Consider the following 72,089-nt stretch of genomic DNA (forward strand, 5'->3'; position numbering starts at 1 on the left):
ATGCATACACACACACTTTAACATATGTGGTCGTAGAGTAGGGGCCTGAGGGGGGACACTTAATATGTTGCGAAATCGGTTGTGAATGTATTGTAATGTAAAAAAATATATATAATATCTGCCTTAATTTAGCTGGACCCCAGGAAGAGTAGCTTCTGCCTTGTATTTATCTATAATAAATACAAATACAAAAATGGCATACTGTGCCATTATCTCTTTGTTTGTAAATGCATTGTGTAATATTTGTAAAACAGATTTCTAACAATTCCCGTTTGCCAGATTATCTGTGCCATTATGTTTAGCTACCAAGTGTGAAGTCTTCGTGTCAACAGTTTTAGTTATAGTTATACAGTTTTAGTTATATCTATTTTAGTTATGAAAACATTCTTGATTATGCAAATGTTTCTCATATCACTCAATTTACCTCTGCTCATCAATCCAAGCACAGACCTCACTACAGTGTAAAAAAAACTGGCTTTTACAAAAAAATTACCAAGAAAAAACACTTCCATCTCTGTTTTCATAATTTTACTTCAACTTGCAAGTGGTTGAATGTATCTCAACGGAGAAAGCATTCGAGCGAACGAAACAGCACTCCTCATGTCTCAATATGTGTAGGACATCTATCTGATGCTGTCTGGTCAAAAGGACTATGACAATGTTAGTGATCATAGCATTGAATGCAAGGGAAGCTCGAGAGCATTTTTTTGTCTTCCCTTGATAAAAATAAATAAAAATAATAGCCAATCAGTTAACTCAACTCAAGTTGGTTCACCCCAACCACATCAAAATCACACGTAATTTACAGAAAACTTTAATGGAAAAATAAAAAAAATACAGAGCGTAGGGGTTGGTAATGTTCTCTAGTTGCGCCGTGATTGGCTCAATGTTCTGTCACTCGTGTTCCAAGGTTATTTTGTCCCATGTAAATATTCATTTTTTTCCTGTTTTTTGTTGTTGTATATATTTCAATCTTCAAATGAAATATACCTTTCTGCAACCCGCTTCACCCAATTTGGTACATAATTTTTTTTTAACCTTTAAACTGGAACCTCTTTCAGAAGCTAGCAAGCTAATTAGCTACCAGCTATTTAGTCATTGTTAGCCACTGCTAGTGGTCTTTACCTTTTAGCTCAGACTCCAGCCGCTTTAGCCCAGATAATACCTACCAGTCTGCACAGCGTGATATCAGCCCTCAGTACATCAGACTGCTTTTCTCCACTACATCACCGGATTCCTGCTGCAAGCTCTGGACCATTACACTGTATCATCACAGCTAGCTAGCTGCTACCGAGTGGCTATTGTGGCTAACGCCGCTGTCCAGAAGCAAGCACCAGTTAGCCTCAAGCTTGCCTAGAGTTAGGCCCATCTCCCGGCTATCCAACGAAGTACACAAACTACAGTACCTCTCTTGCCAATTGGCCTGGACCCTTTGTCGACACGGAGCCTAGCCGATCCATCACGACTGGTCTGCTGATTCGGCCAATGTGCTCTCCACCGGTCTCTGCATCGTGGATGTCATTGAAGACCCATCTGCTAGCCCCGGCCCGGCTAGCTTTCTGAACGCCGTGTCTCCCGCTCGCCTAGCGTAGTAACGACTACCTAACGGCTCCCTGTTTCATCTATTGCTGCTCATTGTACCCTATGATCACTCGGCTACACAGCTGATTCCTGCTGGACTGTTCATTAACATGGTACTTCATTTTGTTTATCTGTCGGCCCCAGCCTCGAACTCAGGCCCTGTGTGTAGCTAACTGACCCTCTCTGCCCATTCATCGCTATTTACCCGTTGTTGTTGTCTTAGCTGTTTACCCCTTGTCTTAGCTCTCCAAATCAACACCTGTGATTGCTTTATGCCTCTCTCTAATGTCAATATGCCTTGTATACTGTTGTTTCGGATAGCTCCTCATTGTTTTATTTGACTGCGAAGCCCCTAGTACCGCTCAACATGCCTTAGATAGCTCCTTTGTCCCACCCCTCACACTTGCAGAGACCTCCCCTAGCTTAACTGGTGCCCCCAGAGATGCAACCTCTCTTATCGTCACTCAATGCCTAGGTTTACCTCTACTGTACTCGCACCCTACCATACCCTTGTCTGTACATTATGCCCTTAATCTATTCTACCACACCCAGAAATCTGCTCCTTTTATTCTCTGTTCCCAACACACTAGATGACCAGTTCTGATTACCTTTAGCCATACCCTCATCCTACTCCACCTCTGTTCCTATGGTGATGTAGAGGTTAACCCAAGCCCTGTGTGTCCCCAGGCGCTCTCATTTGTTGACTTCTCTAACTGTAAAAGCCTTGTGTTCATGCATGTTAACATCAGAAGCCTCCTCCCTAAGTTAGCTTTATTCACTGCTTTAGCACACTCTGCCAACCCTGATGTCCTAGCCATGTCTGAATCCTGGCTTACGAAGGCCACCAAAAGTTCCGAAATTTCCATCCCCAACTACAACATTTTACGTCAAGATATAACTAATAATGGGGGTGGAGTAGCAATCTACTGCAGCGATAGCATGCAGAGTTCTGTCATACTATCCATGTCTATGCCCAAACAGTTTCTACTATGCCCAAACAGAGCTTCTACTTTTAAAAATCCATCTCTCCAGAAATAAGCCTCTCACTGTTGTTGCTTGTTATAGACACCCTCAACTCCCAGCTGTTCCCTGGACACCATATGTGAATTGATTGTCCCCCATCTATCTTCAGAGTTCGTACTGTTAGGTGACCTAAACTGGGATATGCTTAACACCCCTGCCGTTTTACAATCTAAGATAGATGCCCTCAATCTCACACAAATTATCAAGGAACCTACCAGGTACAACCCTAAATCCGTAAACATGTCCACAGTCATCCCCCTCTTCAAAGGGGTAGACACTCTAGACCCAAACTGTTATACAGACCTATATCCATCCTTCCCTGCCTTTCTAAAGTCTTCGAAAGCTAAGTTAACAGATCACAGACCATTTCAAATCCCACCGTACCTTCTCCGCTATGCAATCCGGTTTCCGAGCTGGTCATGGGTGCACCTCAGCCACGCTCAAGGTCCTAAACAATATCACAACAACCATCGATAAAATACATTACTGTTCAGCTCTATTCATTGACCTGGCCAAGGGTTTCGACTCTGTGACGTCGCTCTTGCTGTGGGTGATTTTTTGATCAACCTCTACGCAGACGACACCATTCTGTATACATCTGGCCCTTCTTTGGACACTGTGCTAACAAACCTCCAAACGAGCTTCAATGCCATACAACACTCCTTCGAAGCCTCCAACTGCTATTAAATGCTAGTAAAACTAAATACATGCTCTTCAACCGATCGCTGCCCACACCCGCCCACCCGACTAGCATCACTACTCTGGACGGTTCTGACTTAGAATACGTGGACAACTATAAATACCTAGATGTCTGGCTAGACTGTAAACTCTCCTTCCAGACTCATATTAAGCATCTCCAATCCAGTATTAAATCTAGAATCGGCTTCCTATTTCGCAACAAAGCCTCCTTCACTCATGCTGCCAAACATACCCTAGTAAAACTGACTATCCTACCGATCCTTGACTTCGGCGATGTCATTTACAAAATAGCATCCAACACTCTACTTAGCAAATTGGATGCAGTCTATCACAGTGCCATCCGTTTTGTCACCAAAGCACCATATACGCCCCACCACTGCGACCTGTACAGTATGCTCTTGTTGGCTGGTCCTCGCTACATATTCGTCACCAAACCAACTGGCTCCAGGTCATCTATAAGTCTTTGCTAGGTAAAACTCTACCTTATCTCAGCTCACTTGTCACGCACTCCAAAAGGTATATTTCACTGGTCATCCCCAATTTCAACACCTCTTTTGGCCGCCTTTCCTTCCAGTTCTCTGCTGCCAATGAGGGAATGAATTGCAAAAATCACTGAAGTTGGAGATCTATATCTCCCTCACTAACTTTAAGCTTCAGCTGTCAAAGCAGCTTACCGATCGCGGCAGCTGTACACAGCCCATGTGTAAATAGCCCATCCAACTACTTACCTCATTCCCATATTTATTTTTGTTTTTCTGCTCTTTTGCACAACATTATTTCTACTTGCACATCCTCATCTGCACATTCTATCACTCCAGTGTTAATTGCTCAATTGTAATTACTTCGCCACTATGGCCTGTTTATTGCCTTACCTCCTTACTTAATTTGCACGCACTGTATACATATTTTTCTATTGTGTTATTGACCGTACGTTTGTTTATCCCATGTGTAACTCTGTGTTGTTGTTTTTGTCGCACTGCTTTGCTTTATCTTGGCCAGGCTGCAGTTGTAAATGAGAACTTGTTTTCAACTGGCCTACCTGGTTAAATAAAGGTGAACCAAAAATAAAAACTCACGGGGACATTACGTCACCGCAAAATCTACGGGGAGAGCTCGAAAATTAAAGCTCCTTAGGTGCTGCCATAGTTACATTAGAAGTGCCCATCCAAGAAGGCTCAAGGTCATTGGCTGCAGATAAAATGTAAATTTTGTTATTTTAAATGTAACCTTTATTTAACTAATTGTGCACCACTCTATGGGACTCCCATTCACAGCCAGATGTGATACAGCCTGAAATTGAACCAGCGACTGTAGTGACGGCTCTTGTATTGAGATGTAATTTCTTAGACCGCTGCGCCACTCGGGAGCCCTCATGTTATCTCTACAGTAGCGTTGATTGGGCTGATCATGTCAAGATCATACCTTCAAAATCTTAGCTAGCCAGCTAGCTGTCATCATGAATCAAGTTGACAATCTACTAGCAAATCCTTTTCAATCCTTGTCAAAATGAAGAGAAATAATGAGGAGATATATGATAAATAAAACATATTGGTGCTCATTGGCCATTGGACAATGAGTTTGGAAGGAATCAAGCTGTTAGTAGCCCATGTGCCTCACCCTAATAATTTGGTCCCTTTTCCCCTCATAACTTAGCCTACTGTTCTGACTTGGTGGTTCACATGTAGCCTATAACCTGTTTTAGAGAAATGTCATCATTAAATATTGTAAGAGCTTTCATTATCTGCTAATTATTATTATCTGCTTTATTTATCCTACAGTTCTGACTTGGTGTACAGCGTGAATACTGTAAGAACGGTCCATGTTCTGAATTCTGTCGTTGTACATTTCAGAAGTGCTAAACAAATAGTTATATTGACTACTACATCCGCCCTAGCTCGCTCATTAATGTCTAAGAGAGGTTAAATGCAGAAGACACATTTCAGTTGAATGCTTTCAGTTGTACAACTGACGAGGTATCCCCCTTTCCCTTTCCTAATCAAAATGACAGATTGCCTCTTATCCGCTCATTGTCCCCTTATGCCATAGTTTTTACACCTCAATTGTCAGTAGAAACCACATTTGTTTAGGCAAGTCAGCCGTATAAGATATGTTTTTTTTTTAAAAGGCAGTAAATGAGGCTGAATGAACTGTTTTGCTGCTAGACAAGGCTCCGCTGATAACCAGCTGTAACAGTGGTAAGGTGTTGGGACAGCTTTGTGTCCTGTAGGCCTTAACCGTTTGTGGGCACCGTTTGTCACCGTTATAGTCCAATTCATGTATTGTTTAGTGTTGTATTGACTTTGCTGGCATGCAACATCATTTTATTTTAGTTTGCCCCATCAAAATGTACATGCTAAAATCTCCACTGATGGAGATATGGATTTGGGTGGATACTTAATTCTCCGTACTGTCCAATGATTATGATGGTGATTCTGATCTAACCATACATTGTGCCCCTAACCTGAGAGGGTGGAAGTTCAATATGTAGCTAGATGTAGTAGGATAATTGATTGGACTAAATAGTTTTTGGTATCTTAGTTGTCACTGTATTAGACTAAGCAGAGGTTTTTTGATGTTGTTGAATAGTGGAGGCAGCTCCAGGTTTCTTTGCAACTTGCGTTAAACTCTCTGTGGTTCTAAATCAATAGTTGTTTAGTGGTCTGAAAATGTCAGACTACATAATTTGCTTAACCATGTTGTAGGTCATGTCTGTTACTGTACATTAATATGCTTTGGCTTAATTTATTGCATACATTAGTTTTATGAGAAGGGCTCTTTCATTAGTTTTGTTTGTATTAATTTATTGCTGGTACCCTCCTACCTGAGCGGCATGAGGCCTGTGTGGCGTTGCACTGTTAAAATCATCCCAGTGTGGAGACCTATGTGTTGCAAAGCCACATGCTCAAAGTCCTCTCTGCTGTGGGTAATATTAATACAGAGAGAACCATTGTAAATGTATTTTCTCTTTTTAATGCCATTATGTTTACCATGTCAATGCCCTTAAATCTGTAGTTTGAAGTATATATATATATATATATATATATATATATATATATATATATATATATATATATATATATATATATATATATATATATATATATATATATATATATATATATAAAACATTGTTTCACTATATTACATAATCAACAAGAAGCATATCACACAATACCTTACAAGTGTGTCTATCTTCATTCTTGGCATCCGATCAAGTTTGTTTGTCAACTGGTAAATTGGTAAATTCATTTTTATGTTTTAGGTTTTCAGAACTCAAGTCCCCTTACATGCATACTTAATACACATCCGAGGCTGACGAGTGCTAATTTCACTCAACAACTTTCTAAGAAGGGTAGTAGACATTTACAGATCATAGTCTAGCCCAAAACTAATGAGACGGTTTCAGCATGTTCAAAGTAACACTACAAAACATACACCATTTTAGCAAACATGTAAAAAGGCAACATAAAATAATCCAAGTGACTTGTGACTGAATATATATTTTATATTATACTGAACAAAATTATAAATGCAACATGCAACAATTTCAAAGAATTTACCTAGTTACAATTTCATAGAAGGAAATCAGTAAATTGAAATAAATTAGCTCAGTTGGTAGAGCATGGCGCTTGTAACGCCAGGGTAGTGGGTTCAATCCCTGGGACCACCCATACGTAGAATGTATGTACACATGACTGTAAGTCACTTTGGATAAAAGCGTCTGCTAAATGGCATATAAAATGTGAAATCCATAGATTAGGGCAGGGGTGTTGACATGGGTGGGCCCGGGATGGCATAGGTCCACCCACTGGGGAGCCAGGCACAGCCAGTCAGAATTGATTTATTTTTCTCACAAAAGGGCTTTATTACAAACAGAAATACCCTCAGCACTCCCCCCTCCTCAGACGATCCTGCAGGTGATGAAGACGGAGGTGGAGGGTGTTAAGGGATTTTTTTAAATCAATGATGACTAATTATGTATATATTTCAATCAGGACTGACTAATCAGAATACTATTATGTTACTGTATATGTACTAATCAGAATACTATTATGTTACTGTATATGTACTAATCAGAATACTATTATGTTGCTGTATATGTATGAGTTTTCTTTCTTGATCCCAGTGCTGAATATAACGTGTGTAAATGTGGTCAAGAGTTAGAACAATGACTGTCTGTTCCTTGGTAGAAATTAATGAACGATATCTTCAGACTGGCTAGAATGCTTATCTACACAAGAACACCTTGGCTCATAAATTATATTAAATTGGTAGGGAGGCGATGTGGGAAGGCTTGAGATACTGCCTTTGTACAAGGGTGGGAGAAGAGACGGGTTGGTACTGCAACTAATGACGTCATTTTCAGTTTATAACCTGGTGTAACCTGTATCGTGTTCAGTACTCTCGTGAATAAACTCTGCTGATTGACTTTAAGACTGGGCTCTGTCCATTATTATAGAATAAGGGTCTTACAAATCCTTATGAATTGACAGAGTGTTTAATTTTAATTCAGTATTAAAACATAGAGCAATCTAATTCCTTTAACAGAGGGCTGGCGTGATTACACGTGGTCTGTGGTTGTGAGGCCGGTTCGGCTATATAGCCAAATTCTCTCAAACAATGTTGGAGGCGGCTTATGTTAAATAACTGAACATCCAATTCTTTGGCCACAGCTCTGTTGGACATTCCTGCAGTCAGCATGCCAATTGCACGTTCCCTCAAAACTTGAGACATACAGTGGGGCAAAAAAGTATTTAGTCAGCCACCAATTGTGCAAGTTCTCCCACTTAAAAAGATGAGAGAGGCCTGTAATTTTCATCATAGGTACACTTGAACTATGACAAACAAAATGAGAAAAAAAATCCAGAAAATCACATTGTAGGAATTTTAATGAATTTATTCGCAAATTATGGTGGAAAATAAGTATTTGGTCACCTACAAACAAGCAAGATTTCTGGCTCTCACAGACCTGCAACTTCTTTAAGAGGCTCCTCTGTCCTCCACTCGTTACCTGTATTAATGGCACCCGTTTGAAATTGTTATCAGTATAAAATACACCTGTCCACAACCTCAAACAGTCACACTCAAAACTCCACTATGGCCAAGACCAAAGAGCTGTCAAAGGACACCAGAAACAAAATTGTAGACCTGCACCAGGCTGGGAAGACTGAATCTGCAATAGGTAAGCAGCTTGGTTTGAAGAAATCAACAGTGGGAGCAAATATTAGGAAATGTAAGACATACAAGACCACTGACAATCTCACTCGATCTGGGGCTCCACGCAAGATCTCACCCCATGGGGTCAAAATTATCACAAGAACGGTGAGCAAAAATCCCAGGACCACACGGGGGGACCTAGTGAATGACCTGCAGAGAGCTGGGACCAAAGTAACAAAGCCTACCATCAGTAACACACTCCGCCGCCAGGGACTCAAATCCTGCAGTGCCAGACATATCCCCCTGCTTGAGCCAGTACATGTTCAGGCCGTCTGAAGTTTGCTAGAGAGCATTTGGATGATCCAGAAGAAGATGGTGAGAATGTCATATGGTCAGATGAAACCAAAATATAACTTTTTGGTAAAGACTCAACTCGTTGTGTTTGGAGGACTAAGAATGCTGAGTTGCATCCAAAAAACACCATACCTAATGTGAAGCATGGGGGAGGAAACATGCTTTGGGGCTGGTTTTCTGCAAAGGGACCAGGACGACTGATCCATGTAAAGGAAAGAATGAATGGGGCCATGTATCGTGAGATTTTGAGTGAAAACCACCTTCCATCAGCAAGGGCATTGAAGATGAAACGTGGCTGGGTCTTTCAGCATGACAATGATCCCAAACACACCGCCCGGGCAAAGAAGGAGTGGCTTCGTAAGAAGGTCCTGGAGTAGCCTAGCCAGTCTCCAGATCTCAACCCCATAGAAAATCTTTGGAGGGAGTTGAAAGTCTGTGTTGCCCAGCAACAGCCCCAAAACATCACTGCTCTAGAGGAGATCTGCATGGAGGAATGGGCCAAAATACAAGCAACACTGTGTGAAAACCTTGTGAAGACTAACAGAAAACGTTTGATCTCTGTTATTGCCAACAAAGGGTATATAACAAAGTATTGAGAAACTTTTGTTATTGACCAAATACTCATTTTCCACCATAATTTGCAAATAAATTCATTACAAATCCTACAATGTGATTTTCTGGATTTTTTTTGCTAATTTTGTCTGTCATAGTTGAAGTGTACCTATGATGAAAATTACTGGCCTCTCTCATATTTTTAAGTGGGAGAACTTGCACAATTGGTGGCTGACTAAATACTTTTTTTGCCCCACTGTATGTGGTATTGTGCTGTGACAAAACTGCACATTTTAGAGTGGCCTTTTATTGTCCCCAGCACAAGGTGAACCTGTGTAATGATCATGCTGTTTAATCAGCTTCTTGATATGCCACACCTGTCAGGTGGATGGATTATCTTGGCAAAGGAGAAATGCTCACTAACAGGGATGTAAACAAATGTGTGCACAAAATGAGAGAAATTAGCATTTTGTGCTTCTGTACATTTTCTGGGATTCAAAATCAAATCAAATCAAATTTTATTTGTCACTTACACATGGTTAGCAGATGTTAAATGCGAGTGTAGCGAAATGCTTGTGCTTCTAGTTCCGACAATGCAGTGATAACCAACAAGTAATCTAACTAACAATTCCAAAACTACTGTCTTATACACAGTGTAAGGGGATAAGGAACATGTACATAAGGATATATGAATGAGTGATGGTACAGAGCAGCATACAGTAGATGGTATCGAGTACAGTATATACATATGAGATGAGTGTGTAGACAAAGTAAACAAAGTGGCATAGTTAAAGTGGCTAGTGATACATGTGTTACATAAGGATGCAGTCGATGATGTAGAGTACAGTATATACATATGCATATGAGATGAATAATGTAGGGTAAGTAACATTATATAAGGTAGCATTGTTTAAAGTGGCTAGTGATATATTTACATCATTTCCCATCAATTCCCATTATTAAAATGGCTGGAGTTGGGTCAGTGTCAATGACAGTGTGTTGGCAGCAGCCACTCAATGTTAGTGGTGGCTGTTTAACAGTCTGATGGCCTTGAGATAGAAGCTGTTTTTCAGTCTCTCGGTCCCAGCTTTGATGCACCTGTACTGACCTCGCCTTCTGGATGATAGCGGGGTGAACAGGCAGTGGTTCGGGTGGTTGATGTCCTTGATGATCTTTATGGCCTTCTTGTAACAACGGGTGGTGTAGGTGTCCTGGAGGGCAGGTAGTTTGCCCCCGGTAATGCGTTGTGCAATCCTCACTACCTTCTGGAGAGCCTTACGGTTGAGGGCGGAGCAGTTGCCGTACCAGGCGGTGATACAGCCCGCCAGGATGCTCTCGATTGTGCATCTGTAGAAGTTTGTGAGTGCTTTTGGTGACAAGCCGAATTTCTTCAGCCTCCTGAGGTTGAATAGGCGCTGCTGCGCCTTCTTCACGACGCTGTCAGTGTGAGTGGACCAATTCAGTTTGTCTGTGGTGTGTATGCCGAGGAACTTAAAACTAGCTACCCTCTCCACTACTGTTCCATCGATGTGGATAGGGGGGTGTTCCCTCTGCTGTTTCCTGAAGTCCACAATCATCTCCTTAGTTTTGTTGACGTTGAGTGTGAGGTTATTTTCCTGACACCACACTCCGAGGGCCCTCACCTCCTCCCTGTAGGCCGTCTCGTCGTTGTTGGTAATCAAGCCTACCACTGTTGTGTCGTCCGCAAACTTGATGATTGAGTTGGAGGCGTGCGTGGCCACGCAGTCGTGGGTGAACAGGGAGTACAGGAGAGGGCTCAGAACGCACCCTTGTGGGGCCCCGTGTTGAGGATCAGCGGGGAGGAGATGTTGTTGCCTACCCTCACCACCTGGGGGCGGCCCGTCAGGAAGTCCAGTACCCAGTTGCACAGGGCGGGGTCGAGACCCAGGGTCTCGAGCTTGATGACGAGCTTGGAGGGTACTATGGTGTTGAATGCCGAGCTGTAGTCGATGAACAGCATTCTCACATAGGTATTCCTCTTGTCCAGGTGGGTTAGGGCAGTGTGCAGTGTGGTTGAGATTGCATCGTCTGTGGACCTATTTGGGCGGTAAGCAAATTGGAGTGGGTCTAGGGTGTCAGGTAGGGTGGAGGTGATATGGTCCTTGACTAGTCTCTCAAAGCACTTCATGATGACGGAAGTGAGTGCTACAGGGCGGTAGTCGTTTAGCTCAGTTACCGTAGCTTTCTTGAAGCATGTGGGAACAGCAGACTGGTATAGGGATTGATTGAATATGTCCGTAAACACACCGGCCAGCTGGTCTGCGCATGCTCTGAGGGCGCGGCTGGGGATGCCGTCTGGGCCTGCAGCCTTGCGAGGGTTAACACATTTAAATGTCTTACTCACCTCGGCTGCAGTGAAGGAGAGACCGCATGTTTCCGTTGCAGGCCGTGTCAGTGGCAATGTATTGTCCTCAAAGCGGGCAAAAAAGTTATTTAGTCTGCCTGGGAGCAAGACATCCTGGTCCGTGACTGGGCTGGATTTCATCTTGTAGTCCGTGATTGACTGTAGACCCTGCCACATGCCTCTTGTGTCTGAGCCATTGAATTGAGATTCCACTTTGTCTCTGTACTGACGCTTAGCTTGGTTAATAGCCTTGCGGAGGGAATAGCTGCACTGTTTGTATTCAGTCATGTTGCCAGACACCTTGCCCTGATTAAAAGCAGTGGTTCGCGCTTTCAGTTTCACGCGAATGCTGCCATCAATCCACGGTTTCTGGTTAGGGAATGTTTTTATCGTTGCTATGGTAACGACATCTTCGACGCACGTTCTAATGAACTCGCACACCGAATCAGCGTATTCGTCAATATTCCCATCTGACGCAATACGAAACATGTCCCAGTCCACGTGATGGAAGCAGTCTTGGAGTGTAGAGTCAGCTTGGTCTGACCAGCGTTGGACAGACCTCAGCGTGGGAGCCTCTTGTTTTAATTTCTGCCTGTAGGCAGGGATCAGCAAAATGGAGTCGTGGTCAGCTTTTCCGAAAGGGGGGCGGGGCAGGGCCTTATATGCGTCGCGGAAGTTAGAGTAACAATGATCCAAGGTTTTACCTACCACCCCTGGTTGCGCAATCGATATGCTGATAAAATTTAGGGAGTCTTGTTTTCAGATTGGCTTTGTTAAAATCCCCAGCTACAATGAATGCAGCCTCCGGATAAATGTTTTCCAGTTTGCAAAGAGTTAAATAAAGTTCGTTCAGAGCCATCGATGTGTCTGCTTGGGGGGGGATATATATGGCTGTGATTATAATCGAAGAGAATTCTCTTGGAAGATAATGAGGTCTACATTTGATTGTGAGGAATTCTAAATCAGGTGAACAGAAGGATTTGAGTTCCTGTATGTTTCCTTCATCACACCATGTCCCGTTAGTCATGAGGCATACGCCCCCGCCACTCTTCTTACCAGAGAGATGTTTGTTTCTGTCCGCGCGATGCGTGGAGAAACCCGTTGGCTGCACCGCCCTGGATAGCGTCTTCCCAGTAAGCCATGTTTCCGTAAAGCAGAGAACGTTGCAGTCTCTGATGTCCCTCTGGAATGCCACCCTTGCTCGGATTTCATCAACCTTGTTGTCGAGAGACTGGACATTGGCAAGAGTCTGACCAGAACACCGCCGCGTTTCCCTCTTTTTCGGAGTCGTTTCCTTGGGTCGCTGCATGCGATCCATTCCGTTGTCCTGTTTGTAAGGCAGAACACAGGATCCGCGTCGCGGAAAACATATTCTTGGTCGTACTGATGGTGAGTTGACGCTGATCTTATATTCAGTAGTTCTTCTCGACTGTATGTAATGAAACCTAAGATGACCTGGGGTACTAATGTAAGAAATAACACGTAAAAAAACAAAAAACTGCATAGTTTCCTAGGAACGCGAAGCGAGGCGGCCATCTCAGTCGGCGCCGGACTTTCAGTTCATGAAACATGGGACCAACACTTTAGATGTTGAGTTTATACTTTTGTTCAGTATAAATACTTGCAAGAGGTGTTGTTCTGGCTCTAAAATGGTTTTATCTCAACATGCACGCCAATGGATCCCATGACATTATTTACTGCAACATGAATACAAATTGTAGTAAGGTCCAGTGCAATATCAATTGACCATTTGTTAGTGCTATGACCATAAACATGCAACCTTTTTAGGCGAGTGCCTTGTTCAAGTTATGTTACGTCATCAACCAGGAAAACCTGCTATTTTGGGGTTGTGAACTTATTCAGGTTAAGACCGGGTCACCTCTGTTCCCACTGGGTGAAACAAAAAGAGTGGACACATTGAACTCTTGGCATGTACCTTAACTGGTCAGTTAAGATATTTTATATTACAAATGGGTTTAATGAAAAGCTGATGAATGATGAACTGTACAGGGAACAAGACTCCCAACTAATAAATATACAGATAATTACCACTCTTCGACCCTCTCATTCAAGCCTCTGCCTGGCACCGAAAGTATAAATGTATAGCTGTGTGTGTCTGTCCAGTTAGTAAGTCCGCCAGAAATTACTGCTTGTAGACCATCACATTCATGTAATTTCTTTTTATAAATAAAACAAGATCACAGGCTAGGTTCAAACACAGATAGGATAGGCAAACATTCCAGGTTTCATTACATTTTTATGAAAATAAGAGACATTGGAAATGCAACGTTGCAAAGCAACTGCCTTGTCATTGCTTCTCCCTCTTTCAGAGATCACAGTTTACAGGGAATGTTTGACTGTGAACTTAGAACACACGAGAGTGAATACTCATGGCATTATGAGAAGAAATACAGATTACAGCACCGGACACCATATTCTTAATACATGATCAAAAAATGTTTGCTTAAAAAAAAAATAAACCCACACACACACTTGGAGAAGCATGTGTCTCCTCTGCATGCCATGTCCACACATTATTTAAAGTAGACATGATTGGAGGAATCCATCACAAAAACAGGAATAATGACACATAACAGCCCATACCAAACCCAGTCAGGATTATTTTGTAGTCAACACTGATCACAGGGCCAGATAATGATCATGTAAAAGGTGGTAAGGGGATTCCTTATATTTATATGCTACTAGTGGTCAACTGTAAATTGGCAGGTTAACTGGGATGTTCAACTGAAGTCAAAGAGACTCATCCCAACAGATGTGGCCAGTTCAGAGTTCAGGCACACACCCTTAACCTGAATGCAAAAAGTGGCATAATATGCACAACCACTTTTACCATTCTTCAGAAAGTATTCATACCCCTTGACTTATTCAACATTTTGTTGTTACAGCCTGAATTCAAAATGGATTAAATATTTATGTTTCTCACCCATTTACACACAATACCCCATAATGACACAGTGAAAACTTGTTTTTAGACATTTTTTCAAATGTATTGAAAATGAAATACAAAAAGATCTCATTTAACATAAGTATTCACACCCCTGAATCAATACATGTTAGAATCACATTTGGCAGTGATTACAGCTGCGAGCCTTTCTGGGTAAGTCTCTAAGCGCTTTGGACACCTGGAATATACAATATTTACCTATTTATTCTTTTCAAAATTCTTCAAGCTCAAATTGATTGTTGATCATTGCTAGACAACCATTTTCAACTCTTGCCAAAGATTTTCAAGCAGATTGAAGTCGAAACTTACTCGGCCACTTCACTGTCATTCACTGTCTTCTTCGTAAGCAACTCCAGTGTTGATTTGGCCTTGTGTTATAGGTTATTGACCTGCTGAAAGGTGAATTCATCTCCCAGTGGTACTCCGTAATGTCTTGTATTTGCCCCAAACATAACACTTTGTATTCAGGACAAAAAGTGAATTGCTTTGCCACATTTTTGCATTATTATTTTAGTGCCTTGTTGCAAACAATGTTTTGGAATATTTATATACTGTGCAAGCTTTCTTCTTTTCACTCTGTCAATTAGGTTAGTAATGTAGAGTAACTACAATGTTGTTGATCCATCAATGCCTTGCTAAGCAGCTCCAGTGTATATTTGGCATTTTACAACAGGTGGGTCTAATGCTGATTGGTAAATAGACATTTTAACGTCATAGATTTAGCTGGTGGTAACTTGTGGAATAGACACTAGCTAAATATGACATTAAAAATGCCTATTTACTATTTCCGGTCTGACTGTGCAATCCACTGTCTCATCAGACCAGCCAAGCAATTTATAAACTTCATCTCCACTATAAAAAACATCTAGACATTTTCTCACTTCTTTCCTATCACAGCCATTAAACTCTTTTTTTAGTCACCATTGGCCTTCTGGTCAAAATCCTGAGAGGTCTCCCTCCGGCAACTGAGTTAGGAAGGTCGCCTATATCTTTGTAGTGACTGGATGGTGTATCAATGTACCCAAAGTGCAATTAGTAATGTCACCATGCTCAAAGGGATATTCAATGTATACTTTTTTTTTACCCATCTACCAATTGGTGCCCTTCTTTGCGAGGCATTGGAAAACCTCCCTGGTCTTTGTGTTTGAAATTCAATGCTCGACTGAGGTACCTTACAATTCTGTATGTGTGTCCATGGAACTTATGTGACTTGTTAAGCAAATGTTTTCTCCTGAACTTATTTAGGCTTGCCATAACAAAGGGGTTGAATACTTATTGACTCATGACATTTCAGTTTTTCAGTTTTTATTAAATGAGTAAACATTTCAAAACAAATTATTCTACATTGACGTTATGGGGTATTGTATGTAGGTAGGTCAGTGACAGAATACATTTTTAATTGAGGCTGTAACACAACAAAATGTGGAAAAAGTCAAAAGGGTGTGAATACCTTCTGAAGGCACTGTAATTTAGCATTTCTTTGTCACTGGTAACACAAATATACCCATCACTTCACACAAATTAGAACACAACATTTGTGATATTGACAAATGTTCTTAATATATGGCCACAGACAACCTTTTGTGGATGGCAGGCCACGTTTTTGAACATCACTGAAAACTACTGGTTGCCCTCTGAATTCCTCCCTTGTTTCTTACTTCTCTCGTGGCAAGAGCTCACTGGAGCTGCAATTTGTACAAAGTTGCAAGAACCTGTGGTCAAATTAGTTTTAAAGGAGAGCACCGGGGATGCACAATATATAGGTGGACATATCGGAATCTGACTAAATTAGCTAAAAATGCCAACATCGGTATCACCCTGATGTCTAGTTTAACGGCGATGCTAAAAACGAATGTCAAAGTTACCGTTCATACCTATATAATGTATAGGACATAATACAGGACGTAATGACGCCACGTAAAATGTGCTACAGGTGCAACACAGCATTCCTAACCTAGCCCACAATGTCTGCTGTGTGGATCGAGCAGTCAACGAGTCAAGCAGTCATTTGAAAGAGTAAGAACATTTCATCGAGACAACTCAAAGGCGAAATCCATTAAAGCCAAGATAATGGAATTCATTGCCCTTGACAATCAACCACTCTGTCGTGGGTGATGATGGCTTTCCCGACTGGTCGAGCACCGGCACACACTACCAAGTGTGCTATTTTTCAGATGTTGCCCTACCGAAGTCACACATTGATAGAGTCACTGCTATTAGCTTCACGACATACATACTATGGAACGCTGTTTGGGTCTTTGCGTGTCAAAAAAGATAGTAGACAGTAGCACTCTCAAAGCTGTACAAAAAAGTCTGCAAACACTGGCCACGAACGATGTGTTAACAATACTGCCTTGGTAATAAAGCATTATTTGTTCGACTGCAACTCCTGGTGTAGCTAGTTAGCTTTAGCTTGGTACCTAGCTAGCACCAATACAACCAGCATGAAAACAATGACCTGTAGAAACTGCAGTCATTTTCATTATTCTTAACAATTATTTAGGGATCCTTGTGAGTAAGTATTAGCTAGGTTGCTACTTGTTGTTAGCCTATTAAAATTGAACTTCGGTTCATGAAAATAAATAGCTAGCCAGCTACTTAATCCTGTTACCCAAAGCTAACGTTATAAGCAGCTAGTTAGTTTCATCTCGCTAGTGAGGCTCGACTGGACCAGGTTATGTGTTGTGAAGCTAGCCACAATAAGGATTAAGCACAATAGTGGAATTTGCGGTTTGACTTCAAAATAAAGTATGTCATTGACAGTGATGCAAATTAATAGAAATAGTAGAATTATGCCATACTTTTATTTCGAAGGCTAAAGCACAAAGTCCACTATCGTGGCTAATCCCACATAGATGGGTCCGACCACCATTAATCAAACAAGAACTATCTTATCAATTAGGCTTATTTTAGATGACATCTAGCTATATAGTTAGCTAGCTAACTATATAGCTACTGAAACAGATTGTCATTTTGCTATGTTTTGGGGAAGAAAATTATTTGCATCCATCAGCTAGCTAGATTGTTTTTATGACCAGCACTGTAGGTGCGCGAGACAACTTTACCAGCATCATAGCATTTCGATGAATCATTGTGACATGAAATACAAGTGAGTGCAATCAATGTGTCAAAACTACGTAAAAAAATGTATGAACGAGTTAAATTATTATTTGACGTGCAGTCGTATTCAGGTCCTGATTGGTAAAATGGTGTTATTTGACACGAAAAGACCCAAACGGCGTTCCATAGAAATCCTGGTTGAGAATGAAATGACTGAACAACGAAACAGCACAGCAAGTACAGTTGAAGTCTGAAGTTTACATACACTTAAGTTGGAGTCATTAAAACTTGTTTTTCAACCACTCCACAAATTTATTGTTAATTAACAAACTATAACTTTGGAAAATCGGTTTGGACATTACTTTGTGCACGACACACATGATTTTTCCAACAATTGTTTACAGACAGATTCTTTCACTTATAACTCACTGTATCACAATTCCAGTGGGTCAGAAGTTTACATACACTAAGTTGACTTAAACAGCTTGGAAAATTCCAGAAAATTATGTCATGGGTTTAGAAGTTTCTGACAGGCTCTAATTGACATCATTTGAGTCAATTGGAGGTGTACCTGTGGATGTATTTCAAGACCTACCTAAGACCTAACTCAGTGCCTCTTTGCTTGACATCATGGGAAAATCAAAAGAAATCAGCCAAGAACTCCACAAATCTGGTTAATCCTTGGGAATAATTTCCAAACGCATGAAGGTACCACATTCATCTGTACTGCTACCAAATACTAATTGAGTGTATGTAAACTTCTGACCCACTGAGAATGTGATGAAAGAAATAATTCTCTCTAATATTACTCTGACATTTCACATTCTTAAAATAAAGTGGTGATCCTAACTGACCTAAAACGGGGAATATTTACTAGGATTAAATGTCAGGAATTGTGAAAAACTGAGTTTAAATGTATTTTGCTAAGGGGTATGTAAACTTACGACTTCAACTGTAAGTGAAAGAAATAGGTTTTGATTATGTTTGACTGGTAATGGGGACATGTAAATGCCAACAAAATAACTTTTTGGTCAGGGTGGTGTGTGTAACCTTTATTTAACTAGGCAAGTCAATTAAGAACAAATTATTATTTACAATGACAGCCTGGGAGACACTGGGCCAATTGTGCGCCGCCCTATGGGACTCCCAATCACGGCCGGATGTGATACAGCCTGGATTCGAACCAGGGACTGTAGACACCTCTTGCACTGAGATGCAGTGCCTTAGACCGCCACGTCCATGTGTGTGTGTTAACTATTTACCTGTACTAGTGCTTAAAAGGCCGCTAATTTCTTAAAATATCGGTATCGTTTTTTTTGGCAAGGAAAATATTGGATATTGGTATCGGCCAAAAAAAGTCATATCAGTGCATCACTGGAGAGCACTCCAGTTTTTGTGGGCTTATGGTGTTTGTGAATAGGTATAATTATTGGGTAAAGCACTTCTGATAGAAGGCAAATTAGCACTTTCGAATGCAACCATATATCATGCTACTACTAGTGAGACCCTTTGAAAAATAAACATTTGGCATTTTTTCCAATAGATGGAAATCAACTATCCAATTTTAAAGCCTACATAGAACTTAATTAAACTGTGGCCTATAAATATTGCAAAATTAAGTCATAGATTCTAATAAATAAAAAAATAGTGCAACTTTGCTGGTATAGTAAAAGGAGATTATACCCTCAGCATTCAACCAAGACAAAATATATTGGATATAATTTTGATTTGTTCACATTAAGTCTCACTCCTCCGACCTCTTACTTTTGAGTGGCTACATTATTATTTAGATTAAAAACAAGATTAACAAAACTCTTCATTTGTAAGTAACTTTACTTCAGTAAAACACCTAGCCCATTGATAACATGCTGCTCCGGCTTTATCCACTGGGGGGTTTAAGGTGAGGGGGTGGTTGTACATTGGTCTCACTGAGGTACCGGTTAGGAAGGAGAACAGTGGCACAGGTTGTGCGGTGGTTGATTTTATCACTCCTCAGTCAAAGCCATCCCTGTCACAGGCACGCGGCGATAAAAGAAGCTGGATCCTCGGAAGAGATGGCCCTAATGGGTGAGAAATAAAAAGACAGTTTCAGACATGCACTACCAGAGAAAACACACACACACACACACACACACACACACACACACACACACACACACACACACACACACACACACACACACACACACACACACACACACACACACACACACACACACACACACACACACACACACACACACACACACACACACGTGTGTTCCATTTGCTCCAGCTGAATGAGTGTGACTGTACCTCGTGGCTCAGATGAGCCCAACAGTGGACCCAGGACTTAAAGATGGGAGAGTTAGGGGGAAGACCAGCCACCAACCTGTGAACACACAAGACAGAGATCCATTATAAGCTGAACCCACAAGCTAACACTTCATGTTATTTGTCTCTCAAACAAACACATTTAAACTGTATCCTATTATTTTGTGATATATCAAGGCTATACTTTGATATGAAAGTCATGACAGATACACCATTATTCTCAAATGGCACCAGCTATAGGACAGTTAAGTACAGGTAACAGACAGTAACAAGGCCATGTGGTACTTTCTATTGTTGTACTCTTGACTTAAATCAAATGTGCTTCAGTGAGAGATCACTGACCTGGGTATGCTTGGAAACCTTATAAATTGAATCTGGTTATTCAAATATGCAATGTAATAACAAATGATGCATGATGTTGAGTAATCTTAAGTCAAAACTTTAACTAGGCCACTCAGGAACATGCAATGTCTTGGTAAGCAGCTCCAGTGGCCTTATACAACAGGTGGGTCTAATGCTGATTGGAAAATAGGCATTTTAACGTCATAGATTTAGCCGGTGGTAACTTGTGGAATAGACACTGGACACTGACATTAAAATGCCTATTTACTATTTTCGATCTGACTGCGCAATCCACTGTCTCATCGGACCTACCAAGCAATTTATAAACTTCATCTTCACTATAAAAAGCATCTAGACATTATCTCACATTTCTCTTAGACTCGTTTTCAACAGCAGAGATTTGTATAAACCTTGCTCTCCGTCTCTCCGACATTTGCAACATTGTTTCAATATTCAAATTCGACCTACAGCTGTCCCATAGTAATGAACATGTCTGTAGTCGGGACGAGAGACAGGCAGGAAGCGTTTCTCAGCCAGTCGAAATCATGAATCAGCTGGCATTATAGAGCCAACCAGGTTCAATGTTAGCTAGCTAACATTAGGCTATAACTAGCAATGCAAATGGCTCTGAGATAAGAATAATATAACAACTACACAGATCATACACATAACGTTAGCTAGCTAGCCAGCCAGCTAACGTTGCCTAGCTAACAGTACACTAACTTGAAATGAAAACGAAATGTAATATCTAAAAATGTAGCTAGCTAGACAATTATACATGGATACTTCTCCCTCTCTGTCACAGATGCCATTGTTGCCTTTAGTTTGAAGATGTAATCCGGAGACAGGTGTTTTATACAACAGCCAGTGTGTTCTCTTTATCGACTCTGTCTGCATATTTGCAATCAAACGGCAGAATTTTCTCCATCTCCTCAGCTATCATACTCTAATTCCACTGATTTCAAACTTATGCCGTTCTGCTATGTAATATCTTTCAAAAGAGCCTCTTTAGAAAGAATTACCTACACATACTGACCATCATGTTAGACAGAAGCATGCTACATTGGGGCGGCAGCGTAGCCTACTGATTAGAGCGTTGGACTAGTAACCGGAAGGTTGCAAGTTCAAACCCCCTGAGCTGACAAGGTACAAATCTGTCGTTCTGCCCCTGAACAGGCAGTTAACCCTGTTCCTAGGCCGTCATAGAAAATAAGAATTTGTTCTTAACTGACTTGCCTAGTTAAATAAAAGGTCAAATAAAATAAACATGGCAGGCCAATCCGAACTCCTCTCTCAGCATGTTCCAGAAGGCATGTCTGCCTTCGTCTCGGGTCTAACAACACCCATGTCAATCTATTCTCCAAACACCGGCTTCTCAGGCATTTTCACTTAATTGTGTTTTAGGTTATTGTCCTGCAGAAAGGTGAATTTGTCTCCCAGTGTCTGTTGGAAAGCAGACTGAAGAAGGTTTTCTAGGTCTTCTAGGATATTGCCTGTGCTTAGCTCTATTCTATTTATTTTTTATCTTAAACTCCCTAGTCCTTGCCGAGGAAAAGCATACCCATAACATGATGCAGCCACCACCACGCTTGAAAATATTAAGAGTAGTACTCAGTGATGTGTTGGATTTGCCCCAAACATAACACTTTTAATTTAGGACAAAGTACATTTTTATTGCAAACAGGATGCATGTTGTGGAATATTTTTATTCTGTACAGGCTTCCTTCTTTTCACTCTGTCATTTAGATTAGTATTGTGGAGTAACTACAATGTCGCTGATCCATATTCAGTTTTCTCCCATCACAGCCATTAAACTCTGTAACTGTTTTAAAGTCACCATTGGTCTTATGGTGAAATCCCTGAGCAGATTCCTTTCTCTCCGGCAACTGAGTTAGGATGGACGCCTGTACCTTTGTAGTGACTCGGTGTATTGATACACCATCCAAAGTGTAATTAAAACTTCACCATGCTCAAAAAAAATAAAAAATAAAAAATTGAACAATAGTTGCCCTTTACGAGGCATTGGAAAACCTCCCTGCTCTTGGTGGTTGAATGTGCTTGAAGTTCACCTTAAGGAATTGTTACATATAGTTGTATGTGTGGGGTACAGAGATGGGGTAGTCATTCAAAAATCATGTTAACTACTATTATTGCACACATAGTTCATGCAACTTATGTGATTTGTTAAAGTTATTACTCCTGAACTTATTCATGCTTGCCCAAAACAAAGGGGTGGAATTCTTATTCACTGTAGACATTTCAGCTTTTCATTTTTATAAATTTGTGAAAGTCCACTTTGATATTAAGGGATATTGTGTGTAGATTAGAGACACAACATTTCAATGTAATCCATTTTTAATTCAGGCTGTAACACAACAAAATGTGATTTGTTTCAGGAAACTAGGCGTACGTCGCGGGTCACTACTTCATATGAGAGCCATTTGAATGTAAACTTTACAAAAAAATCTAAATGTGTTTTTTAAAATCAGAAATGCCTTCTGGAACATGTGAGCTTTTATGTGCCTTAATAACAAACATGTATGCCATTTATGAATATAATTGTTAAATTACGAGCCTAGTTGGTTTATTCACAGAAAGTCAGCACCCTTCCCGCTAGCCATAATTGGCTGAGATAATGAGTGGGCCGGACATGCCGAGAGATGAGTTCAGATTGGTCTGCCATATAGCATGCTTCTGTCTATTCGAGCTGGTCAGTAGGTGTCTAACGCAGCTTTAAAAAAAAGATATATATTTATATATCATAGCAGAACCGTATAAGTGTTGCTCTCCACTTTTGAAATCAGTGGAATAAGAGTATGATAGTTTAGGGGATGGAGAAACACCTGTCTCCGTATTACATCTTCAAACTATGGGCAACCATTTGTATTTTTTAGCTATTATGGATCCCCATTAGCTGCCAAAGCAGCAGCTACTCTTCATGGGGTTCAGCGAAATGAAGGCAGCCGTGACAGGGAGAAGCGTCTATCCATGGTGTTTATGGGCAAGATAGTCTAGCTAGCTACATTTTCAAATATTACACATTTCTAATTTTGACAGAAAGTAATTTTTATTTCAAGTTTAAAGTGGCTGGCTCGCTAGCTAATGTTACGTGTATGATCTGTGTAGTAATATTATTTGTATATCTCAGAGCTATTTGCTTTGCTAGTTATAGCCTAATGTTAGCTAGTTACAATTGTACCTGGTTGTTTAGCTAACTGCAGATTCATGCAGGGTAGTAACGTCATAGTAACATACATTTCTTAACAACAACAAAAAAATACTCCACTATGCAAGTAACCATTGCAATAGAATGTCACTGTGACAACTGTTGATAGACGTAGCTGGTAAATTCGTTCTGGCTATCTACTCCTATTTCAGAGCACTCTCGTCTGTGTGTGCCAGAGAGCAGAATAACTGACAAATTTACAAACGCTCAACATCTGAATATGGCCGGTGTCAGTAAACGTTGGCAAAAAAGTGTAAATTGTTGCCAGCAGCACAGTTGCAGTCACCAACACTGGATAACATGAAAACAGCCTAACCAGCTCTGCTAGGGAGAGTAAAATGATCAGTGAGCTGTTCTCTCATTTGTGTCTGGAAGTAGCTAGCATGCTAGCCAACATTTGCCAGTTAGCTTGGGTGCTCGACTACTGCTGTTAGGACAGAATAAGAGGGTGTGAACGATGCTGAATGGGTGGACAAAGAAGAGCTCTCCAGTAGGTTCCAAAACATTCACAAGTGAGGTTACAAGTTTATCAACTTCCAAAGCAGAATTGCTTTCCGTTTGTTCTTCAACTGTAGTGTATGATTTACCATTTTATAGCTCTCTACTTTAATCCAACGTAAAAAACATAATACTGAATTGAGACGGTCAGTCACAAATGTGGAAAAATGTCAAGGTGTGTGAATACTTTTAAGGTACTATATTCAAATCGGTTCAAGTAAGATAAGTGTCTCAATATCCTTGCCTTTTTGACTTTATGAATACAAAGTAACTTGTTTGTATGTGCATTTTTGGATTACATTTTACACCAAAGTCAAAGTCAGCAGTTTTGTAATCTCAACCATTTTTGTGATGGAAAGGACAGTTCTGTGTGAGGAACTAACGAGGACAAATAAAATCTCCCGGCAATACTGATATGCTATTCTTCATAACCAGTGACCAAAACAATATTGGAATTATGCAACATGCAACAGACGAATGGCCATGTCAACCTATGATGTTTTTTTGACATGAAAGCTTACATAGTCTGCTCCTATGGAATATTTCCAGAGACTAATTTGTCAACAGGAACCTCATTTTGATCTCAGCTATCCTTCTTCACACCTAAATGTCCCCTTCATTTCAACAAGAGCAGCATGTTTGCCATCTCATCACGATCGTATTCTTCCATGATGTGTCCAACAATCTTGAAGGAAAGAGAAAGGATTCATACTTATCAAGCAAAATATATTAAAATAAAAACAAAATACATTGGGGTAAAAAAATATTTAGTCAGCCACCAATTGTGCAAGTTCTCCCACTTAAAAAGATGAGAGAGGCCTGTAATTTTCATCATAGGTACACTTCAACTATGACAGACAAAATGAGGGGGAAAAATCCAGAAAATCACATTGTAGGATTTTTTATGAACTTATTTGCAAATTGTGGTGGAAAATAAGTATTTGGTCAATAACAAAAGTTTCTCAATACTTTGTTATATACCCTTTGTTGGCAATGACAGAGGTCAAACGTTTTCTGTAAGTCTTCACAAGGTTTTCATACACTATTTCCTATGGGGTTATGATCTGGAGACTGGTTAGGCCACTCCAGGACCTTGAAATGCTTCTTACGAAGCCACTCGTTCGTTGCCCGGGCGGTGTGTTTGGGATCATTGTCAGACCCAGCCACATTTCATCTGTAGCTCAGTTGGTAGAGCATGGCGCTTGTAACGCCAGGGTAGTGGGTTCGTTTCCCGGGACCACCCATACGTAGAATGTATGCACACATGACTGTAAGTCGCTTTGGATAAAAGCGTCTGCTAAATGGCATATATTATTATATTATTATTATATTCAATGCCCTTGCTGATGGAAGGTGGTTTTCACTCAAAATCTCACGATACATGGCCCCATTCATTCGTTCTTTACACGGATCAGTCGTCCTGGTCCCTTTGCAGAAAAACAGCCCCAAAGCATGATGTTTCCACCCCCATGCTTCACAGTAGGTATGGTGTTTTTTTTGGATGCAACTCAGCATTCTTTGTCCTCCAAACACAGCGAGTTGAGTTTTTACCAAAACGTTATATTTTGGTTTCATCTGACCATATGACATTCTTCCAATCTTCTTCTGGATCATCCAAATGCTCTCTAGCAAACTTCAGACGGGCCTGGACATGTACTGGCTTAAGCAGGGGGACACGTCTGGCACGGCAGGATTTGAATCCCTGGCGGCGTAGTGTGTTACTGATGGTAGGCTTTGTTACTTTGGTCCCAGCGCTCTGCAGGTCATTCACTAGGTCCCCCCATCAGTGTTCTGCCATGGCCAGCGAAGAGCCCGGATCTCAATCCCATTGAGCACGTCTGGGACCTGTTGGATCGGAGGGTGAGGGCTAGGCACATTCCCCCCAGAAGTGTCCTGGAACTTGTAGCTGCCTTGGCGGAAGAGTGGGGTAACATCTCACAGCAAGAACTGGCAAATCTGGTGCAGTCCATGAGGAGGAGATGCACTGCAGTAGTTAATGCAGCTGGTGTCCACACCAGATACTGACTGTTACTTTTGATCTTGAACCCCCCATTGTTCAGGGACACATTATTCCATGAGTTTATTTCACTAACTTTTGACAGCTCCTCTGCGCACAAATGAAAGGAATAAAGGAGAGAGAGGTGGTGATGGAAACGCATGGTGTTGCGATATTCTGTATAGCTAAAGGTAAATTGTCACCCAATTAATTGTGGAAATATAAAAAATTACTAGGCTGTTCAAAATTGCCCTGCACAATCAATGAACCAACTGGCTATATGTTCTCTCCCAGAATCGTGGACAGAAATGTTGAAGCATAGCATCAGGTAACCAGTCCATCCAGTATGCATAATAATATAGTCCACATTCAAAGGGGATTACTCTAATGTTTTACATTTTGTAGTATAGGCTAGACCAATTATGTACCAAAGACATCTTAAATCAGTTTTGTGTTATATGTTTATGCCAAGCGTAATATGTGGTAGGCTATGTATTGTTGGGCTTGGAATGAGTATGTATATGCATAAACTCTAATATGCATATGGAGTTTTGAAATAACCGTCAACTTAGAAAACTGTTCATTTCGTTGTATTAGGCTTTGAAACATCCACAATGACCATGTTTTACACTCTGCTGTTGAACTTTTCTTCCAATTTATAATCACAGTGAGCTGAGTTTTACTAGGGTAAGTTTGGCAGCGTGAGTGAAGGAAGCTTTGTTGTGAAATAGAAAGCCGATTCTAGATTTGATTTTGGATTGGAGATGTTTTATATGAGTCTGGGAGGAGAGTTTACAGTCTAGCCAGACACCTAGGTATAGTTGTCCACGTATTCTAGGTCAGAACCGTCCAGAGTAGTGATGCTAGTCGGGCAGGCGAGTGCGGGCAACGAACGGTTGAAAAGCATGCATTTGGTTTTGCTAGTGTTTAACCTCTAGTGACTTCCCATCGCGCATGAGGGAGCGTAATCATCAACTGACACTAATTAGCATAACGCAACGGACATAAATATTCCTAAAAGATATTCCTATTCATGAAAATCACAAGTGAAATATATTGAGACACAGCTTAGCCTTTTGTTAATCACCCTGTCATCTCAGATTTTCAAAATATGTTTTACAGCCAAAGCTAGACAAGCAGTTGTGTAAGTTTATCGATAGCCTAGTATAGCATTTTGTCCAGATAGCAGCAGGTAACTTCGTCATGGAAATCAGAAAAGCAATCAAATTAAATCGTTTACCTTTGAAGCTTCGGATGTTTTCACTCACAAGACTCCCAGTTAGATAGCAAATGTTCCTTTTTTCCAAAAATTTAATTTTTGTAGGCAAATAGCTCCGTTTGTTCTTCATGTTTGGCTGAGAAATCGCCAGGAAATTGCAGTCACGAAAACGCCGAAAAATATTCCAAATTAGCTCCATAATATCGACAGAAACATGGCAAACGTTGTTTATAATCCTCAAGGTGTTTTTCAAATATCTATTCGATAATATATCAACCGGGACTGGTGGCTTCTTAGTAGGATAGAGAGAAACAATGCCGCACCAAACACTCTGAGAGACTTCAGCTGACCACTGACGCAATGTTGACGTTCAGGCTCGTTTTAAAAATAAAAGCCTGAAACTATGTATTGTAACACTAGACACATTAGGGAAGCCATAGAAAAAGTAATCTGGTTGATAGCCCATTCACTGCTCAATAGGGACGCATAGGAACGCAGAGCCTTCTAAATAAGAGTCCCTTCCTTTTTGGATTTTTTTCAGGATTTCGCCTGCAACATCAGTTCTGTTATACTCACAGACAATATTTTTACAGTTTTGGAAACTTTAGAGTGTTTTCTATCCTAAGCTGTCAATTGTATGCATATTCTAGCATCTTGTCCTGACAAAATATCCCGTTTACTACAGGAACGTTATTTTTCGAAAAATGAAAATACTGCACCCTAGTCACAAAAGGAGGCCACGGAAGGAGTATTGTATGGCATTGAAGCTCGTCTGGAGGTTAGTTAACACAGGGTCCAAAGAAGGGCCAGATGTATACAGAATGGTGTCGTCTGCGTAGAGGTGGATTGTTGATATATTCAGAGAAAAGTGTCGGCCCGAGAATTGAACCCTGTGGTACCCCCATAGAGACAACAGTCCAGACAACAGGCCCTCCGATTTTACACACTGAACTCTGTCTGCGAAGTAGTTGGTGAACCAGGCGAGGCAGTCATATGAGAAACCAAGGCTATCGAGTCTGCCAATAAGAATACGGTGATTGACAGAGTCGAAAGCCTTGGCCAGGTCGATGAAGACGGCTGCACAGTACTGTCTTTTATCGATGGCGGTTATGATATCGTTTAGTACCTTGAGCGTGGCTGAGGTGCACCCGTGACCAGCTCGGAAACCGGATTGCACAGCGGAGAAGGTATGGTGGGATTCGAAATGGTCAGTGATCTGTTTATTAACTTGGCTTTCAAAGACTTTAGAAAGGCAGGGAAGGATGGATATAGGTCTGTAACAGTTTGGGTCAAGAGTGTCACCCCCTTTGAAGAGGGGGATAACCGCCGCAGCTTTCCAATCTTTAGGGATCTCAGACTAAATAAAAGAGAGGTTGAACAGACTGGTAATAGGAGTTGCAACAATGGCGGCGGATAATTTTAGAAAGAGAGGGTCCAGATTGTCTAGCCCAGCTGATTTGTACGGGTCCAGGTTTTGCAGCTCTTTCAGAACATCTGCGATCTGGATTTGGGTGAAGGAGATGCTGGGGAGGCTTGGGCAAGTAGCTGCGAGGGGTGCGGAGCTGTTGGCCGGGGTTGGGGTAGCCAGGAGGAAAGCATGGCCAGCCGTAGAGAAATGCTTATTGAAATGTTCTATTTTCGGTGGTGACCGTGTCGCCTAGCCTCAGTGCAGTGGGCAGCTGGGAGGAGGTGCTCTTGTTCTCCATGGACTTTACAGTGTCCCAAATCTTTTTGGAGTTAGAGCTACAGGATGCAAATTTCTGTTTGAAAAAGCTAGCCTTTGCTTTCCTGACTGACTGTGTGTTTTGGTTCCTGACTTCCCTGAACAGTTGCATATCGCGGGTCTATTCAATGCTATTGCAGTCCGCCACAGGATGTTTTTGTGCTGGTCAAGGGCAGTCAGGTCTGGAGTGAACCAAGGGCTATATCTGTTCTTAGTTCTACATTTTTTGAATGGGACATGCTTATTTAAGATGGTGAGGAAATTACTTTTAAAGAACGACCAGGCATCCTCGACTGACGGGATGAGGTCAATATCCTTTCAGGATACCTGGGCCAGGTCGATTAGAAAGGGCTGCTCGCAGAAGTGTTTTGGGGAGCATATGACAGTGATGAGGGGTGGTCGTTTGACCGCGGACCCATAGCGGATGCAGCCAATGAGGCAGTGATCGCTGAGATCCTGGTTGAAAACAGAGAGGTGTATTTAGAGGGCCAGGATGATATCTATGAGGGTGCCCATGTTTACAGATTTAGGGTTGTACCTGGTGGTTTCCTTGATAATTTGTGTGAGATTGAGGGCATCTAGCATAGATGGTAGGACTGCTGGGGTGTTAAGCATATCCCAGTTTAGGTCACCTAACAGAATGAACTCTGAAGATAGATGGGGGGGGCAATCAATTCACATATGGTGTCCAGGGCACAGCTGGGAGTTGAGGGGGGGGGGTCTAACAGGCAGCAACAGTGAGAGACTTATTTCTGGAGAGATTCATTTTTAAAATTAGAATCTCAAACTGTTTGGGCATAGACCTGGAAAGTATGACAGAACTTTGCAAGCTATCTCTGCAGTAGATTGCAACTCCTCCTCCTTTGGCAGTTCTATCATGAAGGAAAATTTTGTAGTTGGGTATGGAAATCTCAGAAGTGTTGGTGGCCTTCCTAAGCCAGGATTCAGACATGGCAAGGACAGACATTGGGGTTGGCGGAGTGTGCTAAAGCAGTGAGTAAAACAAACTTAGGGAGGAGGCTTCTGATGTTAACATGCATGAAACCACCATACAGAAGTCAGCAAATGAGTGCCTGGGGACACGCAGGGCCTGTGTTAGCCTCCACATCACCCGAGGAACAGAGGAGGAGTAGGATGAGGGTACGGCTAAAGGCTATCAAAACTGGTCATCTGGTGCGTTGGGGACAGAGAATAAAAGTAGCAGATTTCTGGGCGTGGTAGAATAGAGTCAGGGCATAATGTGTAGACAGGGCTATGGCAGGGTGCGGGTACAGCGGAGGTAAGCCCAGGTACTGAGTGATGAAAAGAGAGGTTGCATCTCTGGACATGCTTGTTATACTGGGTGAGGTCACTGCATGTGTGGGAGGTGGGACAAAGGAGATATCTAAGACATGTACAGTGGGACTAGGGGCTCCGCAGTAAACTAAAACAATGATAATTATCCTAAACAACAGTATACAAGGCATATTGACATTTGAGAGAGACATAAAACGAGGCATAAAGCAATCACGTGTTGATTGGGAGAGCTAGCTAAGTCAACAACGTGTAAAACAACAACAGCTAAGTCAACAACAACAGGTAAAATGGCGATGAATGGGCAGAGAGGGTCGGTTAACTACACACAGGGCCTGAGTTCGGGGTTAGGGCCGACAGATAAACAAAGGTAAACAAAGTGGAGGACCGTGATAAATGAACAGTCCAGCAGGCATCAGCTATGTAGCCAAGTGATCATAGGGTCCAGGGGACAGCAATAGATGAAACAGGGAAGCAGCTAGGTAGTCGTTACTATGCTAGAACGCGGGAGACACGGAGTTTAAAGTTAGCAGTCCAGGGTAAGTAGAAGTGTCTGCTCTGTCGTCCGGCAAAGGCCGGTTGAAGGCACAGCTGATGGAATTACGTCTGCGGACCAGTCTTAGTGGTACGGCGGGGCGCCGTGTCGACGAAGGGACCGGTCCAGATGGCGAAAGAGGTATTGTAGTTGTGGGAATTTCGTTTGCTAGCCGGAAGATGCGCCTGGCTCAGGGCTAGCTTCGGGGCTGGGTCACTCAGTTGAAGATAGCTAGCTGTGATGATCAATGGTTGGCAGGAATCTCGTGTTGTAGTGGAGAAAAACAGTCCGAGGCCGGCAGGTATTATCCAGGCAGAAAAAAAACGGCTGGTGCCTTAGCAGAGGGTAAAGGCCGCTAGCAGTGGCTAACAATGAAAAATGCCTCGTAACTTTTTTTTTACCTGACTGGCTTTTCCAAGAATATCAACAAATGTGCATACTGCTCTGATCTGAAATGATCTAAAAAGCGCAATCACTCTGGGATGATTGAAAGACAGCTCGTCTGCCAATAGAATTCTACTCCTTTGCGGTCTGACTCTGCCTACAACAAAATCAGACTCAATCTTGCAAAGTTACGGCCTGGCATTTCTTCTGCACGGAAGTCCTGGAGAAGGTGCGCACGCAGCTTAGAGGGTACATTGGTCTTAACCGCTTTACCTTTCATAAAGATATATATTTTTAATGAATGAGTGAATGACTAAATGCAAAACCGATGAACATGTTGCCACTACCGTGAATGATGCATGCCTGCTTTTGGCTCACGTGTGTTGACCTGCTCAGCAGCAATGATAAATTACTAAAACAAGTAGTGATTTAAAAATGAACCGCTGAATTTTCACGCACATTTCTCAGAGGATGCGAAAAACTTGCGTCTTATAACTGGGTAAAGTTCATATATAATTCCAACTCTCTCTTTCCCCTCCCTGTCTCTTTTGACCTCACCCTTTACCAATCCTCTCCAACTCACAAGGCAGGCTATACAATTGACCTCATCTTGACTAGGGGCTGTTCGCCTACTCATCTCACCGCAAACCCCCTCCAGGTCTCTGATCACTACTTTGCTAAATCCTTTCCCCTCCTGATTCTGCCTCTTTGACCGTATTCTCCTCAGTTTCCGCATCCTATGACTCGCACTGACCCCTTTCCTCCCGGCCGGCACGGCCCTCCCCTTCTGCTCCGTTTCCGCATCCTATGACTCACACTGTCCCCATTCCTCCCGGCCGGCTTGGCCCTCCCCTTCTGCTCCGTTTCCGCATCCTATGACTCACACTGTCCCCTTTCCTCCCGGCCGGCTCAGCCCTCCCCTTCTGCTCCGTTTTCGCATCCTATGACTCACACTGTCCCCTTACCTCCCGGCCGGCTCGGCCCTCCCCTTCTCCCCCGTGGCTGAGTGACTCATTGCAAGCTTACAGAACAGGGCTAGGGGCAGCTGAGCGAAAATGGAGGAAAACTTAACTTCCTTCCACTCCCTCCCTACCTTCTTTCCCCTCTATCCGCTGCTAACGCCACTTTCTATCACTACATTTCAAGCTTCTGCCACTAAACCCAGGAAACTCTTTTCCACCTTCTCCTCCCTCCTTAATCCTCTACCCACCCCTCTCCGAGGACGACTTTGTCAACCTCTTTGAAAACAAGGTTGACAACATCCGCTCCCCATTCACTTAGTCTATTGGGTCCACTGGTCCCACTCAGAACTACCATACGCCTTGACCTCTTGCTCTCCTCTCTCTCCAGATGAAATCCTGAGACTAGATACAGTGCCTTGCGAAAGTATTCGGCCCCCTTGAACTTTGCGACCTTTTGCCACATTTCAGGCTTCAAACAAAGATATAAAACTGTATTTTTTTGCGAAGAATCAACAACCAGTGGGACACAATCATGAAGTGGAACAACATTTGTTGGATATTTCAAACTTTTTAACAAATCAAAAACTGAAAAATTGGGCGTACAAAATTATTCAGCCCCTTTACTTTCAGTGCAGAAAACTCTCTCCAGAAGTTCAGTGAGGATCTCTGAATGATCCAATGTTGACCTAAATGACTAATGATGATAAATACAATCCACCGGTGTGTAATCAAGTCTCCGTATAAATGCACCTGCACTGTGATAGTCTCAGATGTCCGTTAAAAGCGCAGAGAGCATCATGAAGAACAAGGAACACACCAGGCAGGTCCGAGATACTGTTGTGAAGAAGTTTAAAGCTGGATTTGGATACAAAAAGATTTCCCAAGCTTTAAACATCCCAAGGAGCACTGTGCAAGCGATAATATTGAAATGGAAGGAGTATCAGACCACTGCAAATCTACCAAGACCTGGCCATCCCTCTAAACTTTCAGCTCATACAAGGATAAGACTGATCAGAGATGCAGCCAAGAGGCCCATGATCACTCTGGATGAACTGCAGAGATCTACAGCTGAGGTGGGAGACACTGTCCATAGGACAACAATCAGTCGTATATTGCACAAATCTGGCCTTTATGGAAGAGTGGCAAGAAGAAAGCCATTTCTTAAAGATATCCATAAAAAGTGTCGTTTAAAGTTTGCCACAAGCCACCTGGGATACACACCAAACATGTGGAAGAAGGTGCTCTGGTAAGATGAAACCAAAATTGAACTTTTTGGCAACAATGCAAAATGTTATGTTTGGCGTAAAAGCAACACAGCTCATCACCCTGAACACACCATCCCCACTGTCAAACATGGTGGTGGCGTGGCAGCATCATGGTTTGGGCCTGCTTTTCTTTAGCAGGGACAGGGAAGATGGTTAAAATTGATGGGAAGATGGATGGAGCCAAATACAGGACCATTCTGGAAGAAAACCTGATGGAGTCTGCAAAAGACCTGAGACTAGGATGGAGATTTGTCTTCCAACAAGACAATGATCCAAAACATAAAGGAAAATCTACAATGGAATGGTTCAAAAATAAACATATACAGGTGTTAGAATGGCCAAGTCAAAGTCCAGACCTGAATCCAATTGAGAATCTGTGGAAAGAACTGAAAACTGCTGTTCACAAATGCTCTCATCCAACCTCACTGAGCTCGAGCTGTTTTGCAAGGAGGAATGGGAAAAAATGTCAGTCTCTCGATGTGCAAAACTGATAGAGACATACCCCAAGCGACTTACAGCTGTAATCGCAGCAAAAGGTGGCGCTACAAAGTATTAACTTAAGGGGGCTGAATAATTTTGAACGCCCAATTTTTCAGTTTTTGATTTGTTAAAAAAGTTTGAAATATCCAATAAATGTCGTTCCACTTCATGATTGTGTCCCACTTGTTGTTGATTCTTCACAAAAAAAATACAGTTTTATATCTTTATGTTTGAAGCCTGAAATGTGGCAAAAGGTCGCAAAGTTCAAGGGGGCTGAATACTTTCGCAAGGCACTGTAAGTCTGGCTACCTGACAACCTACCCGCTCGACCCCACCCCCTCTTCAGACCATCTCTGGAGACCTTCTCCCATTCCTCACTTCCCTCATCAACTCATCCTTGACCACTGGCTGCATCCCCTCAGACTTCAAAACGTCGCTCCGCTCCTCAAGAAACAAACACTCGACTCATTTGACGTCAAAACCTAGACCTCTATCCCTTCTTTCTTTTCAAACCTCTTGAGCGTGCTGTCGCTGATCAACTCTCTTGTTATCGTTCTCAGAATGAGCTTCTTGACCCTAACCAGGCTTCAAGATGGGTCACTCACTCCAGACTGCTCTTCTCTGTGTCACAGAGGCAATCTGTACTGACTGCCAAAGCTGACTCTCCCTCCTCATCCTCCTAGATCTATCCGCTGACTTCAACATCGTGAACCATCAGATCCTCCTCTCCACTCTCTCAGAGCTGAGCTTCTCAGACCTTGACATGACCCTGAACAACAGCCTTTCATTCTCCGCAAACATCAAAGCAGTGACTTGCTCCTGCAGGTTCATGCTCTACAACATCCATAGAATGCGACCCTACCTCACACAAGAAGTGGTGCAGGTCCTAATCCAGGCACTTATCTCCTGTCTAGACTAATGCAACTCTCTGTTGGCTGGGCTCCCTACTTGTGCCATCAAACCCCTGCAACTTATCCAGAACGCTGCAGCCCACCTGGTTTTCAACCTGCCCAAGTACCCTTCATGTCACCCCGCTACTCCACACACTCCACTGGCTTCCAGACCATGGTTCTTGCCTATGGAGCAGCAAGAGGAACTGGCCATCCCTACCTTCAGGCTATGCTCAAACTCTACACCCCAACCCGAGCACTCCGTTCTGCCACCTCTGGGGTATTGGCCCCTCCCGCTCAGCCTTGCCAAGCTCTTCTCTGTCCTGTCACCCCAATGGTGGAACCAGCTTCCCCCTGAAGCTACGAGTCCCTGCCCATCTCCCGAAAGCACCTGAAACTTTACCTCTTCAAAGAGTATATTAAATAATCTGCCTCCTCACCTCGACCTCAAAAAAATTATTCTGGACCAACACTTGCACTTGACCCCCCCCCCCCCTATACCTGTAAAAAGGGTTTTTCCCACCAAGCTAACTGTAAGTCACTCTGGATAAGAGCGTCTACTGAATGTAAAAAAAATTGATAGTCTATACCATGTATTTGCTTAAAAATGAATTAGCTAGATAAATAATATTGTCAAGTACTGCTAGCTAATTAGCATTAGCTAATCCTTGCTTCACTTCCCAATAGTAAAACTGTCGGTAGTTAAGTAGTAAATGACGGTAGTTAAGCCAAAAAGGTTGATACACCACTTTCCTTTCTATTGCTGTTTTCTGCAGGCACATGCTAGCTTTGTGAACAATCATTGTAGTCTCAACCTCTTAACCTTATCTCCAGAAAATAAATACAAATGGATCAATGAGTTACTAATTAAATTAGTTAAACAGATGAACACCATTACCACTTCTGTGAACAATAAAATGTTGGCTCATGTGTTGTAACTCAGTAAAATGTTTAAAATTGTTGCATGTTGTGTTTAGAATTTTTGCTCAGTGTAGAACAAAAATGATTAACATTTTAGCAATTTAGTAATGTCGCTCTTGTCCAAAGCGAATTACAGGAGCAATTAGGTTTAAGTGCCTTGCTCAAGGGCATAGACAGATTTTTCATCTAATCGCCTCGAGAAATCGAACCAGCGACCTATCAGGTACTGGCCCAACACTCTTAAACGCACGGCTCCTCCAAAGCATGCACATTTTTGTAGTTCGGGGGCTCCGGTAGTCTGGAGTTGAAAACATTTATACTTTTTTAAACAGAAAAAAAACATGGATGTGATCCCAGCCTTACCCACAGTTGTTAACTGCCATTAGGTCTGCCACAAGCATAAATGGGTACGTCAACACACTCACTGCAATCTGGAGACAGGGGTAGGGAGATCAAACAGGGGAAAATAAGATGGACACGTGCTGTAGTTGCAACACCATCAGATAAACAAAGTAAAAGGAGTCTTTTAGAGATAACCTAGGGAAACAAATATTCAAAATATCCTCACCACATTTCAGTTTCAGAAAAATGTGTACAAAGACATGTAGAGGTTGTGCAGCTTAACCTACCCCCATCACAAACTTGGTGTAGCTTCTCACTGCTGGGGCTTGGCTGAACTGCAGAAAAGTGTGAGAGGGAAGCATTTACAAAATAATTGTGTTAGGACATAATTTTCTTGCACAAAACACTGTTTTCCAACACATGATCTCTTCTGATGACTGGCTCTGGGGCATCTGCCCTGATCTGTTAGATATTGAACCGGTGTTGAGAGACCAGATGCAAACTGGCTACCCAGTCATCTCTGCATTACCAGATCCTCCAGCCCAGTGTTGAACTGCCAAGTATCAACCCCTACCCTGTACCCCATCGTCATTGGATTCACCAGACCCTGCCTCAGACGGATCCAAGGGAGGCCTTGAACCATCACCCTCCAGTACCAACCTCATACGTATTGTGCATATGTGCACATTCATTTTAAACAGAATAGCATGACGATCTTAGAGATCATGTGCTGGAAAACAGTATTTTCATGACGGAGCACTGTAGATAACCAACATAAGTGTTTAACATAATTTTTGAATGACTACCTACCTCATCTCTGGTGCTCTCTAGCTAAACCCACTTCCTGTTGAACGCGGAACAGCTCTGTTTGTTGTTTTGGAAAGTTTTGAAAGTCTCTGAAAAAGTGTTCTATTGAAAAAGCTTGGTAAATAGCTAGCTACCTTTTGAGTTTGGATCCCATGACGCGGTTGGCATCAGTTGCTGGGACCGCTGCTATCTGTCCAGGGAGCTTGCCATACATGGGTCTGAGGAGCTGCTTGGCGTAGCAGCTAGCCTAGCAGCTAACTGCCTATCAAGCTAGCTGGGTTTTCTTGAGGGCTTGAGCACACCCCACGACACGGTTAGCCCCTGTGGCTGGGACCGCAGATTGTCCCGGGCTTGTGGCGGTCTAGATCTATGCTGTTTGTTTCTGTTTCCATCTTCCCTGCGACCTGCCCTGACTGGAACTGCGGGGAGTAACAGCGTAGCCTACGTTGGTAACATGACCAAAGCCGGTGGTACCGTTGAGGACAGTGGTGTCTCTTTACTACAGGTGAAGGTTATTTTAAACAAACAAAAATCATTCTATTTGCAGTTGTTACAACAAGGAAATAGATTCAAGTGTTGTGTGAAAATACTGGTGGAGTCAAATAATAAAACAAATGGATGACCTGACCAGAGGTCCAGGACCCGAAGAACAGTTTGCAGTTACCCCAGGGTCAGCTCATTAAGTTTAAACAGGAGAACGGCAAGATGACAGCAATCTGTAAGTCATTGAGGGAGGACATCAGTTCTATATGTGAATCCATGACAACAATGACAGAGAAATCAGATTATCTCGAGGGACAATCGAAGAGGAACAACATTGTTGTGGACGGAATTGCAGCGTCTGAGGACAAAGTGAGGGAAATTATATTGGAGAAACTGAAGATGGATCACAGGAAGATTGAGGTGGAGTGCACCCACGGGACAGGAAAACTCACCAACGGCCCTAGTGACAGGCCCAGGCAGATAGTGGTCAAGTTACTGAGGTTTAAGGACAAGGTAGCTGTTCTGGAAAGAGCCAAGAACTTGAGAGGAACCGACATCTTCCTCAACAAGGAATATCCTGAAGCTGTGCGCTAGAAGAGGAAAGAACTGATCTCAGCCATGAAAGCTGCCAGAGTGCGTGGGGACATTGCTTACATCCACTATGACATGCTCATTGTCCACCATCCCTCCCAAAATCCTGGAAGGGATGAGAGCCAAGCCTGTGCGTTCGTAGCTTCAGCACACACACACATACTGATTAATGGACTTCTGAATGTTAGTTTTTTTCTCTTGCTTTGTTTGCCATTTTCCAAGTTTAGTCTATTTCTTATAAACTACCCAGGAAAGGACAGAAAATGGCCCATATTAATATATGTAGCCTTAGAAACAAGGTTCATGAAATCAATAACTTGTTAATATCAGATAACATTCATATATTAGCTATTTCTGAGACTCCTCATTTGATGATACAGAATTAGAAATACAAGGATATAACATCTATAGAAGAGAGAGGAATGCTTATGGGGGAGGTGTTGCTGTATATATTTATATATTCAGAGCCATTTCCCTGTAACACTAAGAGAAGATCTCATGTCAAGTGTAATTGAAGTGTTGTGGTTGCAGGTTTCACCTGCCCCATCTAAAGCCTATTATTTTGGGGTGTTGCTATAGGCCACCAAGTGCTAACAGTCAGTATCTAAATAATGTGTTTTAAATACTTGATAGTGTAGCTGATGTAAAAAGAGAGGTCTACTTTCTTGGGGACCTGAATATTCAGAGAACACTTCTCACTGTAACCAGTGCCTGTAATCTGGTTCAGGATATTAATCAACCTACCAGGGTGTTTACAAATACTACAGGAACAAGATCATCCACATCATCCACACATATCAATCACATTTTTACTAGTACTGCAGAACTTTGTTCTAAAGCTGTATCCGTACCCATTGGATGCAGTGTTCACAATACAGTGAATTCAGAAAGTATTCAGACCCCTTGACTTTTCCCACATTTTGTTACGTTACAGCCCTATTAAAAAATGTATTACATTGTTCATCCGCCTTAATCTACACACAATACCCCATAATGACAAAGCAAAAACAGGTTTTAATACACTTGTGTAATTTATAAAATAAAATGTAAATATGACATTTACATAAGCATTCAAACCCTTTACTCAGTACTTTGTTAAAGCACCTTTGGCAGGTATTACCCAAGAAGACTCAAGACTGTATGACGCTACAAGCTTGGCACACCTGTATTTGGGGAGTTTCTTCCATTATTCACTGCAGATCAGAAGCTCTGTCAGGCTGGATGGGGAGCATCGCTGCACAGCTATTTTCAGGTCTCTCCAGCGATGTTTTATCAGGTTAAAGTCTGGGCCAGGTTTCCTCCAAACGTGACGGTTGGCATTCAGGCCAAAGAGTTCAATCTTGGTTTCATCAGACCAGAGAATCTTGTTTCTCATGGTCTGCGAGTCCTTTAGGTGCCTTTTGGAAAACTCCAAGTGGGCTGTCATGTTCCTTTTGCTGAGGAGTGGCTTCCATCTGGCCACTCTACCATAAAGGCCGGATTGGTAGAGTGTTGCAGAGATGGTTGTCCTGGAAGGTTCTCCCATCTCCACAGAGGAACTCTAGAGCTCTGTCAGAGAGACCATCGGATTGTTGGTCACATCCCTGACCAAGGCCCTTCTCCCCCGATTGCTAAGTTTGGCCGTGGTGCCTGCTCTAGGAAGGTGCTTGGTGGTTCCAAACTTCTTCCATTTAACAATGATGGAGGCCACTGTGTTCTTGGGGACCTTTTTTGGTACCCTTCCCCAGATCTGTGCCTCGACAAAATCCTGTCTCAGAAGTCTACGGACAATTTCTTCGACCTCATGGGTTGAATTTTTCTCTGACATGTCAACTATGGGACCTTATATAGACAGGTGTGTGCCTTTCCAAATCATGTCCAATCAATTGAATTTACCACAGGTGGACTCCAATCAAGTTGTAGAAACAACGCAAGAATGATCAATGGAAACAGGATGCACCTTAATACTTAAGTAAATATTTATGTTTTTTATTTTGAAAAAGGTCAAGGGGTCTGAATACTTTCCGAAGGCACTGTAGATTTACATTTACATTTAAGTCATTTAGCAGACGCTCTTATCCAGAGCGACTTACAAATTGGTGCATTCACCTTATGACATCCAGTGGAACAGTCACTTTACAATAGTGCATCTAAATCTTAAAGGGGGGGGGGGTGAGAGGGATTACTTATCCTATCCTAGGTATTCCTTAAAGAGGTGGGGTTTCAGGTGTCTCCGGAAGGTGGTGATTGACTCCGCTGTCCTGGCGTCGTGAGGGAGTTTGTTCCACCATTGGGGGGGCCAGAGCAGATTCAATGGTTGTATAGATGGGGGAAGAGGTTTGTCCCTACTAAAGAGATGCTCTGCTTTTTGACACCACACTCAACAAAGCACGTCCTGTAATCTCTAGTTTTATCTTATCTTGATTATTGTAAATTCACATGGAAAGACCTAATTAAACTGCAGCCCAGAACAGATTGACATGGCTAATATTAATAATATGCATGCCAGTCTCTCTTGGCTAAGAGTTGAGAAAAACTGCATCACTTCCTGTTTTTATAAGAAATGAGTGCATGGAGCTCCCATCTCATATAGCGCAAGTGAACAGCAAACCTGGGTTCAACAAAACAAGCATTTCCCTCACGGCACAAGCATTTCCCACCATGTGACCTAGTTGTTGTGTGTATGTACTGACATGTATGTGTAACTGATAGATGCACACAAAAAGTATGTACATTTTACAGTCTTTTGTCTGTAATGTTTTTTTTGTTACGTGTCGGACCCCAGTAAGACTTGTTGTCGCCACTGGGGATCCGCCTAATGGGGATCCTAATATATATTTATATACTTTTTGTAAATCAAATCTAAATCAAATCAATTTTATTTGTCACATACACATGGTTAGCAGATGTTAATGCGAGTGTAGCGAAATGCTTGTGCTTCTAGTTCCGACAATGCGGTAATAACCAACGAGTAATCTAACCAAACAATTCAACAGCTCAGACACAAGAGGTATGTGGCAGGGTCTACAGTGAATCACGGATTACAAAAAGAAAACCAGCACCGTCACGGACCAGGATGTCTTGCTCCCAGACAGACTAAATAACTTTTTTGCCCGCTTTGAGGACTCTCCTTCACTGCAGCCGACGTGAGTAAAACATTTAAACGTGTTAATCCTCGCAGGGCTGCAGGCCCAGACGGCATCCCCAGCCGCACCCTCAGAGCATGCAAAGACCAGCTGGCTGGTGTGTTTACGGACATATTCAATCAATCCTTATCCCAGTCTGCTGTTCCCACATGCTTCAAGAGGCCCACTATTGTGGACTATTCCTATGTAAAGGTATCATTAAAGAAAAAGTACAAAGAATACATTGCTGACTTTATTCTGACTTTAACTATGAAACTCATGTCCAGTGCTGAACCAAGGATGAAATAGAATTTGTTTCCAGGTTTATTTTTCTGTTATTCAAGAGTTGGTAACAAAACAAGTAGATTATTGTATTCTTCCTGCCCTCATGGGGCTCCCGAGTGCACTGCATCTCAGTGCTAGAAGCGTCACTACAGTCCCTGGTTCGATTCTAGGCTGTATCACAACCGGCCAATTGGCCCAGCGTCGTCCAGGTTTGGCCGGGGTAGGAAGTCATTGTAAATAAGAACTTGCCTAGTGAAATAAAGGTTAAATAAAAAAATGCAAATAGAAATGGCTTCGTAAAGTATCTACAACTTCAACTGAGATGTGTTGTCTCACTTAGGTTATTAAAGTGACCGCTGATCTTAGATCAGTGCTTAGAGGTATAGGTAATGTGCTTACATTGTCGTCCACGGCGTAGGTGTTGATGAAGTGGGCCAGGAGGTTACAACACCACAGAAAGATGACCTCACCCAGGACATGGGGCACAACCCCCCTGCAAACATAAAGTGTCCAATAAGGGGAAAGGACATAAATATAGTACAGATCAAAACAATGTCAATGGTTTTGAACCAGGAATATTGATTCTTACCTAGGGCCCTATACAATCAGCTTGATTTTTTGTTTGATTACGTAATTTGTTTCCCCAAATTCCGTTTTTACAGATTTCAGTGTTTCCGGGTTTTGGCTAAAAAACAAAACATTTGAAGTTCTAAGTCCACAACAATGTTTAAATCACATCAGGAGACTATTTCTGGAGGTCTGGGATTTTTTTGGTTGAAATGTTGATTATGGGTGTAGTCAGCCTTTAATGCAAGTGTGTACCAAGAAGAGATTGTTGTTTGGTGGTCGGTGCTATCCGGAATAATTGGGATGTCTGTACCCTAGACCCCGATGGAATTATGTTTTTAGAATCGTTTTAAAGTAATACAAAATGAAAGTCTGAAAGTATGAATACTTTCTGAAGGCCCATACTGAACAAAAATATAAACATATCATGCTACAATTTCAAAGATTTTACTGAGTTACAGTTCATATAAAAGGAAATCAGTCAATTCAAATAAATAAATTAGGCTCGAATCTATGGATTTCACGTGACTGGGCAGGGGTGCAGCCATGGGTGGGCTTGGGAGGGCATAGGCCCACCCACTAGGGAGCCCAGCCAATCAGAATAATATTTTCCCCACAAAAGGGCTTTATTACAAATTCTCTAAAACAATGTTGGAGGCGGCTTATGGTAGAGAAATTAACATTCAAATCTCTGGCAACAGTTCTGGTGGACATTAATTTTCTCTGTATATATATCAATGATGTTGCTCTTGCTGCGGGCGATTCCATGATCCACCTCTACGCAGACGACACCATTCTGTATACTTCCGACCCTTCCTTGGACACTGTGCTATCTAACCTACAAACGAGCTTCAACGCCATACAACACTCCTTCCGTGGCCTCCAACTGCTCTTAAACGCTAGTAAAACCAAATGCATGCTTTTCATCCGTTCGCTGCATGCACCCGCACGGCCGACGAGCATCACCACCCTGGATGGTTCCGACCTAGAATATGTGGACATCTATAAGTACCTAGGTGTCTGGGCAGACTGTAAACTCTCCTTCCAGACTCATATCAAACATCTCCAATCTACATATTCGTCGCCAGACCCACTGGCTCCAGGTCATCTACAAGTCCATGCTAGGTAAAGCTCCGCCTTATCTCAGTTCACTGGTCACGATGGCAACACCCACCTGTAGCACGCGCTCCAGCAGGTGTATCTCACTGATCATCCCTAAAGCCAACACCTCATTTGGCCGCCTTTCGTTCCAGTTCTCTGCTGCCTGTGACTGGAACGAATTGCAAAAATCGCTGAAGTTGGAGACTTTTTATCTCCCTCACCAACTTCAAACATCTGCTATCTGAGCAGCTAACCGATCGCAGTAGCCTGCCTAGCTCACAAACTAGAATCAGAGCCCCCACTCCGACAAGGCTAATTGACCCACAATCCTAAACATGATATCATTAACGTGATGCGGAAACGAGCGATAGGAAACCGATCGCTTAAATGTCTCCATCCCAAAAAAGTTTTGTGCGGGCGCCCCGTGCCGCCCCGGCAAGATGCCGCCCCAGCAAGATGCCGCCCTAGCAAGATGCCGCCCTGGGTGGCTGCCTATGTCGCCTTTACCTAAATCCGCCACTGTGTCTAGACACTCCGTATTCTGACCTTAAATATTAGCCACAATCAGGAGCCACCGTCAGTAACAACCACATACATTTATTTATGCATCACTCTATTCCATTCAGTTTACCTTTCATTCCTCTGTCACATCCTTGTAAGTTCCTGGCATTAGTGGGTCATATTAGGCTAACGTTGTGCAATCATTTGGGACATGTAGCCTATGATTATGCAGCAGGTTAAACCTAGAACCTGGCGCACGGTTCACAAGGACTGGACCGTTGTCATACAGTTCCATGGTTAGTGAGAATTAGGGTGGGTTTATAGGACTGTAGTTCAACCCTTATTGAACACTTTTTTCCACCTTCCAATATTTTATGGATTTAACTTGAATATGACAACTTTCAGGATGAATCAAACCACTGTATTTTTTGGGGATACTTTACTAACCCTAAAATGTGCCTAAATAATCTACAAAATCAGAGTATTTTTAAATCTGCCAGTGCGTACTGAAACGAAGACGAATACGCATAGATGGCTTTCTTTCATCGATCCCTAATATTCTGACTGCGTTCTCTCAATGTATTCTGCTGAGTCTGTTGACAAAATTCTAATTAAAAAAGGTACATCGTATTAAAAGCAATGGCTTAAGATAAATGTACTCAAAACCCCATTGAATGAAAACTTCAACTAGCAGTTGAATGAAATGTATTGAGAGCGCGCAAGGTAGCCACACCTGCAGAGCGCGTTACGCGACTGGAAAAGGTAAGTCTGAATACCAAATTCTGAGAAGTGTGTAGGAAAGGCGAGTATAGGGAAGGCATCAATTCCTAAGTTGGGATCGGGCCCATAGTGAGCAATATATTTTTGGAAAATCAAATTGCAATAAAATCGCAGTATCAAATAGCAATACATATAGAATCGCAATACATATCGTATTGGCACCTAAGTATCGTCATAACATCGTATCGTGAGGTCTCAGCCCTAACACAAAGGATAATAATGTCCCTCACCTACTATAGTGCTACACCAGTGGTCACCAACTTGTGGATCTCGATCAACTTGTCGATCTCCAAGGCATTTCTGTACAAAACTCAACGATAAAGCCTTAAAAAAAAAGAACATTATTAGTCTTGGCTGTTGATGGTAGGTGCAGCCAATTCAGCTGCCCTGCGTGCCGGGTAGGCAAACCGTTGCCATTTCATGTGTCTGAAGGTACAAACTCTGCCTTCCAGGTAGGCCTGGAGAGGAAATCAAGTGCACTATGCCACCGCTGGCCGATCAGATTGCTCAGATGACCGAGTCTGCAGTAACGTAGCAGGCATACAAGAAAGCTACGGCAAAATTGAAACTGTGAGATTTCAAAATGTTTAAAACCTTAACTAGAGAGAGACTGTCAATGAATACAGCAGAGCTGCTGTTTTTATGAGTGAGTTCATGTTTCAAGTTCTTACTTAGCACTATCAACTTTGTATTCAACACTTTTATAACCCATAAAATGCATGTTTCTTCCTATTTCCACTCAGCGCTACAACAAGCACTGCAACAGTATTGTATGAGTAGGAAAGTGTAGCTATAGGCTTGACTTGTTGTTATTATTAGCAGCTTGGGTCTTTTTTAATATCATACATTTAATTTCTCTGTTCATAGGAGTAACAACATGAATTTGTGCATAAGGCAGAAATAATGCAGTGCGGCTCGAGTTTTGCCATTGGCTGGAAGACGGTGTCCCTTTTGGTCAGTGTCAGTCTGCTGCTCTCTCCCTCCGCTGAGACTGACTCAGATGCAGGCACCATCAGACCAGTAAAATAAAAAGCAAATTACTTAAATGTATGCTCACTCAGCTGTCAGCTGTGCCTAACAAGTAATACAACAATGGTTCTATTACCAGTGTGATGAGATAGCCCAACTCAAAATGTGAAATATAATTTCAAAAAATGTCCTGAACAACAATACATTGGCAGGTAAATTCAAGCAAAGCCAGTATGCTGTGTTAATGTATTGGGCCTATAGCTTACTGCACAAACCTAATTGCTACAGTACTGTTTTTAATTGGTTAATGTTGCATAGGCTTACATTTTTTAAGTCATGTTAATTAAAAAATCAGAGTGGCAGATCTCGGCATGCATTTTGACTCAGAAAGTGATCTTTACTCAGAAAATGTTAGTGACCACTGTGCTACACAAACTAGGAGATTCACACTACCATTAGGGTGATGTCAGTAAGAATTACACTTAATGACAAAGTCTGACTTGTAAAATGTTTAATTACTTTACAAAGTGGAATAAAAAAGCATTACTTACACAAAGAATCCCCCAATGCCCTCATCGTTGAAGATTTTGGTGATGCTGCTGAACAGCCCCCTGTCAAAGTCAATCCCAGAGGAAACCAAGATGAAAACTTCAAATTAAACACAAATCACCCAAGTGTTAATCTTTTACAACTACATGTTTAGAACCTCTGAGTGCCTCGCATTAAACTAAGCTATCCATTCTATTACTTCAACTAATTGCGACCGCTTAGAATTTTGGAATAAACATTCTGTATTGTACCATGTCACTGTCAATGGAGTCATGAAGTTGCAGTACTGAAATGGACACTTTCTTATCAATTATGGCATTCATGCCAAGTGTTAGATGAACTACCATGACACACTGAGAAACTGTAAGGTAACCGAGTCAAATCAACAACTCCCTTGGTTAATTTGCATTCAGTATCTGAGGTATGCTGCATGTGTCACACCTTACCTGTACTTGACTTCTCTCCCCACAAACTGAGCCATGCATCGCACGGAGATCACTGAAAGACAGGGCAACAACGTCAGGGGAGCAAACGGTGTAATCTGCAGGACATCACAAAGAAACCAAATCTGAGAGCTAACAAATGAACGAGACCAGCAAATCTTAAGACAACTGCTTCTAGAAAGATATACTAACCAGGTTTCCATCCAACCAACTGATGCGGATGAATTAGAAAAAAACTCACGGCAGGCCTGATGGAAACTGCAACTTTGTCAGCAAAATATCCTAATTAATTACGTGACAATTACAGTGGAAACGCTGTTATGCTCAACTACTGATATAATAACCATAAAAGGAGGAGCATGTGTGTACCGATAGGACAGATGGGGAGTGTGTAGCTCTGTTTTGAACTGACAAAAATGTGGTTATATGTAGAAACCAGACAACATTTAAATGAAGCGTCTAAAATCAACATACCCCCAAGCAACTGGGAGAGAGTGAGTGATCACTTATGTACAACAGCGAACCAATCGATTCAAATTGTATTAGACACATGCACATTCACCTTACAGTGAAATGCTTACTTACGAGCCCCTAACCAACAATGCAGTTTTTAAAAAAATGGATAAGAACAAGAAATAAAAGTAACAAGTAGTTAAAGAGCTGCAGTAAAATAACAATAGCGAGACTATATACAGGGGTGTACCGGTACAGAGTCTATGTGCTGGGGCACCGGTTAGTTGAGGTAATATGTACATGTTGCTAGTTATTAATTTGACTATACATAGATGACAACAGAGAGTAGCTGCGGTGTAAAAGGGGGGGAGGGGCAAATAGTCTGGGTAGCGATTTGATTAGATTTTCAGGAGTCTTATGGCTTGGGGGTAGAAACTGTTATAACAAAGCATTTGTGTTTAGTGAGTCTGCCAGATCAGCGGCAATAGGGACGAGCAGGGATGTTCTCTTGATAAGTGCGTGAACTGGATCATTTTCCTATTATGCTAGCCTTTCAAAACGTAACGAGTACTTTTGAGTTTCAGGGAAAATGTATGGAGTAAAAAGTACATTATTATCTTTAGGAACGAAGTGAAGTAAAAATACAATTTGTAACAAATATAAATAGAAAAGTAAAGTACAGATACCCCCCAAAAATACATCGGTAGTAATTTAAAGTATTTTTACACCACTGCCAACTAATTGCAGCATTGCCGCAAAAATGGAAGAGGCAAAAGATTGTGTATGTATGTTACTGTGCCTGTTTGTGTTGCCTCACAGTCCCCGCTGTTCCATAAGGTTTATTTTTATCTGTTTGTTTTTTTAATCTAATTCTAAGTTACTTGATGTGGAATAGAGTTCCATGTAGTCGTGGCCCCATGTAGTACTGTGCGCCTCCCAAAGTCTGTACTGGACTTGGGGACTGTGAAGAGTCCTCTTGTGGCATGTCTTGTGGGGTATGCATGGGTGTCTGAGATGTGCGCCAGTAGTTCAAACAGACAGCTTGGTGCATTCAACCGCTCATAAATACAAGTAGTAATGAAGTACATTTCTTCTCCACTTTGAGCCAGGAGAGATTGACATGCATATTCTTAATATTAGCTCTCTGTGCACATCCAAGGGCTAGCTGTACTGCCCTGTTTAGAGCTAATTGCAATTTTCCTAAGTCCCTTTTTGTGGCACTTGATCAGCAGGCCAGGCGTGACAAAACTAGGGCCTGTAGGACCTGCCTTGTTGATAGTGCTATTAAGAAGGTAGAGCAGTGCTTTATTACAGACAGACTTCTCCACATCTTAGCTACTGTTGTATCAATATGTTTTGAACAAGACAGTTTACAACATATATATATATATATATATATTTACAAATATATAACCATAATGTTGAAGTAAACTTGGATTCATGTGATGATATGTTACGCTGTAGCCTATAGCCCACCACGATGTGGAAAAAGCATGAAGAGTTTATAGGCAGATTAAATAAGCTATGATGAACTTCCTCATATTGTAGTTAAAAGTGCACAGTGATGAGATTCAAATTTCCAATAAATATCGAGGGTATTATTTGAAAGCTGGTGACATGATGATCGTTGCTGGGCTTCCATTATCAAATAAAAATAATATTTATCTTATCCATTTCTCATCATATAACCTACCCTGTCAAATTTTTCAGTGGCCACTGTCTAGACTAGAGAGCATATGCCAAAAACAGATTGGGAAAGATGGCTATTTATCGCAACAGTATCTGTGACTAAGCCATCAGTAGAGTTGAAAATGTGATGTAAACACATTAAACTTCTGATTTTTATTCGGTAGTTGGAAACTTAAGCTCAAAAGTGCTTCAAATGTGCACTACGTCATCAAGCACAGCTTTTTATCCACAACATGTCAGTTTGATGGAAACTCAAAATTCTCATATTTTTTCTATGTGGATTTTTGAATATTTGCATGAAAATCTGTTGCATATTGGATGGAAACCTAGCTAGTCTGAATTAAAAAACAAAGCTATAAACTCCAATAAATAAAATAAACAGACAGACAATCGCCAGGATTTACCATGGAAGGGATGAGTGGCTATTCTGGACAGGCACTGGATGACCATCTCATGTGAGGTCTTGAGTGAGAGAAAGAGGAAATCAAACTGTGCCAAGTATCAGTGGGCATAGCTATGCAAAACTGCTACATCTAACCCGTTCAGAAATGACCAAGTAGGCAACACTGGAATCTATTGCGAACACTAAAAACAAGACCAGCAAATATAGAACTGCACAACAATGTTATATATCATTAACCACAACATAAGAGGGGATTTATGAATATCTTATTACAGGTATTATACATATATTAGAAGTCCATGCTTTCATTCAAAAGTTACTGTATTGATGTGTTTATTTAAATAATACACTGAGTATACCAAACATTAGGAACACCTTCCTAATATTGAGTTGCACCCCTCCCCTTTCGCCCTCGGACCAGCCTCAATTAATCTGGGCATGGACTCTACAAGGTGTCGAAAATGTTTCACAGGGATGCTGGCCCATGTTGACTCCAATGCTTCCCACAGTTGTGTCAAGTGGGCTGGATGTCCTTTGAGTGTTGGACCATTCTTGATACACACAGGAAACTGTTGAGCGTGAAAAATCAACAGCGTGGCAGTTGACACAAACCAGTGCGCCTGGCACCTACTACCATACCCCGTTCAAAGGCACTTAAATATTTTGTCTTGACCATTCACCCTATGAATGGCACACACGTCTCAATTGTCTCAAAGCTTAAGAATCCTTCATTAACCGGTCTCCTCCCCTTCATCTACACTGATTGAAGACGATTTAACAAGTGGCATCAATAAGGGATCATGGCTTTCACCTGGATAGTCCATGTCACGGAAAGAGAAGTTTTGTGCGTGCGTACATGCACACACATACACATTATATGGATATCGTAATCATTATACCTCCAGACCAGAATGTCTAGAAAATGGAGTGAATTCACTCCAACCTAATAAACTCAACTGGCTTCACATGGACACACTTGACATTTTATACTTTCATATTATGCTCCCTATCACACTTCGACCTCTCACCTCTTTCATCACTTTCCTGAGGGAGGTCTTCAAGTCGTCTCTGTTCGATACATGCTCCGCCTGCTCTGCTGGGACGGCCTGGAGAGGAAAAAGAAAGGCTTAAATAACTTGATATACGGGGTTCTTCCCACATACTGTCACAAATGCATTATACAATTACACGTGTCTCTCTCATTTGATAAGGACACTGACTACACATTGGCAAGCTCCGATGATTGGTTGGATTATAGGCTTTTGTGGCCAGTGGCGAGTTTCAAAAACCTATTGAGAGCAGTTGCAGTTATGAGTGATTATGAACTACCACGCCTCTGGGTTTAGGATTCCCTTACCTGTTTGACTTTACTCCGGACCATGGTGGAGATGGCACTGGACATTATACGAGGGGATAGACCTCGGAAGAGTCCCATCTTTCCATCAACCCTTACGATGTGCTGTGCTGTGGACAGACAGATAGCCATCACAGTCCTGTCAACTCGTATTCCCCATATACATACCTAGGATAGGATAAGTAATCCCTCTCACCCCCCCCCCCTTAAGATTTAGATGTACTATTGTAAAGTGACTGTTCCACTGGATGTCATAAGGTGAATGCACCAATTTGTAAGTCGCTCTGGATAAGAGCGTCTGCTAAATGACTTAAATGTAATGTAAATGTAAATACAGGGTGACAAAGGATGATAACCCATGAGCAAGACTCACACACCATAGGAGAAGAATCCAGGTAGGTACAATACTTTCCTCCCAAACATGGTGGTTCCGACAGTTGGGGTGAGGGGCTCATGTCCAATCTGAAAGCACACACAACTCACTGGAAGCAAGCTGGCATACTGAAGGGGAATCATTTTGATGTATTTTTCACAGCTGTCGTAGCTAGCTAGGCCCTAGTGGTAGGATCTTGGCACTTGCAGTTGGCAGAGAAGTGGCATCTTGGATAGTTAGGTACTGAAAAGGGCAGGCTGGCACGCAGAGAATTTGACCAAAATGCAGCTAGGATTAAATGCAAATAATGTCAATTTCGCTTTATCTGTCCTCCCCAGACACACATACTTATGAGAGATAATATTGGCTATGCTCAACGCTTGAGGTTTGACTGGGGGTGGGCCAAGCCAGGACTAGAGATGATGCCATCTCTGACGTTAGTTATTTAGTTAGCAAGCTAGCATTTTCGAAATATGGTAGAAAAGGGGGTGAAATACCAAAACATTTATAAATAAGCTAACGTTAGATGTTGACCGCAAACTCCCTAGCTAGCCGGCAAGCAAACTCAAACACCCCAATCATAATCCTGAAAGTGGGACCTCAAAGTGATAGCCCTCGTGCTTGCTGGCAAAATAATGAATAACTCAAACCAATGTAGATTTAGCTCAATTGAGTAACTAGCTAGCTACCTGAATGAGCAGTTTGACGTACAGCAGCGGGTGTGTGATAGCTGTCACCCCGGCTCCGAGAAGTACAATTGCCGTGTCCATGTCCACGGCCGTCGCGGACGCATCCTGGTCAAATCTGAGGGGCTCCCTTCGCCCACCTGTACCGCCAGACAGGTTCTCAGGTGTCCCCATTTTCACCGCGATATTGGGAGAAGTCGTCCAGTCCAAAGGCTGTGCCGGGAACTGGATGCGCAAAACAAGAACATGTCACGTGATTCGGTCGAGGATCATAACAAGAGGCTGGACAACTTTACCTCCCTGCGGAAGGAGCTGCATGCTCCTTTCTATCCAGCAGATGGGACTGTTTGCTTCATCTTCTTTTGACAGTTCACTACAGCTCAGTACAAGAGCCTAGTTCTACTGCCGAAGATGAACCCATATTCATATGCCGTGTAAACTCCGATGATGTAATTGTGAAATGGAAAATGTGAAGACATATGTGGGTCATTCTATGAAAATGGTGGCTTTTTGAACAGCCAACTTTGAGAAATTGTAATTACTTTTTTTTTAAATCAAAACTTAGTAAGATATTAGTTAACCACTTAACATTATAAATCAACATAATTCATTTTTACTACATTTACATTTTACATTTAAGTCATTTAGCAGACGCTCTTATCCAGAGCGACTTACACATTACATTAAAAAAATGCTTGTGCTGCCTTTTTGTCACTGGTGTTATCTATATTTTAGATGAGAATGCAGGCTTTCTAGAATGTAATTTCAGTCTTAATTTGCATATATAATCAAAGACAGAAAAGGTTAATGATAATACTAAGAAATTGTTTGGATTAGTAATAATTTACTTTAAACATGCATGTGTAACGTTCTATTGTCTGACGTTTTTCCATTTATACTATTGTTTTTTGTAACGTTACAAATAATTGAGGTTGAGTCGTCAAAATTGAATGATCATATCCTTAAAATGTTTACTAATGAATGTAGCAACAGTTAGGTAGATACAAAAACCATGTTAAATTAAAATGGGCAACTCTGATGCCAGAACACCAATATGCCATAAAGTAATACCAGTGACGCAATGTAACACCAGTGACACATTTAAGACATTTAATGTGAAACCAATGACAAACATAAGATTACTTGAAATACATTTGAACAATTTATTAGTAATATTTTTTATTACAAATCATTTCAGATTTCATTTAATATGAACAATAAAATGAGGTTTATTGGTCAAATATTAAGACCAAAAGATGAAGCAAGTTTGTCACGTTCTGACCTTAGTTCCTTTGTTTTGTCTTTTGTTTTAGTATGGTCAGGGCGTGAGTTGGCCTGGTATCGTTCTCAATTAGAGGCAGCTGTCAATCGTTGTCCCTGATTGAGAACCATATTTAGGTAGCCTGTGTTCCATTGTGTTTTGTGGGTGGTTATTTTCTGTTTAGTGTTGTACCTTGCAGGATTGTTTGATGGTTGTTTATTGTTTTGTTTTCAGTGTTCATTAAAAATGTTCAAATATGAGCACTTACCACACTGCACCTTGGTCCTCCTCTTCTTCCCACACAGCCGTTACACCTATTGACTAAAATGTGTCTGTCACGGCCGTTAAAGGAAGAAGACCAAGGTGAAGCGTGGTGAGCGTACATTTCTCTTTTTATTTGGAAAAAAGACACCGAACAAAACAATAAACACTACAAAAAAAAACTAAAGGCTATGAGCCATAAACAAAAGTCAACTTTTCACAAAGACAGGTGGGAAAGGAGCTACCTAAGTATGGTTCTCAATCAGAGACAACGATAGACAGCTGTCCCTGATTGAGAACCCTACCTGGCCAAAACATATAAATAAAAATAATAGAACATAGAATACCCACCCCAAATCACACCCTGTCCAAACCAAATAGAGACATAAAAAGGATCTCTAAGGTCAGGAGGGTGTGACAGTGTCTTTCATAACACAACATTGTCATACAAACATATTAAATATGTCCACTAGAACATTAGAAACACTAACATTGAACATAAACTAAAACAGTTTTCCTAACCACACTGATACGAACATTTTGTATGCAGTACAACCTGTTCATGGAATTTTTCCTGCATTGTTCTTCACTTTTACTTCAGGTATGTTTGTCTTTGCCATGTTATTGTGTTGCGTTCATCACTTATCATCTCTGAGCCAATCTCCATTGCTTTCTAGCTACTGACAGCTTATTCACTTGTAGCCAGTGCACATCTGCCACTTTCACAGTCAGGTGCTCTTCCAAGTACTTCCAGATACTGTGGCAAATTTGAACTGATCTTTTGTTCACTGGCAGCGGCTCTGGCATTAGACAAACAATCTGCTTATCTCCATACCAGATATCATCTCTTGTGCTCAGCCAGTAGAACTTGTTGACATTATGTTCTTCAATCTCCAGTACAATGCCAGGGTTGTTGGTCGTAGTTCATGATACACCACTGTCCACTGTGGTGAGACTCGATGACATTTGGGGATGATGTCATCTTTGGGGATGATCAGTGAGATATACCTGCTGGAACTTGTGCTACTGGTGGGTGTTGTTATCGTGACCAGTGAACTGAGATAAGGCGGAGCTTTTACCTAGCATAGACTTATAGATGACCTGGAGCCAGTGGGTCTGGTAATTCTAAAGGGTTCACATACAGTGGGGCAAAAAAAGTATTTAGTCAGCCACCAATTGTGCAAGTTCTCCCACTTAAAAAGATGAGGGAGGCCTGTAATTTTCATCATACGTACACTTCAACTATGACAGACAAAATGAGGAAAAGAAATCCAGAAAATCACATTGTAGGATTTTTATCGATTTTATTTGCAAATTATGGTGGAAAATAAGTATTTGGTCACCTACAAACAAGCAAGATTTCTGGCTCTCACAGACCTGTAACTTCTTCTTTAAGAGGCTCCTCTGTCCTCCAATCGTTACCTGTATTAATGGCACCTGTTTGAACTTGTTATCAGTATAAAAGACACCTGTCCACAACCTCAAACAGTCACACTCCAAACTCCACTATGGCCAAGACCAAAGAGCTGTCAAAGGACACCAGAAACAAAATTGTAGACCTGCACCGGCCAACCATGCAGTGACATCACTAGGGCTGGACTTCGGGCTTAATAAAACAACTTGGGACTTTTCCTATTTTGCAGAACTTACACGGAAACATGCGTGCTGTGTTCCTGTTGTCACCTTCTGTCTGCAATTGCATTAATAAAGGTTTATGAAGGATTTAATTAAAGATATTGTCTGAATGCTAATTTCACCAATGAGCAAATAATTGACAAGGAAAACGGTAATGAACCCCAACAGTTCGAAACTTCTTCCATTTAAGAATGATGGAGGCTATTGTCTTCTTGGGGACTTTCAATTGCTGCAGACATTTTTTGGTACCCTTCCCCAGATCTGTGCCTCGGCACAATCCTGTCTCGAAGCTCTACGGACAATTCCTTCAAACTCATGGCTTGGTTTTTGTTCTTACATGCACTGTCAACTGTAGGACCAGGTGTGTGACTTTCCAAATCATGTCCAATCAACTGAATTAACCAAAGGTAGACTCCCCTCTTTCTCCAGATGAAATCTCGCGTCTTGTGACGGCCGGCCGCCCAACAACCTGCCCGCTTGACCCTATCCCCTCCTCTCTTCTCCAGACCATTTCCGGAGACCTTCTCCCTTACCTCACCTCGCTCATCAACTCATCCCTGACCGCTGGCTACGTCCCTTCCGTCTTCAAGAGAGCGAGAGTTGCACCCCTTCTGAAAAAACCTACACTCGATCCCTCCGATGTCAACAATTACAGACCAGTATCCCTTCTTTCTTTTCTCTCCAAAACTCTTGAACGTGCCGTCCTTGGCCAGCTCTCCCGCTATCTCTCTCTGAATGACCTTCTTGATCCAAATCAGTCAGGTTTCAAGACTAGTCATTCAACTGAGACTGCTCTCCTCTGTATCACGGAGGCGCTCCGCACTGCTAAAGCTAACTCTCTCTCCTCTGCTCTCATCCTTCTAGATCTGTCGGCTGCCTTCGATACTGTGAACCATCAGATCCTCCTCTCCACCCTCTCCGAGTTGGGCATCTCCGGCGCGGCCCACGCTTGGATTGCGTCCTACCTGACAGGTCGCTCCTACCAGGTGGCGTGGCGAGAATCTGTCTCCTCACCACGCGCTCTAACCACTGGTGTCCCCCAGGGCTCTGTTCTTGGCCCTCTCCTATTCTCGCTATACACCAAGTCACTTGGCTCTGTCATAACCTCACATGGTCTCTCTTATCATTGCTATGCAGACGACACACAATTAATCTTCTCCTTTCCCCCTTCTGATGACCAGGTGGCGAATCGCATCTCTGCATGTCTGGCAGACATATCAGTGTGGATGACGGATCACCACCTCAAGCTGAACCTCGGCAAGACGGAGCTGCTCTTCCTCCCGGGGAAGGACTGCCCGTTCCATGATCTCGCCATCACGGTTGACAACTCCATTGTGTCCTCCTCCCAGAGCGCCAAGAACCTTGGCGTGATCCTGGACAACACCCTGTCGTTCTCAACCAACATCAAGGCGGTGGCCCGTTCCTGTAGGTTCATGCTCTACAACATCCGCAGAGTACGACCCTGCCTCACACAGGAAGCGGCGCAGGTCCTAATCCAGGCACTTGTCATCTCCCGTCTGGATTACTGCAACTCGCTGTTGGCTGGGCTCCCTGCCTGTGCCATTAAACCCCTTCAACTCATCCAGAACGCCGCAGCCCGTCTGGTGTTCAACCTTCCCAAGTTCTCTCACGTCACCCCGCTCCTCCGTTCTCTCCACTGGCTTCCAGTTGAAGCTCGCATCCGCTACAAGACCATGGTGCTTGCCTACGGAGCTGTGAGGGGAACGGCACCTCAGTACCTCCAGGCTCTGATCAGGCCCTACACCCAAACAAGGGCACTGCGTTCATCCACCTCTGGCCTGCTCGCCTCCCTACCACTGAGGAAGTACAGCTCCCGCTCAGCCCAGTCAAAACTGTTCGCCGCCCTGGCCCCCCAATGGTGGAACAAACTCCCTCACGACGCCAGGACAGCGGAGTCAATCACCACCTTCCGGAGACACCTGAAACCCCACCTCTTTAAGGAATACCTAGGATAGGATAAGTAATCCCTCTCACCCCCCCCTAAGTTTTAGATGCACTATTGTTAAGTGACTGTCCCACTGGATGTCATAAGGTGAATGCACCAATTTGTAAGTCGCTCTGGATAAGAGCGTCTGCTAAATGACTTAAATGTAAATGTAAATGTCCAATCAAGTTGTAGAAACACCTCAAGGATGACCAATGGAAACAGGATGAACCTGAGCTCAATTTCAAGTCTATAGCAAAGAGTCTGAATACTTATAAGGTATTTTTGTTACTATTCATTTCGTAACGTATATATACAGTGCCTTCAGAATGTATTCACACTCCTTGACTTTTTCTACATTTGTTTTTGTTACAACCTGAATTTTAAATTGAGAGTTTGTGTCACTGGCCTACACACAATACCCCATAATGTCAAAGTGGAATTAGGTTTTTCCACATTTTTACAAATTAATAAAAATGTAAGTATTCAACCCCTTTGTTATGGCAAGACTAAAACAGTTCAAGAGTAAAATTGTGATTAACAATTCACATAATAAGTTGCAAGGTCTCACTCTGTTTGCAATAATAGTGTTTAATATGATCTCTGCACCTCACACATCCAATTAGCTGTAAGGTCCCTCTGGCGAGAAGTGAATTTGAAACACAGATTCAACCACAAAGACCAGGGAGGTTTTTCAATGCTTCACAAAGAAGGGCACCTATTGGCCCACTTGGTAAAAAAACAAAAAGCAGACATTGAATATCCCTTTGAGTAATGGTGAAGCTATTGATTACTACAAAGATACAGGCATCCTTCCTAACTCAGTTGCCAGAGAGGAATGGAAACCTCTCAGAGATTTTGCATGATGCCAATGGTGACATTAAAACAGTTACAGAGGTTAACAGCTACCCCCCTACTTTATTCAATTCCCACCTGAAGACATACCCAAATCTAACTGCCTGTAGCTCAGGCTCAGAACCAAGGATATGCATATTCTTGATTTCATTTGAAAGAAAACACTCTGAAGTTTGTGTAAATGTGAATTGAATGTAGGAGAATATAACACAATAGATCTGGTTTAGATAATACAATGAAAAAAACATATGTTTTTTCATTTTTATTGTTGTATCATCATCTTTAAAATGAACAAGACAAAACAAACATTCAGATAGGATGATGGGGACAATTTCAGTGAAAAACATAAGAGGGCAACAGTACTTGTGCAAAGTCTCAGAATGATAACTTCCAAAATGAGCGTGCTACATGACATTTATCATGAAGTCACCCAGGTGTCCCACACAAGTAGCCCAAATGTACCCAAGTGGCCAAATTGGTGAAGTTATACATTTGGAATGGAATAACTATATACAAATACCAAAATGGTATACTAACACACTCCCCTCCCCAAAGAATGGAGAAAAAACATGAATATATATATATATATATATATATATATATATATATATATATATATATATATATATATATATATATATATACATTTACAAAATAACACTTTCAATATTTGGAAGACCCTCAGTCCTCTACACAATATTGTGCTGCTGATGCCAGGTGCTATAGCAGTATCTTTCTGCTGTAAAAATGCTTGGTGACCCACCAAGCATGTGGTGCAGGTGATGGTGCAGGTGATGGGCGACTTCATTTTGCAAAGAACACAGCGACGCCTCCATGCTGTGCACTTTTGGCCCTGAGGCACATCCATGCCTGCAGAAATACATTTGGGCAGATGAACACTACTTGTGGCAGGAGATGGATGAACCAGCTTCAGTGGGGGATGGAAACCTTGGCCCTGGGGACTGCCATTCGGAGTTAGTGTCACTGTGATAGAAAATGTTCAGTTAGAATAGTTTCACATATTATGACATTTCAGCCAGATCTACTGTCTCTATTATATTATGACAGACCAGCTGTATCTACTGTCTCCATTTCACTTTGGCCATTGTTGTGGGCCTGCCCTCCCCTCAACAGCCTCAAATAGGCTATTTCATTTCACAAATAACATTTTATATTATTCATTTCAAACAACGGCATTAGCATAAGAAGAACTTACCAGTCCAAAATGATGTCCTCTCCGTTCAAAAAATATTCCTCCATTTGGTAATTGCTAAATGAATCGTCCTTCAACAATCTCTGTGTCACTTTCCTGATCAATTTCTTCTAAAATGGTGTGTACATCTGTATATCTAGACTTAGATTTAGCTTTCCCTGACTTAGTCGCCATACTGATTGATATATAAACAGCTGAAGATGCGCTTTACCAAAACAATGCTGTGCGTAACATGCGTGGCTCCTTCCGGTATGAATCTTCAATGGCGAATGAACCTCTTTACGCCGGAGTTTACTACATGGGTTGGTCTTCCAACACATAAACATTTAATTTTGCCGTTTACCTCAGCTCATTGGCTATCTACCCAGCTAGATTTCAAGACAATCAGTGGTCATTGGGTTAAAATACAGTCAAACAACGAAACAGCGGTCATATCATTGGTGCACAATGATGTCATTACTTGTCTTCAAATCAGTTTCTTTCAGTCAATACGTCCCGCGAAATGACCCATCAGGTTTGGTTGTGTTACAAACAAACCAGTTGATTGCAATGAAACCAAACATGACTGGAAAAGTCACGTTTAGTGTGTGTATTTACATCGAATGTGTCGGCGAAAACGGAATGAGACGGGATTCACGACACAAGCGGTTCACAAAATGTTTTGTGTTAGGCTATAAAAATGGATTTTATCAAACAAAAGACCATTCATTGTGTAACAATGAGCATTGGGATTGCAAACAGCGGAAGATCGTCAAAGGTAAACCATTTATTTTATTGCAATTTGTGATGTTGTTATGCCTGTGCTGGTTGAAATAATTATTTTTTATGGGGCTTTGTTCTCAGATAATCAGATCGTATTCTTTCGCAGTAAATCCTTTTTTAAAACTGACAACGCAGTTGGATTAGCAAGATTCTAGGCTTTCGACCCATGTGAGACACTTGTATTTTCATGAATGTTTAATATGACTATTTATGTAGCGGTCACCGTATGTTGTCGAATTTAATCCCGCTAACGGGTTCGGTGCGCAGAGAGGTTAATGCCAGTGATACGATAAAATTGAGGATGGATCAATAGCATTGTAGTTACTCCACAATATTAACCTAATTGGCAGAGTAAAAAAGGAAGCCTGTACAGAATAACAAATATTCAAAAACATGCATCCTGTTTGCAACAAGGCACTAACGTAATACAGAGTTTTCTGAGTTGATCTCATCTTTGTTTCCTACCGTCTCCAATGTTGTTATTCTAGGTGATAATCACATTGATTCAAGAAAATGTTCCTCTGCTACTGACCTCCTGAACTTGCTTGACTGTCTCAACCTGGTACAGCATGTCAACGTCCCCACACAATCGTGGAAATACACTAGACCTCATCATCACTGGAGAAGTCCCTGCCTCAGACCTGGATGTACATGAGCTAGCTGTATCTGATCATAGGTCTGTGACAAAATCTGTGAGTACTCCTGGACTTCCAACCCTGATGAGATGTTCAACCTGTATTTACCTGCACTTTAGGCAACACAAATAGCCTTGTCCCTAAAAAAACACGCTAAGTATCCTACCAATGGTCATCCCCGTGGTTCACAGAGGTGCTAGAGCATCTGTAGTACTGGCCTAACTCTTCATGTGTTGGCGTATAAAAACCACCATGCTTGCTATTTCAAGGTACTAAATGCAGCCCGCTCCACCTTCTACTCTGCCATGATAGACAACGACCGAGGAAATCCCAGGACCTTGTTTTCCCCATCAGTGGCCTTCCAACAGCAGATTTTAGTTCTTCAAGGCTAAAATCAAAACCATCCGAAAGAAGATAGTATCCCCCAACCTGGCTCCTACTCCCCCAACCATATCCACCCCCCTCTAAGTGTCTTTGCTCTAGTCTCACCTTCTGCCGTATTATCTAAATCTAAAAAATGAAAACTATCAGTCGCCCACTCAACCCTATTCCAACATCACTGTTCAAAACTTGCTCATCTGCTCTCATCCAGTTTGTAACCAACCTGTTCAACAAGTCCCTCCACCCCCTTGCTCAAGAAACTATCCCTTGACAAGACCTTCTCTCAAACTATAGGCCTATTTCCAATCTCCCATTTTTGTCTTAAATCCTGGAGAAGGTAGTGACAACTTAGCTTCACACACACCTCAGTACTAGCCAGCTTTGTGAGGCTCTCCCGTCTAGCTTTATGGACCATGCACAGTACTGAAACAGCCCTGGTGAAGGTTGTAAATTATATGCTCATGGCTGCAGACACATGATACCACACCATCCTGATTCTTCTGGACCTCAGTGCTGATTTTGACACAGTAGATCACACCATTCCACTGCAGCGCCTCAGAGAGCACACTGCCATCTGTGTGACTGCCCTTAACTGGTTCACGTCCTTCCTTTGTAACCCTAAGCAGTACATCACCTTTGGTGAGGCAAGATCAGGGGATTCCACCATAACCTGCATTGTCCCACAAGGCTGGTGTTAGGATCTATCCTCTTCCTGCTTTACATGCTCCCACTTGGCCAGATCTTCATACAGTACAGTGTCCAAATCCACTGCTACGCAGATGACACACAGGTGTCCATTAAAACAAAGCCTGACACAACATCTGCCCTAGTTTGTGGGATGTTGTTTTCACACAGTTGCTGTATTAGCCCTGCAACTTTACTTTAGTTTTTTTCCCTTTGTTGTTTTTTTGGTGTTCATTCTAATAAAGTACGATGAACACATTCCACACTGCGCTTTGGTCTCATTCCGATGACGGACATAACAGAACATCCCACCACCAAAGGACCAAGCTGCGTGGCCAGGAGGAGCAGGGATCCTGGGCTCGGGAGAAAAGTGAGTGGAGGACATCATGGACATGGAAGGATATTATGGCGAGGGACAAGACCCTGCCATGGAAGCAGGGGGAGGCAGCGAAGGAGGATCAACGACGACTCCGGGAGTCGCAACCACGACGGAGGCCCGAGAGGCAGTCCCAAATTCTGTTGGGGGAGGCACACGGAGTGGTCGGCGGAGCCGAGGGGTGAACCAGAGCCAGTCAGGGAGTCGAGTGAGGAGCTCGATGCAAGATTCCGGAGAGAGGTGCTGGCGTTGAGAGCGCTGCAGAGCGGGTAAGGAGCGTGACACCAGTCCAGAGCTTCCGGCGACAGTTCCCAGTCCGGAACGTCCTGAGACGGTCCGCTGTCCAGAACCTCCTGAGACGGTCCGCAGTCCGGAACCTCCTGAGACGGTCCGCAGTTCGGAATCTCCTGGGACGGTCCGCAGTCCGGAGCCTCCGGCGATGGTCTGCAATCCGGAACCTCCTGAGACGGTCCGCAGTCCGGAGCCTCCGGCGACGATCCACGGTCCGGTTCCATGGAGGCGGATGGATCAGCAAGCGGAGCGGGGTCTATGCCCCGAACTGGAGGCTAGATGCCCACCCGGACCCTCCCTCTCTATTTGGTTAGGTCAGGGTGTGATTTGGGTGGGCATTCTAGTTTTCTATTGCTATGTTGGCCGGGTATGGTTCCCAATCAGAGGCAGCTGACTATCGTTATCTCGGATTGGGAATTATACTTAGGCAGCCTGTTTTCCACCCTAGTTTGTGGGATGTTGTTTTTGCACAGTAGCTGTATTAGCCCTGCAGAGCTTTACGTTCATTTTTCCCCCTTTGTTGTTTTTTTGCTGTTCATTCTTATAAAGTAAGATGAACACTTTCCATGCTGCGCTTTGGTCTCATCCCGACGACGGACGTTACACCTACCTAATTCCCTCTATTAACCTTTTTACTATTTCTTTATTTTGTCTTTTTATTTTATGCACTTTGAGCTCATTCTTGTATAATGAAAAGTGCCTTACAAATATATTATTATTATTACTACATGATAGACGGATACTACAGGATACTACAAGTGTATATTAAGCACTACACAATCAAGGCATACTATGGTGTGGAGTATATTCATGTCATAAGGAATTCCCCTCGACCACGTCCACAAATTAGGAAACTTTGAGTGCCGGAGAGGGAGTAGACAAAACAGGACGGCGAAGGTGGAAATCCTGGATGATGTTGGGATCCAGAATGTCCTCCACCGGAACCCAACACCGCTCCTCTGTACCGTACCCCTCCCAGTGCACCAGGTACTGGAGCTGACCCCCATGACGTTGGGAGTCCAGTAGGGATCTGACAGCCTAGGTGGGACCACCATGGACATCCAGGGGGGGCGGAGGGGTGTCGTGGGGGACAACCTCAGCCAGTGGACCAGGAACCACCGGCCTGAGAAGGGAGACATGAGTCAGTCACTGGGGAGCTGTAATCTATGCGTCACCTCGTTGACCCTCCGGAGAACATTAAACAGCACCACAAACCAGGGGCACAGCTTCTTACAGGGCAGCTGGAGTGGGAGGTTCCTGGTGGAGAGCCAGACGCAATCACCAGGAAAAAACACAGGAGCCGATGGACGTGCCTCCCCAGATCCTGGTTCATCCTCTCCACCTGCCAGACCGTGACCCCAAGCTTCTCTATGATGGCTCTCCATACTTGTGATGTGAATTGAGGGCCACGGTCAGAGACGATGTCCTCCGGAAGGCCACAATGCCGGATGACCTGCTGGAACAGTGCCTCAGTGACCTGTATAGCAGTAGGGAGAGATCAGAGAGGGATGAAACGATATGATTAGGAGAATCTATCCACAATCACCAAAATGGTGGTGAAACCGTCAGAGGGGAGATTTGTGAAAAAGTCAATGGATAGATGAGACCAGGGACACTGAGGCACGGGAAGGAGTTTCCCTGCTGGAGCATGCTGGGGGGACTTAGTTTCGGCACACACAGAACAGGAATTGACGTAGCGAATAACATCCTGCGCCAAGGTTGGCCACCAATACTTCCAGGAGAATGATTGTATAGTACGGGTGATTCCAGGATGTCCAGCAAAGACAGTTATGTGTGCCCCGGTCAACAGCCGCTCCTTTATCCCCGTGGGAATGTAGATGCGCTCAGGTGGTGGGTGCGCGTTCCCTCTCCAGAGCCTGGAGAATATCTGCATCTACATCCCAGACCACGGGGCTCGAGAGGGAACAGGAAAACATGTCCACTGGCATTCGGGTGACCAGTCCGTGATTCTCATCCTCGACCATGAGATGGTGGGGTTATGCCGTTGGATCCATGGGAGGCAGAGGATGATCTTGTGAGCTGGTGCACAAATGATGAATAAGGGAATTGTTTCCTGATGAATGGACTCCATGTGAGGGTGAGTGGTGTGGTGATGTGTGTGATGGTTCCGGATCCTAGTGGCCGATTATCAAAAGCTTGAACAGGGAAACAGAAAAGAGAGCGGGTATGAGGGGATCTTCAGAGAAGAGGTAAGGGTCTGGTCAATAAAGTTCCCAGTGGCAGACAGCACGAGGGACAGCCAGCTAGTATGATCGACACTAAAAAGGGTTTGGCAGAAAATTATGAAGATGAGATACTCATACCTGCCCCAGGAGGTGGAAGATCACATGACCATCCCTCTGTTCTCGTGGATCCTGAGTTGGGACTTACCAGACACTGTTGAAGCTGGTGCCCCCCTTGACCACAATAAAGACAATATGCCCCAGCAGTCTCCGTCTGCTTCACTCCACCGCGGGGAGTCGTGTGACCCCTACCTCCATAGGGCCAGGCTCTGATACAGAGTGTTCACTGAGGAAGGGAGAGAAGCGATGTGGGAACTGATGCTCCCGAAGTAGGTTATCCAAATGGATGGCAATTGCGATGAGTGTGTCCAAGGAGAGGTTGTCATCACGACATGCCAGCTCCGTTTGGACCTCCTCGGGCATTCCTCTTCTGAATAGCAAACGGAGTGCCGGCTCATTCCATCCCCTGGATGCTGCTAATGTCCAGAAGGTGAGCTCGTACCGGCAGCGGTCTGGTCTTCCTGTTGTGGTTGGAGTAGGCGCTCACCTCTCTCTCTGCCCTCTGGTGGATGATTGAAGATACCTCTGAACAGAGCCATGACCCCCCCCTATACGAAGCCAGTTCCTCCTCTCCTCTCTCCCAGATGGCAGTAGCCCAATCTAACGCCCGCCCAGTCAGCAGAGAAATAACCGTGGCAACCTTGGACCTCTCGGTGGTGGGGGCTCCCATTTGGTGTGCAAAATAGAGGGAGCACTGGAGTAGGAAGCCAGGGCATTTACATTTACATTTACATTTAAGTCATTTAGCAGACGCTCTTATCCAGAGCGACTTACAAATTGGTGCATTCACCTTATGACATCCAGTGGAACAACCACTTTACAATAGTGCATCTAAATATTTTAAGGGGGGGAGGGGGGGTGAGAAGGATTACTTTATCCTATCCTAGGTATTCCTTAAAGAGGTGGGGTTTCAGGTGTCTCCGGAAGGTGGTGATTGACTCCGCTGTCCTGGCGTCGTGAGGGAGTTTGTTCCACCATTGGGGAGCCAGAGCAGCGAACAGTTTTGACTGAGCTGAGCGGGAACTGTACTTCCTCAGTGGTAGGGAGGCGAGCAGGCCAGAGGTGGATGAACGCAGTGCCCTTATTTGGGTGTAGGGCCTGATCAGAGCCTGGAGGTGTTTTAGATGGGGTTATGTCATATTTATCCAGGAGGGTCAAATGGGCATTACTGACCTGGGCGGACTGCTGAATGGACTGGTGTGCCTGCCCGCCGGTTGCAGAGTATCCTCCGCTAGTGGAAGGCAACGCTTATGTTCGAAACGTTGAAGACTGCAAAGAACCTCTTCCATAGCCATCCCCAGCTGCACCAGTTGATCGTGGTGCTGACGAAGTAGGTATCCCTGTTGGTCGACCGTCTGGGAGATACCCTGTGTTCCTGCTGCTTCCAAGTATTCTCTAATGTAGAGGGAGTCCGGAAGCAGATGGTGAGTTTAATAATATAATGAACAAGGAATGATAGGAGACAAGAGTAGTGACTAGGGGAGGTAATCAGTGAAGTGATGGAGTCCAGGTGTGTCTCATGATGAGGCGCAGGTGCGCGTAACAAAGGTGCCAGGGTTGCGTAATGATGGTAGTCAGAGCCAGTGATTAGTAAACTCCTGACTCCAATTCGCTTTTGGAGAAGTCATTAGTCTAGGGGTTAACATACTTTTTCCAACCTACACTGTGAATGTTTAAATGATGTATTCAATATAGACAAGAAAAAAAAGACTGTGTGTGTGTTATTAGTTTAAGCACACTATGTTTGTCTATAGATGAAGATCAGATCAAATTTGATTACCAATTTATGCAGAAATCCAGGTACTTCCAAAGGGTTCACATACTTTTTCTTGCCACTGTAAACCTTAACTGTCGGAGGAGATGGCTGCCGTTTTAAGGTCTCCTAACCAATTGTGCTATTCTGTGTGTTTTGTCACATTATTTGAAATTTATTTTGTACATAATATTTCTGCCACCGTCTCTTATGACCGAAAACAGCTCTTTTTATATATATATATATATATATCAGAAAAGTGATTACTTACAATAAACTGGATGAAGATTTTTCTGTAACGAGTCCGACGCAAAGGATTTGACTTCAGACCCTCAACAAGGCCCAAATCCCTGTGATTCGCATGAGAAAGAGACAGAGATATCGGGGACATAGGTCGGGCGTGCCTTGTAATTATATGACGCCGAGTGGGTAATCTGCCTCTACCATCAGTAGTATTAGCCAACGTACAATCATTGGATGATAAAATAGACCAACTACGACCACGAATATCCTACCAATGGGACATTAATAACTGTAATATCTTGTGTTTCACTGAGTTATGGCTGAACGACGGCTGAACGACGACATGAATAACATACAGCTGGTGGGTTTTACGCTGCATCGGCAAGATAGAACAGCTGCCTTCGGTAAGACAAGGGGTGGCGGTCTGTGTATATTTGTAAACAACAGCTGATGCACAAAATCTAATTGCAAGGAAGTCTCAAGGTTTTGCTCACGTGAGGCAGAGTATCTCATGATAAGCTGTAGACCACACAATTTACCAAGAAAGTTTTCATCTATGTTCTTCACTGCTGTCGATTTACCATCACAAACTGATTCTGGCACTAAGACCGCACTCAATGAGCTGTATACGGCCATACGGAAACAGGAAAGCGCTCATCCAGAGGGGACACTCCTAGTGGCCGGGGACTTTAAATGGACTTAAATCCATTTGACCTCATTTCTACCAGCATGTTACATGTGCAACAAGAGGGGGGAAAACTAGACCACCTTTACTCCACACACAGAGACACATACAAAGCTCTACCCCGCCCTCCATAGCCAATCGGGCCATAATTCTACCCTCCTGATTCCTGCTCACAAGCAAAAACTAAAGCAGGAAGCACCAGTGACTCGGTCAATAAAGAAGTGGTCAGATGACAGGACTGTTACAGGACTGTTTTGCTAGCACAGACTGGAATATGTTCCGGGATTCTTCCGATGGCATTGAGGAGTACACCACATCAGTCATTGGCTTCATCAATAAGTGCATTGATGATGTCTTTCCCACAGTGACCATACGTACATACATATCCCAACCAGAAGCCATGGATTACAGGCAGCATCCGCACTGAGCTAAAGGGGAGAGCTGCCGCTTTTAAAGAGTGAGACTCTAACCCGGAAGCTTATAAGATATGCCCTCTGACGAACCATCAAACAAGTAATGCCTCAATACAGGACTAAGATTGATTCGTTCTAGACCGGCTCCTACGCTCGTCGGATGTGGCAGGGCTTGCAAACTATTACAGACTACAAAGGCAAGCACAGCCACGAGCTGCCCAATGACACGAGCCTACCAGACGAGCTACATTACTTCTACGTTCGCTTCAAGGCAAGCAACACTGAAGCGTGCATGACAGCATAAACTGTTCCGGACAACAGTGTGATCACGCTCTCCGTAGCCGATGTGGGTAAGACCTTTAAACAGGTCAACATTCACAAGGCCGCAGGGCCAGACGGATTACCAGGACGTGTACTCCGAGCATGCGCTTCCTAACTGGCAAGTGTCTTTGTTGGTTCCACTTTTCTGGGCTCTGTTATTTACATAACAAATAAGGAACACTCAAAATGTGCACTTCTAAATCCTAAAATGTTTAACCGAAATACAGCTGGAGACAGAAGTCAAAGATAAAACAGCAGGCATACAACTGATGCCTCTCCTGAGTTCTGCCCCGAACAAAAGAAAGGCCGGATCTTATATACTCAAGATCACACCTATCTCCTATGTCAAAACCTGCATATGCAGCTAAAAGAACAAGTTATTCTTAACACTGAGACAGGTTTCTGAGAACCTGTCTCAGTGGCATGCAAATCTGCCCTTGTTTCAGAGAAAACCAGACCCAGTCTCTCTGTGTCTCGCTATCACCCTCGGTGTCACGTTCTGACCTTAGTTCCTTTATTATGTGTGTGTGTTAGTTTGGTCAGGGCGTGAGTTGAAGTGGGTAGTCTATGTTCTTTTTTTCTATGTTGTATTTCTGTGTTTGGCCTGGTATGGTTCTCAATCAGAGGCAGCTGTCGATCGTTATCTCTGATTGAGAATCATACTTAGGTAGCCTGTTTTGCCCATTTTGGCTGTTGGTGATTGTTTTCTGTTTTGTATTCTGTATTCTGTACCAGAGAGAACTGTTTCGGTTTCATTCATTATCTTTTGTTGTTTTTTCCATTCAGTGTTCAATTCATAATAAAAGATTAACACGTACCACGCTGCACCTTGGTCCTCACCTTCTTCAACCCACGACAGCGGTCCCTTTTCTCACCTTCTCTCCCAGGGGCTGTGGGTTTTGGCAGAGAGCTAGACACAGACAGAGGCCTCAATATTCAGCTATACAGTGAGCATAAGTACAATTGCACATAAGCAAACTGATAACATAATCAATGGTGGGAGTCTTTCGAAAGACCCCCAAAATCCATTTTAACCCTACATCTTCACTGACATTTTCAACCTCTCCCTGACTGAGTCTGTAATACCAATATGTTTCAAGCAGACCACCATAGTCCCTGTGTCCAAGAACAAAGTTAACCTGACTACCGACCCGTAGCACTCACGTCTGTAGCCATGAAGTCCTTTGAAAGGCTAGTCATTGCTCATATCAATACCATCTTCCCAAAACCCCTAGACCCACTCCAATTTGCATACCGCCCCAACAGATCAACAGATGATGTAATCTCTATTGCACTCCACACTGCCCTTTCCCAGCTGGACAAAAGGACCACTGTGTGTGAGAATGCTATTTTTTTTATGTATTTAACCTTTATTTAACTAGGTAAGTCAACTAAGAACAAATTCTTATTTTCAATGACGGCCTAGGAACAGTGACAATGACAGATTTTTACCTTGTCAGCTCGGGGATTTGATCTTGCAACCTTTCGGGTTCCTAGTCCAACTCTCTAACCACTAGGCTACCTGCCGCCCCTATTCATTGACTACAGCACAGCATTCCACACCATAGTGCCTTCATCACTAAGCTAAGGACCCTGGGACTGAATCCGCAAGGCACTACAGAGGGTAGTGCTAACGGCCCAGTACATCACTGTGGCCAAGCTTCCTGCCATCCAGGACCTCTATACCAGGTGGTGTCAGTGGAAGGCCCTAAAATTGTTGAAGACTCCAGTCAGACTCCAGTACCCTTGCTACTGTTATTTTACTGCTGCTCTTAAAATATTTGTTCTAAAAAGAAAATACTTATATATATTTTTCTGCACTTTAAAAAAAACTGCATTGTTAGGTAAGGGCAACTTGTCGGTGTCCCGTCTTGTTGCTCAATATGCATAATGTGACTAGAGCGTTGTTGTAAACAACAAATATAAGTGTCTTATATGGGCAGAAAGCTTATATTCTTGTTAACCTCTCTGAACCACCCATCCCGGATCGGGTATAATTGTCATCAGCAACGCTGAATAGCATAGCACCACAGTCAAATAATATTACTAGAAAATATTCATATTCATGAAATCACAAGTGCAATATTGCAAAATACAGTTTAGCCTTTTGTTAATCCACCTGTTGTCTCAGATTTTGAAATTATGCTTTACAGCGAAAGCAATACAAGCGTTTGTGTAAGTTTATCGATTGCTCGACAAAACAATAGGTACACTTAGCATCAGGTAACTTGGTCACGAAAATCAGAAAAGCAATCAAATTAATCGTTTACCTTTGATGATCTTCGGATGTTGTCACTCACGAGACAACAGATGTTCCTTTTGTTCCATAAAGATATTTTTTATATCCAAATACCTCCGTTAGTTTGGTACGTTATGCCCAGGAATCCACCGGAAAGAGCGGTCACGACAACGCAGACAAAAATTATATCCAAATTATATTCCAAATTACATCCATAATGTCCACAGAAACATGTCAAACATTTTTTATAATCAATCCTCAGGGTGTTTTTCAAATATCTATTTGATAATATATCAACCGGGACAGTTGGCTTTTTACTAGGACCGGGTGTAACAATGGCCGCCTTTCTCTTTTGCGCACAACTCACTCTGAGAGCCCCCACCGATCCACTTACGCAATGTGGTCGTTCACGCTCAATCTTCAAAATAAAAGCCTGAATCTATGTCTAAAGGCTGTTGACACCTTATGGAAGCCATAGAAAAAGGAATCTGGTTATATCCCTTTAAATGGGTAATAGGGATGCATAAGAACAGAGAGGTTTCAAAAATAGGGGCACTTCCTGATTGGATTTTCCTCAGGTTTTAGCCTGCAATATCAGTTGTGTTTAACTCACAGACAACATTTTGACAGTTTTGGAAACTTTAGAGTGTTTTCTATCCTAATCTGAGGCGCAAACACTTCGTCCAGACAAAAACTAGAAAGGTTCCGTTACAGGTTGTAGAAACAAGTCAAACGATGTATGGAATCAATCTTTAGCATGTTTTGAACAGAAAACATCAGTAAGCTTCCAACCGGAGAATTTCTGTCTGAAGAAAAGCACTGGAACGCTAGGTTTTATAGGCTACTTCGAGAAAATGAACTCATCGTCAGAAAAGGTGAGACATTTATTCTGCAATGGTTATGATATACACTACAAAAGTATGTGGACACTTTCTTGTCGAACATCTCAATCCAAAATTATGGGCATTAATATGGAGTTGGTCCCCAATTTTCTGCTATAACAGCCTTCACTCTTCTGGGAAGGCTTACCACTAGATGGTGTAACATTGATGCAGGGACTTGCTTGCATTCAGTCACAAGAGCATTAGTGAGGTCGGGCACTGATGTTGGGTAATTATCCCTGACTAGCAGTCTGCGTTCCAATTCATCCCAAAGGTGTTCGTTGGGGTTGAGGTCAGGGCTCTGTGCAGGCCATTCAAGTTCTTCCACAACGATCTCGACAAACCCTTAATGTATGGACCTCACTTTGTGCAAGGGGGCACTTGCTGAAACAGGAAAGGGCCTTCCCCATACTGTTGCCACAAAGTTGGAAGCACAGAATCATCTAGAATGTCATTGTATGCTGTAGCGTTACGATTTCCCTTCACTGGGACTCCACCAAACTTTACAGTTGGCACTATGCATTGGGGCAGGTAAGGTATCCTGGCATCCGCCAAACCCAGATTTGTCTGTTGTACTGCCAGATGGTGAAACGTGATTCATCACTCCAGGGACACGTGGCATTGCGCATGATGATCTTAGGCGAGTGAAAAGTTATTGTGCGATGTGGCGATGTTGCTTACAGAGGCAGTTTGGAACTCGGTAGTGAGTGTTGCAACCGAGGACAGAACATGTTTTTCTGCTTGTACGAACAGGCATGTACATACACGCGCAAACAGAAATGGACAGCCACGTCATATTTAGCTTACGTTGATTGAACTAAATTGTTATTGGTATATTTTAGTCGTCACTGTATTAGCAGAGGTGATTTGACGATGTTGAAGTTGAATTGGTGCTGGAATAGTGGAGGCAGCTCCTGTTTTCTTTGCAACTTGCGGTAACTCTCTGTGGTTCTAAATCAATAGTTGTTAAGTGGTCCGAAAATGTCGGAAACATTAAATTGCACGACCATGCTGTAGGTCATGTAACTGTCTGTTACTGTACATTCAATATGCTTTGGCTTAATTTATTGTTGACTGGGGCAGCTCTAGCAGGACAGAAATGTGACGAACTGACTTGTTGGAAAGGTGGCATCCTATGATGGTGCCACGTTGAAAGTCACAGAGCTCTTCAGTAAGGCCATTCTACTACCAATGTTTGTCTATGGAGATTGCATGGCTGTGTGCTCGATTTTATGAAATAGCCAAATCCACTCATTTGAAGGGGAGTCCACATACTTTTGTATATAATGTATGTTTTATGAATATAAATGAAATATTGTGTACTAGAATAATGTGACATTACAGTATTTAGACTACAAACGTTGATGTAAAAGTGGAACGTGTGGTCTTCCGGGGGTCCAATTAAATTAGAGATGGGACGAATGGCAGCCTATCCTTTGTCGTAAGCCTTTAGGCTATTTCGTGAGTTTCAAACCATCACAGTCAGAAAAAAAGTGAGAAATGTATTATGCTATGACCATCGAAACAAAATTAATAATAGGAAATGCCAATTTCTAATGATTTCAGAATGCATTGATTTTCATTCTTCTCAGTAAAGGCAAATGATTACATCTTGTTATTATATGTCTACCTGTTTTTTTTGTTATGAATGAGTTTCTCGTCATCTATT

The 72,089-nt window shown here is 42.6% G+C and overlaps 2 protein-coding genes across 2 annotated transcripts; one reads left to right on the plus strand and one right to left on the minus strand.

The window, feature by feature from the left end:
• Positions 1 to 18,898: 18,898 nt before the first annotated feature.
• On the minus strand, positions 18,899 to 51,538 carry LOC124046190 (mitochondrial carrier homolog 1-like). Its single transcript, XM_046366299.1, has 12 exons — positions 51,287 to 51,538; positions 50,602 to 50,686; positions 50,228 to 50,334; positions 49,899 to 49,976; positions 48,872 to 48,929; positions 46,329 to 46,380; positions 45,885 to 45,944; positions 41,815 to 41,908; positions 36,433 to 36,480; positions 36,167 to 36,234; positions 20,052 to 20,127; positions 18,899 to 19,816 (listed from the first exon to the last, which is right to left on the minus strand). Exons 1-12 carry the CDS (start codon positions 51,455 to 51,457, stop codon positions 19,742 to 19,744), a joined length of 972 nt encoding a protein of 323 aa, XP_046222255.1. The 5' UTR covers positions 51,458 to 51,538; the 3' UTR covers positions 18,899 to 19,741.
• Positions 51,539 to 55,312: 3,774 nt separating this feature from the next.
• LOC124047021 lies at positions 55,313 to 56,416 on the plus strand (the record flags this gene model as incomplete). The annotated part of the gene is made up of 2 exons (XM_046367763.1): positions 55,313 to 55,426; positions 55,622 to 56,416. Coding segments are annotated over 2 exons (909 nt in total), but the record flags the coding sequence as incomplete, so codon positions are not given.
• Positions 56,417 to 72,089: the final 15,673 nt, after the last annotated feature.

Source organism: Oncorhynchus gorbuscha, linkage group LG10 (assembly GCF_021184085.1).
Source record: "Oncorhynchus gorbuscha isolate QuinsamMale2020 ecotype Even-year linkage group LG10, OgorEven_v1.0, whole genome shotgun sequence".
NCBI classification, from domain to species: Eukaryota; Metazoa; Chordata; class Actinopteri; order Salmoniformes; family Salmonidae; genus Oncorhynchus; species Oncorhynchus gorbuscha.

Bases quoted from the DNA above. Each gene is read 5' to 3' on its own strand.
- LOC124046190 (XM_046366299.1), bottom strand. From the start codon at position 51,457: ATGGGGACACCTGAGAACCTGTCTGGCGGTACAGGTGGGCGAAGGGAG. The intron at 50,687-51,286 runs GTAGCTAGCTAG...GTGTGCTTTCAG, and splicing joins ACGTCAAACTGCTCATTCAG to ATTGGACATGAGCCCCTCAC. The intron at 48,930-49,898 runs GTGAGAGGTCGA...CTCTCACTCAAG, and splicing joins TCAGGAAAGTGATGAAAGAG to ACCTCACATGAGATGGTCAT.